A 72089-nucleotide genomic window follows, 5' to 3' on the forward strand; every position below is an offset into this window, starting at 1 on the left:
GTCTAGATGACCATTTTAGAAAACATACTTCCACTTTGAGTTTAACCATAATTTTTGGATATAGTTTCATGTTCATAATAAAAATCATTTTCTCAGAATAACAACTTTTAAATCAAAGTTTATCATAGTTTTTAATTAACTAACCCAAAACAGCCCTCGGTGTTACTACGACGGCGTAAATCCGGTTTTACGGTGTTTTTCGTGTTTCCAGGTTTTAAATCAATAAGTTAGCATATCATATAGATATAGAACATGTGTTTAGTTGATTTTAAAAGTCAAGTTAGAAGGATTAACTTTTATTTGTGAACAAGTTTAGAATTAACTAAACTATGTTCTAGTGATTACAAGTTTAAACCTTCGAATAAGATAGCTTTATATATATGAATCGAATGATGTTATGAACATCATTACTACCTCAAGTTCCTTGGATAAACCTAATGGAAATGAGAAAAATAGATCTAGATTCAAAGGATCCTTGGATGGCTTGAAAGTTCTTGAAGCAGAATCATGACACGAAAACAATTTCATGTAAGATTTCCACTCGAAATAAGATTGTTATAGTTATAGAAATTGAATTAAAGTTTGAATATGATTATTACCTTGTATTAGAAAGATAACCTACTGTAAGTAACAAAGGTTTCTTGATATTGGATGATTACTTGGAATGGATTTAGAAAACTTGGAAGTAAACTTGCAATCTTGGAAGTATTCTTGATTTTATGAAACTAGAACTTTTGGAATTTATGAAGAACACTTAGAACTTGAAGATAGAACTTGAGAGATATCAATTAGATGAAGAAAATTGAATAATGAAAGTGTTTGTAGGTGTTTTTGGTCGTTGGTGTATGGATTAGATATAAAGGATATGTAATTTTGTTTTCATGTAAATAAGTCATGAATGATTACTCATATTTTTGTAATTTTATGAGATATTTTATGCTAGTTGCCAAATGATGGTTCCTACATGTTTTAGGTGACTCACATGGGCTGCTAAGAGCTGATCATTGGAGTGTCTATACCAATAGTACATACATCTAAAAGCTATGTATTGTACGAGTACGAATACGGGTGCATACGAGTAGAATTTTTGATGAAACTGAACGAGGATGTAATTGTAAGCATTTTTGTTAAGTAGAATTATTTTGATAAGTGTCTTGAAGTCTTTCAAAAGTGTATGAATACATATTAAAACACTACATGTATATACATTTTAACTGAGCCGTTAAGTCATCGTTAGTCGTTACATGTAAATGTTGTTTTGAAACCTTTAGGTTAACGATCTTGTTGAATGTTGTTAACCCATTATTTATTATAACAAATGAGATGTTAAATTGTTATATTATCATGATATTATGATATATAATATATCTTAGTATGATATATATACAGTTAAATGTCGTTACAACGATAATCGTTACATATATGTCTCGTTTCGAAATCATTAAGTTAGTAGTCTTATTTTTACATATGTATTTCATTGTTAATACACTTAATAATATATTTACTTATCATTTAACATAATTAACCAAGTGTATCAATATATTAATATGATTCATATGTACCTAGTAAGACGTTGTTATAACGATAATCGTTATATATATCGTTTTCGAGTTTCTTAAATTAATAGTCTCATTTTTATGTATATAACTCATTGTTAAAATACCTAATGAGATACATACTTATAATAAAATCATGTTAACTATATATATAACCATATATATGTCATCGTATAGTTTTTACAAGTTTTAACGTTCGTGAATCACCAGTCAACTTGGGTGGTCAATTGTCTATATGAAACCTATTTCAATTAATCAAGTCTTAGCAAGTTTGATTTCTTAACATGTTGGAAACACTTAATCATGTAAATAACAATTTCATTTAATATATATATAAACATGGAAAAGTTCGGGTCACTACAGTACCTACCCGTAAAATAAATTTCGTCCCGAAATTTTAAGCAGTTGGAGGTGTTGACGTATCTTCTGGAAATAAATGCGGGTATTTCTTCTTCATCTGATCTTCATTCTCCCAGGTGAACTCGGGTCCTCTACGAGCATTCCATCGAACCTTAACAATCGGTATCTTGTTTTGTTTAAGTCTCTTAACCTCAGGATCCATTATTTCGACGGGTTCTTCAATGAATTGAAGTTTTTCATTGATTTGGATTTCGTCCAACGGAATAGTGAGATCTTCTTTAGCAAAACATTTCTTCAAATTTGAGACATGGAAAGTGTTATGTACAGCCGCGAGTTGTTAAGGTAGCTCCAGTTGGTAAGCTACTGGTCCGACACGATCTATAATCTTGAATGGTCCAATGTACCTTGGATTTAGTTTCCCTCGTTTACCAAATCGAACAACGCCTTTCCAAGGTGAAACCTTAAGCATGACCATTTCTCCAATTTCAAACTCTATATCTTTTCTTTTACTGTTCGCGTATCTCTTTTGTCGACTCTGGGCGGTTTTCAATCTTTGTTGAATTTGGATGATTTTCTCGGTAGTTTCTTGTATTATCTCCGGACCCGTAATCTGTCTATCCCCCACTTCACTCCAACAAATCGGAGACCTGCACTTTCTACCATAAAGTGCTTCAAACGGCGCCATCTCAATGCTTGAATGGTAGCTGTTGTTGTAGGAAAATTCTGCTAACGGTAGATGTCGATCCCAACTGTTTCCGAAATCAATAACACATGCTCGTAGCATGTCTTCAAGCGTTTGTATCGTCCTTTCGCTCTGCCCATCAGTTTGTGGATGATAGGCAGTACTCATGTCTAGACGAGTTCCTAATGCTTGCTGTAATGTCTGCCAGAATCTTGAAATAAATCTGCCATCCCTATCAGAGATAATAGAGATTGGTATTCCATGTCTGGAGACGACTTCCTTCAAATACAGTCGTGCTAACTTCTCCATCTTGTCATCTTCTCTTATTGGCAGGAAGTGTGCTGATTTGGTGAGACGATCAACTATTACCCAAATAGTATCAAACCCACTTGCAGTCCTTGGCAATTTAGTGATGAAATCCATGGTAATGTTTTCCCATTTCCATTCCGGGATTTCGGGTTGTTGAAGTAGACCTGATGGTTTCTGATGCTCAGCTTTGACCTTAGAACACATCAAACATTCTCCTACGTATTTAGCAACATCGGCTTTCATACCCAACCACCAAAAATGTTTCTTGAGATCCTTGTACATCTTCCCCGTTCCAGGATGTATTGAGTATCTGGTTTTATGAGCTTCTCTAAGTGCCATTTCTCTCATATCTCCAAATTTTGGTACCCAAATCCTTTCAGCCCTATACCGAGTTCCGTCTTCCCGAATATTAAGATGCTTCTCCGATCCTTTGGGTATTTCATCCTTTAAATTTCCCTCTTTTAAAACTCCTTGTTGCGCCTCCTTTATTTGAGTAGTAAGGTTATTATGAATCATTATATTCATAGATTTTACTCGAATGGGTTCTCTGTCCTTCCTGCTCAAGGCATCGGCTACCACATTTGCCTTCCCCGGGTGGTAACGAATCTCAAAGTCGTAATCATTCAACAATTCAATCCACCTACGCTGCCTCATATTCAGTTGTTTCTGATTAAATATGTGTTGAAGACTTTTGTGGTCGGTATATATAATACTTTTGACCCCATATAAGTAGTGCCTCCAAGTCTTTAATGCAAAAACAACCGCGCCTAATTCCAAATCATGCGTCGTATAATTTTGTTCGTGAATCTTCAATTGTCTAGACGCATAAGCAATCACCTTTGTTCGTTGCATTAATACACAACCGAGACCTTGCTTTGATGCGTCACAATAAATCACAAAATCATCATTCCCTTCAGGCAATGACAATATAGGTGCCGTAGTTAGCTTTTTCTTCAATAACTGGAACGCTTTCTCTTGTTCATCCTTCCATTCAAATTTCTTCCCTTTATGCGTTAATGTAGTCAAGGGTTTTGCTATTCTGGAAAAGTCTTGGATGAACCTTCTGTAGTAACCAGCTAGTATTAAAAACTGGCGTATGTGTTTCGGAGTTTTCGGGGTTTTCCACTTTTTAACAGTTTCTATCTTTGCCGGATCCACCTTAATACCTTCTTTGTTCACTATGTGACCGAGGAATTGAACTTCTTCCAACCAAAATGCACACTTTGAAAACTTAGCGTACAATTCTTCCTTCCTCAATACTTCTAACACCTTTCTCAAATGTTCACCGTGTTCTTGGTCATTCTTTAAGTAAATAAGTATGTCATCAATGAAAACAATGACAAACTTGTCAAGGTATGGTCCACACACTCGGTTCATAAGGTCTATGAACACAGCTGGTGCATTAGTTAAACCAAATGGCATGACCATAAACTCGTAATGACCGTAACGTGTTCTGAAAGCAGTCTTTGGAATATCATCTTCTTTCACCCGCATTTGATGATACCCGGAATGTAAGTCAATCTTTGAATAAACAGACGAGCCTTGTAGTTGATCAAATAAGTCGTTGATTCTCGGTAGTGGGTAGCGGTTCTTGATGGTAAGTTTGTTCAACTCTCGATAGTCGATACACAACCTGAATGTACCATCTTTCTTCTTGACAAACAAAACAGGAGCTCCCCACGGTGATGTGCTTGGTCGAATGAAACCACGCTCTAAAAGTTCTTGTAATTGGCTTTGCAGTTCTTTCATCTCGTTGGGTACGAGTCTGTAAGGAGCACGAGCTATTGGTGCAGCTCCTGGTACAAGATCTATTTGAAATTCAACGGATCGATGTGGGGGTAATCCCGGTAATTCTTTCAGAAATACATCGGGAAATTCTTTTGCGACGGGAACATCATTGATGCTCTTTTCTTCAGTTTGTACTTTCTCGACGTGTGCTAGAACAGCATAGCAACCTTTTCTTATTAGTTTTTGTGCCTTCAAATTACTAATAAGATGTAGCTTCGTGTTGCCCTTTTCTCCGTACACCATTAAGGGTTTTCCTTTTTCTCGTATAATGCGAATTGCATTTTTGTAACAAACGATCTCTGCTTTCACTTCTTTCAACCAGTCCATACCGATTATCACATCAAAACTCCCTAACTCTACTGGTATCAAATCAATCTTAAATGTTTCGCTAACAAGTTTAATTTCTCGATTCCGACATATATTATCTGCTGAAATTAATTTACCATTTGCTAATTCGACTAAAAATTTACTATCCAAAGGCATCAATGGACAACTTAATTTAGCACAAAAATCTCTACTCATATAGCTTCTATCCGCACCCGAATCAAATAAAACGTAAGCAGATTTATTGTCAATAAGAAATGTACCCGTAACAAGCTCCGGGTCATCCTGTGCCTCTGCTGTATTAATATTGAAAACTCTTCCGCGGCCTTGTCCATTCGTGTTCTCCTGGTTCGGGCAATTTCTAATAATGTGGCCCGGTTTTCCACATTTATAACAAACTACATTGGCATAACTTGCTTCGACACTACTTGCTCCGCCATTACTCGTTCCGACACCATTTGTTCCTTTCTTTCTATTAACCCCTGTTCCGTAGACCTCACACTTCGCCGCGCTATGACCATTTCTTTTACACTTGTTGCAAAATTTGGTGCAGAACCCCGAGTGATACTTTTCTCACCTTTGGCATAGCTGCTTCTGATTGTTGTTGTTGCTGCGGTTGTTATTGTTGTTGGGATGATTGTTGTAGTTGCTGTTGTTATTGTTGTTGTTGTTGTTGTTGTTGTTGTTGTTGTTGTTGTTGTTGTTGTTAGGTCGTTTGTTGTAGTTGCGATTGATGTTGCGATTGTTGGGATAATTGTTGCGATTATTATTGTAATTGCTGTTGTTGTTGTATTGGTGATTCTTATCACCATTTTCCTCCCACTTTCTTTTGACTTGCTTCAAATTGGCCTCTTCAGCCGTCTGTTCTTTAATTCTTTCCTCAATCTGGTTCACTAGTTTGTGAGCCATTCTACATGCCTGTTGTATGGAGGCGGGCTCGTGTGAACTTATATCTTCTTGGATTCTTTCCGGTAATCCTTTCACAAACGCGTCGATCTTCTCTTCCTCATCTTAGAACGCTCCCGGACACAATAGGCATAATTCTGTTAATCGTATTTCGTACGTGGTAATATCAAATCCTTGGGTTCGTAACCCTCTAAGTTCTGTCTTGAGCTTATTGACCTCGGTTCTGGGACGGTACTTCTCGTTCATCAAGTGCTTGAATGCTGACCACGGTAGTGCGTACGCATCATCTTGTCCCACTTGCACTAGATAGGTATTCCACCATGTTAACGCAGAACCTGTGAAGGTATGCGTAGCGTACTTCACTTTGTCCTCTTCAGTACACTTACTTATGGCAAACACCGATTCGACCTTCTCGGTCCACCGTTTCAATCCGATCGGTCCTTCGGTTCCATTAAATTCCAAAGGTTTGCAGGCAGTAAATTCTTTGTAGGTGCATCCCACACGATTTCCTGTACTGCTAGATCCAAGGTTATTGTTGGTATGTAGCGCAGCATGTACTGCGGCTATGTTTGAAGCTAGAAAAGTACGGAATTCCTCTTCATTCATATTCACGGTGTGTCTAGTAGTCGGTGCCATTTCCTTCAAAATAGTCAAATGGAACAAGTTAATCATACAGAATATTAAGAGTAGTTAATAGTATTTCGTAGCATAATATGAACTCATTTATAAAAGCTCTTTCTTCATATTAGCGTTTTATAAGTTTAAATTCGGGTAGTACCTACCCGTTAAGTTCATACTTAGTAGCTAATATACAATTCAACTACTACAATTCTATATGAAAAACTGATTATAATAATATTTCGCGTTCAAACTTTTATACAATATTTTACAAACTTACAATACCGCTTATTTTACATAAAGCATGAAATATAGCACACAATAACTTTGATACAAGATAGTTGTGAAGATAATTCTAGCTAGTACACAAGTCGTTCAGCAAAGGCAATAAAGACACGTAATTCATACGTCCAGAAACAAGTCATGCATTCTGGTTTTACTAGGACTACTTCCCATCCTTGGTCTTGTGGAACATAATCATTATGGCCGTTGATAAGACAGCGTGTTGTAACGTTGTCAAAGGGACGAGGGTTACGTAATGACCAACAGTCTCGTAATAACCTAAAAACCTCATTTCTTACCCCAATTACCGACTCCGTCACTTGTGGGAACATTTTGTTTAATAGTTGTAGCCCGATGTTCTTTTTCTCACTTTGGTGAGAAGCGAACATTACTAACCCGTAAGCATAGCATGCTTCTTTATGTTGCATGTTAGCCACTTTTTCTAAATCATGAAGTCATATATTCGGATACATTGAGTCAAAATAATTTCTTAACCCGTTGCGTAAAATAGCATTTGGGTTCCCCGCAATATATGCGTCAAAGTAAACACATCATAACTTATGGGTTTCCCAATGTGATATCCCCCATCTTTCAAACGAAAGTCTCTTATAAACCAAGACATTCTTGGAACGTTCTTCGAATGTCTTACAAACTGATTTCACCGTAAATAGTTGTGCCGAAGAATTCTGACCGACTCTAGACAAGATTTCATTAATCATGTCTCCGGGTAGGTCTCTTAAAATATTGGGTTGTCTATCCATTTTGTTTTTTTATACTGTAAAATAGACAAGAGTTAGATTCGTAAAAAAAAAATACTTATTAATACAAGCAATTTTTACATATATCATAAAGCATAAGCACACTATATTACATATATCACACCACACAAATACAACTATCTTATTCCGACTCGCTCGTTTCTTCTTCTTCTTCGGTTTTGGTTCGTTTTGCCAAGTTTCTAGGGATATATGATGTTCCCCTAATACGAGCTGTCGTTTTCCATAACAGTTTAGAAAAACCTGGTGGTTTAGAGGTTCCCGGGTCATTGTTACAACTTAAGGGCTTCGGGGGTTGACGATACATATAAAGTTCATCGGGGTTGGAATTAGATTTCTCTATTTTTATGCCCTTTCCCTTATTATTTTCTTTTGCCTTTTTAAATTCAGTTGGGGTAATTTCTATAACATCATCGGAATTCTCGTCGGAATCCGATTCGTCGGAGAATTGGTAATCCTCCCAATATTTTGCTTCCTTGGCGGAAACACCATTGACCATAATTAACCTTGGTCGGTTGGTTGAGGATTTTTCTTTTACTTAACCGTTTTATTATTTCCCCCACCGGTTCTATTTCCTCCTCCGGTTCCTCCTCTTCCGGTTCTGATTCTTCTTCCGGTTCTGATTCTTCTTCCGGTTCTTCTTCGAGAACTTGTGAATCAGTCCAATATATATTCGACTCTTCGTTATTATTAGGTGAGTCAATGGGATTTGTGTTAGAGGTAGACATCTATCACACAATATCAAACATGTTAAGAGATTAATATATCACATAATATATACATGTTAATAGTATATAGTTTCCAACAAAAATGTTAAGCAATCATTTTTAAAGAAAACACGGTCGAAGTCCAGACTCACTAATGCATCCTAACAAACTCGATAAGACAAACTAATGCAAATTTCTGGTTCTCTAAGACCAACGCTCGGATACCAACTGAAATGTCCCGTTCTTATTGATTAAAAACGTTCCATATTAATTGATTTCGTTGCGAGGTTTTGACCTCTATATGAGACGTTTTTCAAAGACTGCATTCATTTTAAAACAAACCATAACCTTTATTTCATCAATAAAGGTTTAAAAAGCTTTACGTAGATTATCAAATAATGATAATCTAAAATATCCTGTTTACACACGACCATTACATAATGGTTTACAATACAAATATGTTACAACAAAATAAGTTTCTTGAATGCAGTTTTTACACAATATCATACAAGCATGGACTCCAAATCTCGTCCTTATTTAAGTATGCGACAGCGGAAGCTCTTAATAATCACCTGAGAATAAACATGCTTAAAACGTCAACAAAAATGTTGGTGAGTTATAGGTTTAACCTATATATATCAAATCATAATAATAGACCACAAGATTTCATATTTCAATACACATCCCATACATAGAGATAAAAATCATTCATATGGTGAACACCTGGTAACCAACATTAACAAGATGCATATATAAGAATATCCCCATCATTCCGGGACACCCTTCGGATATGATATAAATTTCGAAGTACTAAAGCATCCGGTACTTTGGATGAGGTTTGTTAGGCCCAATAGATCTATCTTTAGGATTCGCGTCAATTAGGGTGTCTGTTCCCTAATTCTTAGATTACCAGACTTAATAAAAAGGGGCATATTCGATTTCGATAATTCAACCATAGAATGTAGTTTCACGTACTTGTGTCTATTTTGTAAATCATTTATAAAACCTGCATGTATTCTCATCCCAAAAATATTAGATTTTAAAAGTGGGACTATAACTCACTTTCACAGATTTTTACTTCGTCGGGAAGTAAGACTTGGCCACTGGTTGATTCACGAACCTATAACAATATATACATATATATCAAAGTATGTTCAAAATATATTTACAACACTTTTAATATATTTTGATGTTTTAAGTTTATTAAGTCAGTTGTCCTCGTTATTAACCTACAACTAGTTGTCCACAGTTAGATGTACAGAAATAAATCGATAAATATTATCTTGAATCAATCCACGACCCAGTGTATACGTATCTCAGTATTGATCACAACTCAAACTATATATATTTTGGAATCAACCTCAACCCTGTATAGCTAACTCCAACATTCACATATAGAGTGTCTATGGTTGTTCCGAAATATATATAGATGTGTCGACATGATAGGTCGAAACATTGTATACGTGTCTATGGTATCTCAAGATTACATAATATACAATACAAGTTGATTAAGTTATGGTTGGAATAGATTTGTTACCAATTTTCACGTAGCTAAAATGAGAAAAATTATCCAATCTTGTTTTACCCATAACTTCTTCATTTTAAATCCGTTTTGAGTGAATCAAATTGCTATGGTTTCATATTGAACTTTATTTTATGAATCTAAACAGAAAAAGTATAGGTTTATAGTTGGAAAAATAAGTTAAAAGTCGTTTTTGTAAAGGTAGTCATTTCAGTCGAAAGAACGACGTCTAGATGACCATTTTAGAAAACATACTTCCACTTTGAGTTTAACCATAATTTTTGGATATAGTTTCATGTTCATAATAAAAATCATTTTCTCAGAATAAAAACTTTTAAATCAAAGTTTATCATAGTTTTTAATTAACTAACCCAAAACAGCCCGCGGTGTTACTAGGACGGCGTAAATCCGGTTTTACGGTGTTTTTCGTGTTTCCAGGTTTTAAATCAATAAGTTAGCATATCATATAGATATATAACATGTGTTTAGTTGATTTTAAAAGTCAAGTTAGAAGGATTAACTTTTATTTATGAACAAGTTTAGAATTAACTAAACTATGTTCTAGTGATTACAAGTTTAAACCTTCGAATAAGATAGCTTTATATATATGAATCGAATGATGTTATGAACATCATTAATACCTCAAGTTCCTTGGATAAACCTACTGGAAATGAGAAAAATAGATCTAGCTTCAAAGGATCCTTGGATGGCTTGAAAGTTCTTGAAGCAGAATCATGACACGAAAACAATTTCAAGTAAGATTTTCACTCGAAATAAGATTGTTATAGTTATAGAAATTGAATTAAAGTTTGAATATGATTATTACCTTGTATTAGAAAGATAACCTACTATAAGTAACAAAGGTTTCTTGATATTGGATGATTACTTGGAATGGATTTAGAAAACTTGGAAGTAAACTTGCAATCTTGGAAGTATTCTTGATTTTATGAAACTAGAACTTTTGGAATTTATGAAGAACACTTAGAACTTGAAGATAGAACTTGAGAGAGATCAATTAGATGAAGAAAATTGAATAATGAAAGTGTTTGTAGGTGTTTTTGGTCGTTGGTGTATGGATTAGATATAAAGGATATGTAATTTTGTTTTCATGTAAATAAGTCATGAATGATTACTCATATTTTTGTAATTTTATGAGATATTTTATGCTAGTTGCCAAATGATGGTTCCTACATATGTTAGGTGACTCACATGGGCTGCTAAGAGCTGATCATTGGAGTGTATATACCAATAGTACATACATCTAAAATCTGTGTATTGTACGAGTACGAATACGGGTGCATACGAGTAGAATTTTTGATGAAACTGAACGAGGATGTAATTGTAAGCATTTTTGTTAAGTAGAAGTATTTTGATAAGTGTCTTGAAGTCTTTCAAAAGTGTATGAATACATATTAAAACACTACATGTATATACATTTTAACTGAGCCGTTAAGTCATCGTTAGTCGTTACATGTAAATGTTGTTTTGAAACCTTTAGGTTAACGATCTTGTTGAATGTTGTTAACCCATTATTTATTATAACAAATGAGATGTTAAATTGTTATATTATCATGATATTATGATATATAATATATCTTAGTATGATATATATACAGTTAAATGTCGTTACAACGATAATCGTTACATATATGTCTCGTTTCGAAATCATTAAGTTAGTAGTCTTATTTTTACATATGTATTTCATTGTTAATACACTTAATAATATATTTACTTATCATTTAACATAATTAACCAAGTGTATCAATATATTAATATGATTCATATGTACCTAGTAAGACGTTGTTATAACGATAATCGTTATATATATCGTTTTCGAGTTTCTTAAATTAATAGTCTCATTTTTATGTATATAACTCATTGTTAAAATACCTAATGAGATACATACTTATAATAAAATCATGTTAACTATATATATAACCATATATATGTCATCGTATAGTTTTTACAAGTTTTAACGTTCGTAAATCACCAGTCAACTTGGGTGGTCAATTGTCTATATGAAACCTATTTCAATTAATCAAGTCTTAACAAGTTTGATTTCTTAACATGTTGGAAACACTTAATCATGTAAATAACAATTTCATTTAATATATATATAAACATGGAAAAGTTCGGGTCACTACAATACGTATCTCAGTATTGATCACAACTCAAACTATATATATTTTGGAATCAACCTCAACCCTGTATAGCTAACTCCAACATTCACATATAGAGTGTCTATGGTTGTTCCGAAATATATATAGATGTATCGACATGATAGGTCGAAACATTGTATACGTGTCTATGGTATCTCAAGATTACATAATATACAATACAAGTTGATTAAGTTATGGTTGAAATAGATTTGTTACCAATTTTCACGTAGCTAAAATGAGAAAAATTATCCAATCTTGTTTTACCCATAACTTCTTCATTTTAAATCCGTTTTGAGTGAATCAAATTGCTATGGTTTCATATTGAACTCTATTTTATGAATCTAAACAGAAAAAGTATAGGTTTATAGTCGGAAAAATAAGTTACAAGTCGTTTTTGTAAAGGTAGTCATTTCAGTCGAAAGAACGACGTCTAGATGACCATTTTAGAAAACATACTTCCACTTTGAGTTTAACCATAATTTTTGGATATAGTTTCATGTTCATAATAAAAATCATTTTCTCAGAATAACAACTTTTAAATCAAAGTTTATCAAGTTTTTAATTAACTAACCCAAAACAGCCCTCGGTGTTACTACGACGGCGTAAATCCGGTTTTACGGTGTTTTTCGTGTCTCCAGGTTTTAAATCATTAAGTTAGCATATCATATAGATATAGAACATGTGTTTAGTTGATTTTAAAAGTCAAGTTAGAAGGATTAACTTTTGTTTGCGAACAAGTTTAGAATTAACTAAACTATGTTCTAGTGATTATAAGTTTAAACCTTCGAATAAGATAGCTTTATATGTGTGAATCGAATGATGTTATGAACATCATTACTACCTTAATTTCCTTGGATAAACCTACTGGAAAAGTGAAAAATGGATCTAGCTTCAACGGATCCTTGGATGGCTCGAAGTTCTTGAAGCAGAATCATGACACGAAAACAAGTTCAAGTAAGATCATCACTTGAAATAAGATTGTTATAGTTATAGAAATTGAACCAAAGTTTGAATATGATTATTACCTTGTATTAGAATGATAACCTACTGTAAGAAACAAAGATTTCTTGAGGTTGGATGATCACTTTACAAGTTTGGAATTGAGCTAGCAAACTTGAAAGTATTCTTGATTTTATGTAACTAGAACTTGTAGAATATATGAAGAACACTTAGAACTTGAAGATAGAACTTGAGAGAGATCAATTAGATGAAGAAAATTGAAGAATGAAAGTGTTTGTAGGTGTTTTTGGTCGTTGGTGTATGGATTAGATATAAAGGATATGTAATTTTGTTTTCATGTAAATAAGTCATGAATGATTACTCATATTTTTGTAATTTTATGAGATATTTCATGCTAGTTGCCAAATGATGGTTCCCACATGTGTTAGGTGACTCACATGGGCTGCTAAGAGCTGATCATTGGAGTGTATATACCAATAGTACATACATCTAAAAGCCGTGTATTGTACGAGTACGAATACGGGTGCATACGAGTAGAATTGTTGATGAAACTGAACGAGGATGTAATTGTAAGCATTTTTGTTAAGTAGAAGTATTTTGATAAGTGTATTGAAGTCTTTCAAAAGTGTATAAATACATATTAAAACACTACATGTATATACATTTTAACTGAGTCGTTAAGTCATCGTTAGTCGTTACATGTAAGTGTTGTTTTGAAACCTTTAGGTTAACGATCTTGTTAAATGTTGTTAACCCAATGTTTATAATATCAAATGAGATTTTAAATTATTATATTATCATGATATTATCATGTATAAATATCTCTTAATGTGATATATATACATTAAATGTCTTTACAACGATAATCGTTACATATATGTCTCGTTTAAAAATCATTAAGTTAGTAGTCTTGTTTTTACATATGTAGTTCATTGTTAATATACTTTATGATATGTTTTCTTATCATAGTATCATGTTAACTATATATATATCCATATATATGTCATCATATAGTTTTTACAAGTTTTAACGTTCGTGAATCACCGGTCAACTTGGGTGGTCAATTGTCTATATGAAACATATTTCAATTAATCAAGTCTTAACAAGTTTGATTGCTTAACATGTTGGAAACATTTAATCATGTAAATATCAATCTCAATTAATATATATAAACATGGAAAAGTTCGGGTCACTACATATATGATTCGGTATAATATAATGTTATTTAGTATATATTTTTACCACCGAGCCTTTGGCTGAGTGGTACCAAGCTCTTTGGGGGCGGGCCCGTTTTCCCTCTATGCGGTGCGAGTTCGAATCCAAGGAGGGCCAGTTTTCCCAGAGGAGGTTTCCCAGGGCTGTGTAGTGGCGCCATCTGTCCTGCAGTGGGCCCTTCACTGTTCAAAGCACTCGGGTATTAGGTATTATTCCTAACGATGGGTGTGAGGGAGATTCGATCCTGGATTTCTGGTCAACGAGTGCGTGAGTCTAACCAACTAACCAGCCGTTCAAAAAAAAATTAGTATATATTTTTAATTTTGCAAAATAGCATTTTTCTTACATAAGAGAAAACAAGACCGGTTTTGCACTATTACATTGTATTTGCAGAACACCCATGGGAGAGTTTTACATAAACAGTATAACCGTATTTATCATACTCGGTTTGTGACATTTTACCTAAGACCGACTTTGTGAAGTCGGTTTTGAATTATGTGGGTCCAGATCACGCGCATTAGGTAAAACCGAGTTTGTCAAATTCGGTTTGTGTACTTTTTCTGACGCCATTCTGAAATCGACTTTTTCAAAATTGGTTTGTTTACTTTTCGCTATATTCACGTTTTTTTAAAAAATTGTTGTTGTTGTTGTTATCTTACATTAAACCTTAGCCATATGTCCCTTAAATCTATCTAGACATATCTCTTAGTAATTATGTAACATATTATATTATATTATATATGCGTAGATAGATATGATGGAAGAATTTCACCCGATAAAAATGTCTCCGGAGTAAGGTTTCAATTTGACAAATCGGTATTATAAAATTAACATCCCATTTCATACACCTTATATGTGTGAGTACTCATGTAAATAGCATTTTAGCAACAATATATTAATGAAAGCTCTATTTGGTTGGTTAGAGTAAAAAGTAAACAAACCAATTTTGAGAAACTGAAGTCAGTTTCAGAAGGACATCAAAAAAAGTATCCAAATCGAGTTTGACAAACTCGGTTTTACCTAATGCATGTGATCTGGACTCACTAATACAAAACTGACCTTCACAAAGTCTGTTTTAGGTTAAATCTCACAAACCGAGTTTGGGAAACACGGTTATACTATTTTTGTAAAAGTCTTTCATGCAAATACGGGTTCTGTAAATATAATGTAAATAAATATTGTTTAAGCAAAAAATTCTTAAAAAGTACGTTTCCTATTGAAAATTGAACCCGCTCTAAATCCCTAACATCCTTTTTATTTTGGCTCGATTTGGTTTGTTAGTTCCAGCTTCTTTGTTCGTGTCTTTTGTATGGTTAGTTGCAACTTGCGATAGCATTTTGACAATAATTTTTTTTCGAGGGCGAATCATTATAGTTAGTTGATAAAATGGGCACTTTGGTCAATAGCCCTTAAATTAAATATTAAATATATTTAATATTTGATATATATACATTGTATATTCGGTTTGAAATCAAATGTTAATTTATTTTACAAACCAACTCTAACCGATTTTTGATAATATTTTCGGGTGAAATAAAAAAATCAAACCAAAATCATATCAAATTAGGCAACCTTTTCAGACCAAATCATTTTAGTTCGATCGGTTTCGTAGTTCAAACAGTTTAATGGACACCCCTAAATATGTATACGAAATACTAGAGAGTAATTAACCATTCACAAAAAGGAGGGGGCAGTTGTACCATTGCGACTTTTTCCCATTGTTATGATCGACATACCATAAGCTAGCTATTATCTACGATTTTGCACAACACATTAACTTGTCCCCACACTTTCAGCTTCCTCAAATCCTTGAATACCATCATCATACTCTCCATGCACATTAGAGCTCTAGGAGTCTAACCAAATTGCCACCGTTAAAGAGATTTAACACCGGGGACACCGGTGCACACGACTCCCCTCCGGTGTTAAATCACCGTTAAATTGATGTTAAATACATCACCGTTACCAGGCTAACGTGTGTTAAGAGATTTAATTAATGATTAACACTGAGATTTGAACGATTTCTCATGTTTTGACCTCAATGTTAAATTTCAGTGTTAAGCTTAATACCGAGATTTAACACTGAACGACTCCTGGTGCTCTTAACAATACATTCAGAGTTCTCATTTTAATTTATTATATTGGGTACACCATAATTAAATACGTAAACGCATAAGGTTTTTTATTCCAAATAAAAAAATGGTGAAAATAGGTTTGATAAATGCAATTTTGTCCTTATATTCAAAGTAAGTCTAATTAAATTTATATAACAAATACGGAGTATATGATTATAAAGATAAATTGATCGAGGAGTTAATGATAAAGAATAATTACTTATTGTAACTGTCAATTAGTTTTTGATATATGTAATATGTATATAAAAATGATAGAATAATGAACAACTTTTTTAGACCAAATATATAACGATCGATATAACTAAGAACACATAGTTCCATAATTCCAAATGGAAACAAGAAGTATTAATAAAGTAACAATAACAATGATAATTAATACAAGACTGTAATCAAATGTCCCAAGAAGCAAGGAGTACATCCACGTGTACCAACTAGAACACTCAAAAATCCTAATTCAGATCCGTCTATATAAAAAACACAAGTTTTGAGAATTTCAACTTTTTTTGTTCTTATATAAACATATATATATCGATCAATATCAATTCAAAATAAAAATAATCGTTTCTTTGAAATGTAACAATGGTAGGTCTTCACGTATATGTGTGACGACCCGGAAATTTCCGACCAAATTTAAACTTAATCTTTATATGTTTCCGGTATGATAAGCAAAGTCTGTGATGTTGAGTCTCAAAAAATTTGAACTATTTTCATATATTCAATTAACCTTCGACTGCTCTCGACGATTCACGAACAATTAATTGTAAATAGATATGTGAGTATGTATATATAAATAATAATTCGAAATATAATTTAAAGTATTATATTTTGTTGTTATTAAAAATTAATAAAATAAAAATAGGATATTATAATAATTATTATTTAAAATATATCTCTATATATAAATAAGGTATATTAAAAATAAATATTAAATTATTGTAATACTCGTTTGATGATCCGATTGATATTAAGTAAGTTAAATTCAAACTTATATGATTTTAAAATAAACGGTGATTCGAAAAAGAGTTATATAAGTTATAGGCTTATTAAAAGTATATTTAGGATCTAAATATTAAATTTTAACACTTTTTATATTTTACCCAGAAATGAGAGGGACAGTTGATGTAATTTTTATCTAACAAATTAGTGATCGAATTTTATACTATAATGACCAAAATAAATAAATATAGTTAATTTAAAAATATGGGATTTTTCTGGAGAACTTGTATCTACCACTGATAAACAACGGGGTAAGATATAATAACCTACTAGAACTGTCGGCAGATGTAAATCCAAATTAATGGCTGCTAAGGATTCATGCACGTTTATTTATCATATTATATTATTGTTTTGACAACTTGATACATGATAGTATTACATAATATATAATTATATTAACATCCACATCTCACTAATATATCATTTATCTGTTTCCTGCCGAAGTTGCAAACAACACAAACACTTTCCATCTTCTTCTTACTATTACTTCTTGTCTTCCTTCTTTTCGATTAAACCAAGGACCAAGGACCGCTTGTTCTAGTTAGTTTTCAAAACTAAACCCACCATCTTTGAACACCACTCGTGAACCACCACTCCCGGCTATCACCTTCACCAACACCATGAACAAACTACCACCCATATCACCATCGAACACTCGTATTGCTGTGACTGATTTGATTAAACGCCAAGAACTCCACCACTTTTGTAAGTATTCCTTTCTTCTTGTCAATTACAAACCGCCACCTTAACCATTAACTAACCATCATGAAACCTCACTAAACCATGACAAGTTTATACCATCCCAAATTGTACTACTACTATTACCAATTGCAATACCAAACAGAATTATCATATGATTATTTTGTTACCCTCATGATCAAAACCCAAAACAACCCTAACACAAGAACTGCTACTGCTCGATAAAAATTCTACTGTTGCTGCTATACTTTTCTGTCTAACACGAACACCATCCACCATCAACCACGACCTCAACCATCGATCTCCTAGCACCATTTTTCCTTGTTTATGTTGACTGAAACCATTAAACCACCATCATCATTTAAACAACTACTTTAACAACCATTACAATTCCACCAACTTACGCGTTTACGACCTTACATCCACCACCTGGGTGTTTACTTTCTTCAACCGCTCAACAACCCAACACCATTATATATATATATATATATATATATATATATATATATATATATATATATATATATATATATATATATATATATATATATATATATATATATATATATATATTTTTCGGTCACTATGCAGCACCACCAAGAACACCACCTCAACCACCCTCATCATCGACCACATACCGCTACTACAATTAAAATACATGTATTTTTCTGTTTCGTTTAAAGACCCATAACCAACTGTACGAGTGCTGCTTCGGTTATTTGATAGAAGAAGAAGAAGACGTGTTGGATATTTAAATGTATTGATTTATCAATTCTTGAGAAACTTGCAGTTAATGGCCGACAACTTTAACCCACAAAAAACCCTTCGTTTTTTTTTTCTTTTTTTTTTGGCTACTACCGATTCCATTAAAAACCCAGGATACCCCATGGATCGTTAAGTGGGCTGTTATGATCTTGATTATTGGGCCGAAGGTGAGCTGGGCCGTATTAAAGAAACAGATACAGATAGATATGGATCATATATATGGGTCTGCGATATTAAAACAGAAATATAGATATAGAAGGACGGTTTGGATGTTGGTTGGGTTAGCGAGAGGTCGGGGGTTCAAGCCCGGTTCATGACAGTTTTATTTTGAAAAGCTTTTGAGGTAGATTTCTATTTATTATTATTAATTTTATTAATATTGTTATTGTTAATTATTGTTATTAGTACTATATATTATAATAATTATTATTATTATTATCATTGTTATCGTTATTAGTAGTATTTTAACTATTATTACTATTATTATTATTATACAAGTATTAAGTATCATTTATTATTAATATTATGATTAGGGTTATATTTCGATTAGGGTTACAATTATTATTATTATTATTATTATTATTATTATTATTATTGTTATTATTATTATTATTATTATTATTATTATTATTATTATTATTATTATTATTAAGTATTATGTATTATTATCAAAATTAATATTTTCATTAACATTATTAGTAAACTTTTCATTTTATTAAGAACTACTGTTATTATCATAAGATTTATCATTAAAACTATCATTAATATTATTAATAATAAAATCATTAATATTATCATCATTATTATTAACACTAGTATTATCATTATTATTATTTTAATCACTACTAATATTGTTTTGGTATTATTATAATTACTATTTTAACAAACATATGAAAAGTATATATATATATATATATATATATATATATATATATATATATATATATATATATATATGTATATATATATATATATATGTATAATATTTAATACATATAACATAATAAAACTAACATTTTATTTTATAAAATGAAAATATAAAAAATATATACATATATATATTCAATATAAAAATAATATAACTAATAAACTTATAAATATATATATAAATTTGATCGATTACGGTTACGTACATTAATAAATATACAAATGATATAGGTTCGTGAATCCGAGGTCAACCCTGCATTGTTCAAAATAGTCATATGTATTTTTACTACAAAATACATTTGGTGAGTTCATTTGCTCCCTTTTACTCTTTACATTTTTGGGACTGAGAATACATGCGCTACTTTTACAACTGCTTTATTAAATGCTTTTGAAATATATTTTGAACTGCGAATACATGAAATACTTTTATAAATGTTTGACGAGATAGACACAAGCAAAATATTCCTCGAATGAATTATGTGGACGTGATAATTGCCACCATTGAATTATGTGGACGTGATAATTGCCACAATCGATATGAATATTTTTTTCCCTGATTATTATTGTTTGGTAACCTAAGAATTAGGGAACATCACTAATTTTGAGAATTAGTGCACGCCTAATTGACGTGAATCTTAAAGGTAGCTACCGGGTTTAACACCCCCACCCAGAATGTTCACTAGACGGAAGGGCTAGTGGGCGTGGTATTTAGTACTTCGAAGTTTATATGATTATTATACAGACGATATGTTCTGTTTTGGGGATATTATTATGCGCATTATATGTTAAGGTCGGTTACCAAGCCAAGCTATGAAAGCAATGAAAAGTGAATGTTATGTATCGAGAGAATGATTTTATACACAGGTTATGTGTATGTTATTTTTGTGCACGAGATATGTGTACGGTTACTAAGATTTATGAAAGATGATTTCGTACACGAGAAAGGTGTACTGTATTTAAAAGATATCGCATGTACATTACAGGTGGGTATAAGATTCGGGCCCATTTGTACCATGCAGCATTTAAATCTTGTGGTCTATCAAAATGATGAATTTTATTGTTTTATGATAAACCTATGAACTCACCAACCTTTTGGTTGACACTTGAAAGCATGTTTATTCTCAGGTATGAAAGAAATCTTCCGCTGTGCATTAGCTCATATTAGAGACATTACTTGGAGTCATTCATGAAATATTTCAAAAGACGTTGCATTCGAGTCGTCGAGTTCATCAAGATTATTATTAAGTCAATTATAGATGGATATATTATGAAAGGGTATGCATGCCGCCAAGTTTCGATGTAAATGAAAAATTGTCTTTTAAAAACTAATGCAATGTTTGTAAAATGTATCATATAGAGGTCAAGTACCTCGCAATGAAATTAACTATTGTGAATCATTTATAATGTATATGAACGGGTCCTTTCAGTTGGTATCAGAGCGGTGGTCTTAGCGAACCAGGTCATGCATTAGTGTGTCTAACTGGTAGTTGTTTAGATGCATTAGTGGGTCTGGACTTCGATAGTGTCTGCATGTCAAAAGTTTTGCTTATCATTTCGTGTCAAAAATTACTTGCTTATCATCCTTAAAGTCTAGACATGTCTTACTGCCTCTATTGCATAGACTGTGTATAGATAAATTCATATCTTAGCGTATCTGTTATTGTTACCTTTGCCTGACAGCTTCCGTAGATTCCTCCGTAACTTATGAAATTTTAGTATTATATATGCATATGTAAATTATGTATTGCAGGGTACTAATCTACATCCTATAATCTATTTCTTATCAAAAATACTTCATTTAATCGTACGAGATGAATCCCTCAACCAGTTCGAGTCCCTCAGATTTCGATAGCTATTCCGATAGTTATTCCGACAGCTATTCCAATATGGATTTCCACTCGAGCTCCGAAAGCAGTGTAACCAGAATGAATCAACCAATTAGCCATCATTTATTCTATATGAATTGGAAATGGGTTCGTAGTCGACTTAATCAATGGAGACGCAAAGAAGACGATCTTTTCCACCAACCAAATTGCCCTCTTGACGAATAACCTGAAGCACTTACCGGTGAATCAATCCGAAACACCATTTTCACCCTCATTTCCAGAGTATCTCGATATGATTATATTCTATCCATAATTCTAAACCTTATTCATCCGCTCGTTCTGACCAACAAATCATTTCGGAATAATAGAAGAAGTCGACAAACTTCGCGCTCGAGTAATCAATTTGGAGAATATGGTGCAAAATTTACCAGCTTCAGCAACATCACCGGCACCAACAGTACCATCAATAACAGCACCAGTACCATCAACAATCCATGCCTCAACATCTCATTCTGTACCTCGAGTATAATCATCGTTCTACATGACGTTCTACATCATTTATCTTCGTTCGACATGGCGATTATGTAATCTCTAATGTTTTAGAGATTATATATTCTTGTTCTAGCGGTAAACCAAATGAGATTAATATCATATTAACTCATTAAATCTATATTACATCTGAAGAAAATATATATATGAAAGTATATTTTCATAAAGATTGTAATTAAAAATTCTTTTGTACAAACTGTTAATGGTGAAAATATTTTAACGGGTAGGTAATACCCGAGGAATATTTAGTTTTCACATTAGTAAGTTACACTGTACATTCTTCGAATCTGATTCAATAGTCATTTACAATCCTACTTACATTCATCGATATACGTATTCGTTCACCACAGGATAACCATTTTCATTCAATTTCATATTTGGATTTTGACCTATCAGAATCCGACAATTGGCATAATGAAGAAAACATTGGACAAAATAAAATTTGTTAGAAACAAACAAATTAACTATGAGAAATTTTGTTAAGAATCCACGCTAACAAAATCCTAGCTAACTGTTCCTAGCTAACTGTTAATTCCTTATTGTACATTTAATTATCGCAATTTATTTTATCGCAATTTAATTCTCGCAATTTTATTTATTGTCATTTACATTCTGTTATTTATTTTACGTACTTTATTTATCGTCATTTAAATACTGTTATTTACGCATTTTAAATATCGGGACACGTATACAAGGTTTTGACATATCATATCGACGCATCTATATATATTATTTGGAATAACCATAGACACTCTATATGCAGTAATGATCGAGTTAGCTATACAGGGTTGAGGTTGATTCTACAATAATATATATACTTTGAGCTGTGATCGAGTCTGAGACATGTACACGGGTCACGATACGTATTAATTAATTCGAATATTATATATTAAACTGTATATAAATTATTGGACTGTTAACTGTGGACTATCGACTGTGGACTAATAACATTGGATAATTAAATTGAATTAAAATATTGATTATAACATATGAAACTAAACATTTCTTCAAGTTTACCACTTGATCTCATCTTAAACCTCATTTGTATCTTGACGATTACAATCTGCGTTCACACCTTTCATGATTCTTGAAAACATCTCAACCGAGAGGATGAACCTACCGTACTTCATCTACGGAAGAAAAGATTGATGCATATAGTTATACACCTGAAAACACTCGGAACCTAAGTAAACGTTTAACACGTATCCAATGTTGTAAAAGTCGGCCGACTTGTCCAACGCGTCGGCCGATGCGTCGTTTTTTTGGGTTCTCCGTCCCATTTTTTCTGAAAACGACTCAAAAGACGGTCAAAGCTAAAAGTTCGGTCAAAGTATGTCAAAGACGGCCAAAGTTGGTCAAAAACGGTCAAAATCAGTCAAATTTTCGTCAAGATGTGATATGTTTTAAAATTAGGGTTTGTTTTCATTTTTTGGGCCGCTCTTTTCTCTGTGTCCTTACTGATTATGTACTCGGTAACATTAATTGAGTTTTAAGTTTGATTGTATTTAAATTCAAGTTCTTATTTAAGAAATTTATGGTACAGAATCAACTATTTTATACATATATAAATATATATTTAAGAAATTATTAATAAAGTCAACGTTGGTCAACGACCGATGCGTCCCCGACGCGTCCTTTTTAGGTCTCGAACGATGCGTCCCCGACTCGCGACTTTTACAACCTTGCACGTATCTGTGCTAATTCCTTTAGTGTTATTATTACCCAAAATAACTTGGTGATTCCTTTCAAAGTAGAAAATTTTGTCACAACTCCAGCAAATCAACTTCGACTTTTCGATCGAAAAACAACCTTATTAACACCTTGATATATATGCGTGCTCTTTTATTATTACCTGAGAACCATTCATATTCCACCATATTACCATCAGCGTTTAATCATCTAAAAACACAATTCTCTTAAAACCACCTCGGATTGATAACCGATGATTCAGATATGGTAGCATTAAATGCAGAGAAAGCAGCAAAAGTGTAGATGGTCTAAACGGCCAAAAATTTGACAATAAAAATGGAAGGATGGGAACGCTTGATAGAAAATTTAGTACTGAAAAACGGATTGTGCTAACCCGGAAGGAGACCAAGGACAAATACAAGGATCAAACCCTATATTCAAAGAATGCAGATAATTCTGTATCCGATGAAATCTTTAGATAATATCTTGCTACGTACCCATGTTAAATCTTATGGAAAATCTTTCTTCCTCAGCCTTTGATCCTAGAAATTCTGAAAATATCATCATAATTATCTTCGATTATTCTGAGGATATTTTCATAACTCTTCTTGTCCGAAATTATTTATCTCTTCGTGCTATCCGTGTTACATCATAAAGGAAACTATTTTAGTTTTTAAAGTTCTTTGAAATTCGAGTTTAAATTATGAATGATTTCTGAAGAAGTGTTGGGAATTGAAGCATGAGTTAGTATAATATAATGACGTCAGGCCAACGTGATTATATTACAGTAAGTCATGCTGAGTTTCTAATGAAACATGATGATTCACAGACTATAACATCATCATGTATCATGTTACACGACTCTTACATTCTACTTAATCTTCAAACATATCAAGAACATAAATTATTGATAGTTCAATCTTTCTGGTAATTTAACCAATCAAGATCGTGCTGTTACAATATTTCTTAGAATATTAACTATATTCATTCCGAAATTCATATCTACGAATTCTGGACTATTATTCGCTTGACTTAAAGTCGGGTAGAGAAAACAAAAGTATGGAACTCCAAAATATAAAGGAAATGGAGAGGGTGAATTTATAGTGAAATATCAAACAGAGCAATCATGACAGATTAACGTATTTAATCAAAGAGGATTCTAATTTCCTTAATTACCAAAGAATCAAATCTTTATAGATTCGAAGATTATCTTTAAATCCCAGGAATTCCGGAAATCAACCATGACTACGTCAAAAGTTAAGACGAATCTCTATTTCTTTATTTCAAACTTTTGCGATAGCTTCGCTTATACTCTTCGAGTAATCGAATTATCTTACTCAATAGTAATAAAACTCTATTCAGCTCATATTCGTCAGAAAAACATTCTTACTGTTAGCCATGACGATCTCGATCAAATTTCGGGGACAAAATTTCTTTAACGGGTAGATACTGTGACGACCCGGAAATTTCCGACCAAATTTAAACTTAATCTTTATATGTTTCCGGTATGATAAGCAAAGTCTGTGATGTTTAGTCTAAAAAATTTTGAACTATTTTCATATATTCAATTAACCTTCAACTGCTCTCGACGATTCACGAACAATTATTTGTAAATAGATATGTGAGTATGTATATATAAATAATAATTCGAAATATAATTTGAAGTATTATATGTTGTTGTTATTAAAAATTAATAAAATAAAAAAGGATATTATAATAATTATTATTTAAAATATATCTCTATATATAAATAAGGTATATTAAAAATAAATATTAAATGATTGTAATACTCGTTTAATGATCCGATTGATATTAAGTAAGTTAAATTCAAACTTATATGATTTTAAAATAAACGGTGATTCAAAAAAGAGTTATATAAGTTATAGGCTTATTAAAAGTATATTTAGGATATAAATATTTAATTTTAATACTTTTTATATTTTACCCAGAAATGAGAGGGACAGTTGATGTAATTTTTATCTAACAAATTAGTGATCGAATTTTATACCATAATGACCAAAATAAATAAATATAGTTAATTTAAAAATATGGAATTTTTCTGAAGAACTTTTATCAACCACTGATTAACAACGGGGTACGATATAATAACCTACTAGAACTGTCGGCAGATGTAAATCCAAATTAATGGCTGCTAAGGATTCATGCACGTTTAATTATCATATTATATTATTGTTTTGAAAACTTGATACATGATAGTATTACATAATATATAATTATATTAACATCCACATCTCACTAATATATCATGTATCTGTTTCCTGCCGAGTTGCAAACAACACAAACATTTTTCATCTTCTTCTTACTATTACTTCTTGTCTTCCTTCTTTTCGATTAAACCAAGGACCAAGGACCGCTTGTTCTAGTTAGTTTTTAAAACTAAACCCACCATCTTTGAACACCACTCGTGAACCACCACTCCCGGCTATCACCTTCACCAACACCATGAACAAACTACCACCCATATCACCATCGAACACTCGTATTGATGTGACTGATTTGATTAAACGCCAAGAACTCCACCACTTTTGTAAGTATTCCTTTCTTCTTGTCAATTACAAACCGCCACCTCAACCATTAACTAACCATCATGAAACCTCACTAAACCATGACAAGTTTATACCATCCCAAATTGTACTACTACTGTTACCAATTGCAATACCAAACGGAATTATCATATGATTATTTTGTTACCCTCGTGATCAACACCCAAAACAACCCTAACACAAGAACTGCTACTGCTCGATAAAAATTCTGCTGTTGCTGCTATACTTTTCTATCTAACACGAACACCATCCACCATCAACCACGACCTCAACCATCGATCTTCTAGCACCCTTTTTCCTTGTTTATGTCGACTGAAACCATTAAACCACCATCATCATTTAAACAACTACTTTAACAACCATTACAATTCCACCAACGTACGCATTTACCACCTTACATCCACCACCTGGGTGTTTACTTTCTTCAACCGCTCAACAACCCAACACCATTATATATATATATATATATATATATATATATATATATATATATATATATATATATATATATATATATATATATATATATATATTTGTTTCGGTCACTATGCAGCACCACCAAGAACACCACCTCAACCACCCTCATCATCGACCACATACCGCTACTACAATTAAAATACATGTATTTTTCTGTTTCGTTTAAAGACCCATAACCAACTGTACGAGTGCTGCTTCGGTTATTTGATAGAAGAAGAATAAGACGTGTTGGATATTTAAATGTATTGCTTTATAAATTCTTGAGAAACTTGCAGTTAATGGCCGACAACTTTAACCCACAAAAAACCCTTCGTTTTTTTTTCTTTTTTTTGGCTACTACCGATTCCATTAAAAACCCAGGATACCCCATGGATCGTTAAGTGGGCTGTTATGATCTTGATTATTGGGCCGAAGGTGAGCTGGGTCGTATTAAAGAAACAGATACAGATAGATATGGATCATATATATATATGGGTCTGCGATATTAAAACAGAAATATAGATATAGAAGGACGGTTTGGATGTTGGTTGGGTTAGCGAGAGGTCGGGGGTTCAAGCCCGGTTCATGACAGTTTTATTTTTGAAAAGCTTTTGAGGTAGATTTCTATTTATTATTATTAATTTTATTAATATTGTTATTATTAATTATTGTTATTAGTACTAAATATTATAATAATTATTATTATCAGTGTTATCGTTATTAGTAGTATTATAACTATTATTACTATTATTATTATTATACAAGTATTAAGTATCATTTATTATTAATATTATGATTAGGGTTATATTTCGATTAGGGTTACAATTATTATTATTATTATTATTATTATTATTATTATTATTATTATTATTATTATTATTATTATTATTATTATTATTATTATTATCAAAATTAATATTTTCATTAACATTATTAGTAAACTTTTCATTTTATTAAGAACTACTGTTATTATCATAAGATTTATCATTAAAACTATCATTAATATTATTATTAATAAAATCATTAATATTATCATCATTATTATTAACACTAGTATTATCATTATTATTATTTTAATCACTACTAATATTGTTTTGGTATTATTATAATTACTGTTTTAACAAACATATGAAAAGTATATATATATGTATAATATTTAATACATATAACATAATAAAACTAACATTTTATTTTATAAAATGAAAATATAAAACATATATACATATATATATATTCAATATAAAAATAATATAACTAATAAAGTTATAAATATATACATAAATTTATTAATAAATATACAAATGATATAGGTTCGTGAATACGAGGCCAACCCTGCATTGTTCAAAATAGTCATATGTATTTTTACTACAAAATACATTTGGTGAGTTCATTTGCTCCCTTTTACTCTTTACATTTTTGAGACTGAGAATACATGCGCTACTTTTACAACTGCTTTATTAAATGCTTTTGAAATACATTTTGAACTGCGAATACATGAAATGCTTTTATAAATGTTTGACGAGATAGACACAAGCAAAACATTCCTCAAATGAATTATGTTGACGTGATAATTGACACCATTGAATTATGTGGACGTGATAATTGCCACAATTGATATGAATATTTTTCTCCTGATTATTATTGCTTGGTAACCTAAGAATTAGAGAACATCACTAATTTTGAGAATTAGTGCACGCCTAATTGACGCGAATCATAAAGGTAGCTACTGGGTTTAACACCCCCACCCAGAATGTTCACTAGACGGAAGGGCTAGTGGGCATGGTGTTTAGTACTTCGAAGTTTATATGATTATTATACAGACGAGATGTTCTGTTTTGGGGATATTATTATGTGCATTATATGTTAAGGTCGGTTACCAAGCCAAGCTATGAAAGCAATGAAAAGTGAATGTTATGTATCGAGAGAATGATTTTATACACAGGTTATGTGTATGTTATTTTTGTGCACGAGATATGTGTACGGTTACTAAGATTTATGAAAGATGATTTCGTACACGAGAAAGGTGTACTGTATTTAAAAGATATCGCATGTACATTACAGGTGGGTATAAGATTCAGGCCCATTTGTACCATGCAGCATTTAAATCTTGTGGTCTATCAAAATGATGAATTTTATTGTTTTATGATAAACCTATGAACTCACCAACCTTTTGGTTGACACTTGAAAGCATGTTTATTCTCAGGTATGAAAGAAATCTTCCGCTGTGCATTAGCTCATATTAGAGACATTACTTGGAGTCATTCATGAAATATTTCAAAAGACGTTGCATTCGAGTCGTCGAGTTCATCAAGATTATTATTAAGTCAATTATAGATGGATATATTATGAAAGGGTATGCATGCCGTCAACTTTCGATGTAAATGAAAGTTTGTCTTTTAAAAACGAATGCAATGTTTGTAAAATGTATCATATAGAGGTCAAGTACCTCGCAATGAAATCAACTATTGTGAATCGTTTATAATGTATATGAACGGGTCCTTTCAATATGTATACAGATGCTTACAAATAATCAGATTAACATCTAATAATCGAGAAATAAAGGAGAATATATTATAGATTTTTGACACGTATAATACAACGCGAAAAGGAGTTCGAATCTAAGTTCTTTATCGAATTCGAAAAGATAGGTAAGATAACGGGAGAAGCAAGAATATTATAAAAGAAACAATCAAATTAAAACTAATAATGCTGCGACACTAAATGTATGTTGGAGCATACATGATTTGAAAAGGTGTAAGAAAAGTTATATAAATCCACAATTATCTATTAACACGTAGTGTGTGAAATGAGCAAAAAAAATATTATAAAGGTTAATAGTAAAAAATAGAAAAATTATATCACGAATTATAAAAAATTTATTTACCTCGTATCATAATGAGAGATGATATTTCCAACCTGACTTTTACTTATTTCACTATCATTTCATGTTTTTTTCTTAAAATATCTCTTATTAAATTATATTAAAATGTTTTAAAAAGTTTGTGCAATTGTATCATTAAAAACAGTTTAGACATTTTAGGTGGAAGAAGTAAAAGTGATGGCGGAAATATCAATCAACAATCATATATATATATATATATATATATATATATATATATATATATATATATATATATATATATATATATATATATATATATATATATATATATATATATATAGTGAAAGGATCCTGGAAGAACTCTGCATAGCAGAGAACCCGGCGAACCATCACTTGTGATTTTACCAGACATCACAAACAATGAAATTGAAAGTTAAAATCGATTGAAACAAGATTCTAAGGTAGCGATTGTCAACTTCCTTGAAAGATTATACTCCAAATCATCAACAATTTCCTCAATTTCATGATAAACAGTGAACGGATGATGAACGATGAACATGAATTCGTAACATCAATCAAAGGCGTTTTAGATGACGATTCCAACATGAAAGTTGCTTAAATTTTTGCATCTAATGCTCACCAATCGTCAATTTAAGCTGAAACATCATATAGATTATGAATTTGAGCTATGAAAAATTGTTGACTTTTTTTCTCAAATCTTTGACTCACGAATTCGAGCTCCAATCTAGGAGTTAGAATCTGAAACTTTGCACCTAGATTCACGAAATGAAACATAATAAATCTGCGTTTTTAATTTTTGCTATAGGTTTGATTTTGAGAGATTCAATTTTTTACGAAGAACAGAGTGTGCCTGCACCCAAAACAAGCTCAATCTGCATGTAGATAGACTCAACCTGCACGCAGATTGACTCAATCTGCACGCAGATTGACTCCATCTGCACCCAGCTTGACTCGAGCTGCACACAGATTGACTCAATCTGCACGCAGATTGACTCGAGTTGCACGCAGATTGAAGGTCGAGCTGCACATAGATGAAGGTCGAGCTGTTGGTTCTCTCGGTTCTCTACCACCTCTGGTTCTCTCTGGATCCTCACCTTATATATATATATATATATATATATATATATATATATATATATATATATATATATATATATATATATATATATATATATATATATATATATATATATATGTATGTATGTATGTATGTATGTATAATCAAGAGGGAAGCACTTTTTTGCGGGGAAGTGGTGGGAACTAATTTTTTTTTGTTTTTTCGAATTTTTTTCAGGTATCAAGATCACATGAAAATATGAACATTTAAAAAAGACACTTTGTGATGAATGTTATTAATTTGGTGGAAAAACGCTCGAAGAAGAAATTGAAAACATGCATTTTGCTGAGTTTTTTTTTTAGGGTTTAAAAATTAAGGTTTAGTAATTAGGGTTTAGAAATCAGGGTTCAAAAATTAGGGTTTAGCTATTAGGGTTTAGAAATTAGGGTTTAGGGTTTAGAAATTAGAGTTTAGGGTTTAAAAATTTGGGTTTCGATTGAATTTTTAACACGAACGTTCCAAAAATGAACGAAAAAATATTTTCTTAAAAAAACTTCATATAAGATGAAAGAAAACAACGTTCCAAAAATATTATTAGGGATAACATTACTCATGATGAATGTTATCAATTATTTCTTCGATCGTTTTTCCGCCTAAATAATAACATTCATCACAAAGTGTCTTTTTTAAATGTTCATACCTAAGCCCTAAACCCTAAACTCTAAATCGGACTGAATATTGAAAAAAACTTCATATAAGATGAAAGAAAACAACGTTCCAAAAATATTATTAGGAATAACATTACTCATGATGAATGTTATCAATTATTTCTTCGATCATTTTTCCGCCTAAATAATAACACAAAATGTCTTTTTTTAAATGTTGATATTTTCACATAAACTTGATGTTTGAAAAAAAAATCAAAAAAAAACGAAAAAATGTACTTTCCTCCCAAAAAAAGTGCTTCCCTCTTAATTTATATATATATATATATATATATATATATATATATATATATATATATATATATATGTGTGTGTGTGTGTGTGTGTGTGTGTGTGTGTGTGTGTGTGTGTGTGTATATATATATATATATATATGTGTGTGTGTGTGTGTGTGTGTGTGTGTGTGTGTGTGTGTACAATCTAGTGTATAACTCGTGGGGTGTTTAAATATTTTACGTAGAATATGCTTTAAAAAATTGTATATAACACTACTAAATTTAACTATATGACGCCAAATATTTTTTGAATTTATAGTTTTTCCTCTAAATTATATTAGACACCACCAAATATAACTATTCGGACCACATATATTTATTTGAATTTGTAGTTTTTTTTTTTTAATGTAAACAACTAGTAAAATAACATTCAAATACAATTAGTATTTGAAGAAAGATCCGGAAACCCATTGAGTTCTGATTCTGAAATCGCAACTATATATATATATATATATATATATATATATATATATATATATATATATATATATATATATATATAGGGAGAGGATCCAGCAAGAACTTTTTTGGTGTGAGAACTCTAGGAACTCCAAAAACACTCAAAATACACTGAAATTCGAGCAAAAAAGGTGCACGGGCGAGCAAAAAAAAGAAATTTGAGCAAAAATCAAAAACACGGACGAACAAAAAATTCATAGTCGAGCAAAAAAAATTCAGTCAAGCAAAAAAAAAAAAAAAAATTTTTGTTCGAATTTCAAAATGTAGAACACATTTTTGTTCGAATATCAGCATTTTTGTTCGACTACCCGTGTGTTCTACATTTTTTTGTTCGACTACCAAAATGTATAACACAAATTTGTTCGCCCGCCTTTTTTTTTTTTGGAATATCACTTTTTTTGTTCGAATATCACTTTTTTTGTTCGCCCTTGTCCCATTTTTTGCTCGAATTCCTTTTTTTTTTTGTTCGCTCGTGTCCCATTTTTGCTCGAATTTCCCTTTTTTTGCTCGAATTTCAGTGAATATTTGAGTTCTCCGGGTCCTCACACAAAAAAAGTTCTTATTTGATCTCTCTCTCGCTCTCTCTCTCTCTCTCTCTCTCTCTCTCTCTCTATATATATATATATATATATATATATATATATATATTGTTTTTCTAGATAATGTCTTTTGAAGCAAGATCTTGTATGAAGATAGGACATCAAAATCAAAAGTTAGAAAGCATGAAAAGACCACAAATCTTCCGATAACTTTCTTGTTTCATGCAACGTTTGAATTGAATATTCTTCCACTTTTGAGATGATTGGGCCTGAAATTTCATATCAAACAGGGCAAAATAAAATTTGATTTCAAAATGAATTTTATTCCATTTAATTTTAGTATCATATGCTAAGAATATTATTTTTCTTTGAATTTAAGCTTTCCAGCTATTATCAGCAAGTGTTATACTTCTGTACAGTAAATAATAATGTGCGTATATAAGTCTTATCAATTTTGCTAACTTATAGTACTAAATTTTATTATGGCATTTATCGGAATGTACAAATATTTATACATCATAATAAAAATCCTAAGGACTGTCGTTTGCAAACTTCAAGTTTTATAATTGCGTCAAATAGCCCTATCTTTTTATCTTTTAATAACTGTAAGTATATAAGTAATACACAAGTATCTATGTGTTAGTCTATGTATTAAATTAAAATTAAAAAGAAATGAAACAGACTAAATACATTGATTCTCATTCTCCATTTAACACTTCTCTTAAAAGTTTGATCCTTTTAATATGGCTACAAAACCAAAGATACTTATAATTTCACTCAAGTTCCATTCCACTTAAAATTACAGCTATTAAGAAACTAAAAAAGTAAGATTTACAAGGAAATTATTCGGAACGTTGGTGATAAAAAGTTTATATAATGCTTAACAATAAGCAATACAAAATACTCATTAATCACCGTTTTTAGCTACACGCCCTCACATATTGTAAGAAAATTCTGACCTATGATTACAAATTTGACCATGGAAATAGCACCCAACAGCCCAATTTGTACGCTTAGAATAGGTTCAATAATATAACTGATATGCTATGCAAGTTTCTCAAATTCATTATGATTATTATGCATTTATGCCTAAACGATTACCTGAACTGGGCTTGTAATATAAAGTCCAACAAACAGAAATATATTTAGTCCAAGCTATGAACTTTACGTTAAAGTTTTAAACCATCACCTTTCAAATCCAATTTCCTTTCTCATCACTCTAATAATGCAATAATAATTAGACGATCAACACACTGTCACTGTTCTACCGTATTTCGGCCTATGTTCACTCTTGAGGTCATCTAGTAGGCAAAACCTTAATAAAATCCTAACAGGTAAGCATCAACGATGGCTACGTTTACATATATGATTATGATTATATAATACTCCTCATGATCTAAAACCCTCTAAAAGTATATAATGTAAGGGCAGTAAAAACTCAAATGAAAATCATGGTTAATTGTTAACCTTACAGACCACTATTTGGTGCGTAACCCATACCACAAATACTACAATAATTTATCAAGATTAATTAAATATTAAGTGAACAGGCCTACTGACTATGTTACAAAAGATTGATGGCATATGGCATATAAGCATCATTTATGAAGATCCTGATTTATTCTTCCACATCCAATCTTGAGCTCCCTGCATACCCTGTAATTGAGAAATATTTAATTTTACATTTTATCGAATATAAGAAATGTCAAAGATCAACTTTTCTGAAGAATAAAAAAAAAACCTGCTGAAAAGACGCAGGGTCGTTCATGGGTCCACTTCCACCAGCCACCGGCAATTGTCCATAGCCATAGCCCTGTAATATAGATACAGCCGACAACAATAAGATCAAGCAAGCAAAGTTGATATACAAAAGTTGCAGACAATAATAATAAAATAGAAAACTGAAGGTATAATTATGTGACATCAGCAAGTTTTACCGACCAACTTCAAACATAGCAAATATCGGATATCAATACCTGCATATTTTGATGACCATAAATCCCCATAGCTTGATACTGGAGAAACAACAAACAAATGTTGCGGTATATTAAAAAAAACAGCAATAAAAAATAAAAATAAAAAACTCAAACAAAGAGTATGTTGGTCCAGAGATAAATTTACAAAGGACCCATGTGTGCTACTCAAATTTAGGAATCACATTATTTCACTTTTCGAATGTAAAATGTTTATTGTACCCTCACTAATTTCAAGAATAACTTCTGCAGATAAGTGTATTAAGGGTAAATGAGTAAATATAGAAGGTTTGGTAATTGATTATTTCAAGTGTGCATTCTTTTTGGGACAAACTTTTTGTGACACATTAAAAAATAATGTAAACATTCAGGGGCGAACGTAGATTAAAGAATGTGGGCTCCACTAGTTTAATTTCTTTTTTTTTTTAATCAAAATACTACACAAATTGTATAGGGCACTACTAAATTCTAAGATAGAACCACATATTAAAATTACTAGTTTTATGTTAAGAAAAATGGCATAGTACCACTCAATTTGTATACATTTCTTATGGGACGAGAGAATATAAATTTACCGGTGATGGCTGAGTGGCATGTTGCAACTGTTGAGGGTGCCGCCCCTGTCCTTGCATCTGTGGTTGAAGATGACTTTGAAACTGAAGTTGGGGAATCTGAGTCTGCTGATTCGGTAGACTTTGACTGTTTGGTTGACCATGGGGCTGTTGTATTGAAGCAGCCGCCTGTGGTGGTTGCTTTTGTTGCGGTTGTTCTTGAGTCGTCTTCTGTTGTAATTCAAACGTAGCCAACTCCTCTGGTTTCTCCCACTGTATTCATTAACAAATAGTTAAAAATCAACTACAAAAAATAAAGAGAAAACAAGAATATGTAGAAAGTAATGGAATTCAAAATTTACTTTGCTTTCACCAGTGGTGCTGTTGTAATAGTACTTATATCCATCAGGAGAGGTATGCTCCGTCCAATTACATTTCGAAGGACCGCCAGCTGGCGGTATAACTGGAGTAACCGAAGCGGCAGGAAGTGAATCTGTGACGGGCTTTACAGTTGGACCACCAGAAAGTGTTGATGTTTGTGGAACACTACCTGCCCATGAAGACTGCTGAAATGAAAGAAAAAATGGAAACAATATCAGCATAACGTTTCACTGACAAGCAAGGTTGAAAAATCAGATTGGCCTGTTCTCAAAAAGGAGCAACAGTGGACAAGAGAACAATGTAACTTAATTGATTTAGTTTTAATACCTGGACTCTAGCACCTTGAAGATTCTGCTGAGGTGTCAAATTGGGATTGGAAGGTTGCATAAGCTGCATTTGCTGGTGGAGCTGGGAGAACGTCTGCTGTGTTGATTGATAGCTTGCCTGTAGATTTTCTTTTTGCTGAGACAACATCTGAGCCGTTGGAGATGCAGATTGATGCACATGCGGAAGCATTTGTTGCTGACCAGGGACCTGATATTGATTCATCATAGCAGGGTGAGGTAGATTATTAGAAAGAGATGGTGTTGATGAGACACCGGATTGGGCCTGGGCTTCGGGTTGGGCTTGTGTCGGCTGGAGTGGTAACATCCCATTGTAAAGCATGGGCTGCAACGGGAACCCTTGACTGAAGGAAGGTTGACTAGCAGAGTTGGGTAGTTGTAGCTGACCAGGGCCAGGAGGTCTAACAATACCAGACGGTGCGGGTTGAGTGTACGTATGTGGCTGCATAGATGAAGGGAAGCGCTGTGGTGAATGGTTTGGCTTCTTTAAAGGTGGTGAGTTCAGGCCACCGGGTGGGTTAAAGCTCTGAAAAGAATATGGCATCATTAACTACTTAAATAACATGAATATTAGATTGTTTAAACATGTCTACTTAAGTATGATGTCTGAATAAAAGATCAACTTACTGGAGTGGAAGATGGTTTCCCATCCCCAGATCTAGGAGCCACTTGACTGCCAAAACCATGCATGCCAACATCAGATGATGGTGCCATACCATGCTGAGTTGGAGGATGCCATGCATTTGTAGAAATGGGAGGATGCATTGCGTCACCAAGATTTGGTGGTCTGAAAAACAGTTGTTAACATGGAGAACATTAAAAAGCTCACAAGATCATTGTATTTGTATACGCGCATATATATCGTATTGTAGGGGTAGATTCAATGGGGATCATTAAAAAAAAAAAAAAAAAAAAAAAAAACTTAAGAACAGGAAAAACACTAGAGGCGTATTAATACACAACTGATTCTTTTCAATCTAGGCCGTTTATTTTTTGATAGAAAGGCTAGGATATGGTTTGAGGTACTCAAGGTTTTTAGTGTTGTCAAATTAACCACTTACAGCCACGCGCGAGAAAGAAAGAGAGAATACCTAATGCTGGGGGACTGTAGCCGAGGATTATGCCCGGGACCACCAAATGCAGGAGCTCCCCTGACACCAAGAAAATAAAGATAAGAAATGATAAAAGTAATTGATGTGCATTATCTATCTATCTATTATCTATCTATTATATCTATTATTATATAGTTATAGTTATATAAATAATAAAAGGATTGTAATGAACCTAGTTTCTCCTGGCCTGGGTCTCTTAGGGTCAGCAAATCGAACAATTAATGGCTGTTCACAACCCTATAACAAAAATAAATAAACAAACATCAACAATGATTGCATTAGAATACATGACGGTAACATAGATAAAGAAGTTGCTTACTCTCATTGTGTATATTCCATTAAGAGCATTTATAGCAGCCATTGCATCGTCTCTATTTGCAAATTTAACAAATCCACATCCTTCAAATTAAAGGCATTATATTAAAAAGTTACAAAAGCAAATCAGTTGCAGCTTATGAGAAAATAAACTAAATATTGAAGACATTAGATACAAACCACGGCTTTGCTTCATTTCATCCCGCATAAGATAGACATCTTCAATTCGACCATAAGGCATGAAAATCTGAAAAACAAGATATTTTCATCATTCATCATCATCATAAAGATATAGATATAAAGGAACATGAAATAACAAAAGCTCAAAAGGAAATATGTAATGATAATTTATGACCTACTTCTTCAACATCTTTTTCAATTGCATGTTTATGTATCGATCCAACAAACAACTTGAATTCCACTGCACCTAACACGAAAGAAACCAACATCAGGATTTATATACTCTGTATATATTTAATCAAAAGACAATAAACAGAGTAATCTTTTTTGGTCATAGGACAAACAAAGATGTCAAACCACATCAAGCAGATGAGAGAAAAGCAACAAACTCAACATTCCACTTCTTATAAATATGGATAGAGTAAGTTACCTAAACGTTCACGCTCCCCATCGGCATAACGGACCTGGATGGGACCCATTCCCTGTAAGAAGTAAGCTTGTTCGCATCATGCACATCAACAAATGTCACCAAGTTCTAATGTAGTATGTATTTGAGTAAATAAAAACAGAAACCACTAACCCCTGGTAAAGTGTACTGATTATGTAAGGCACGTATTGCCCTATCAGCTTCTGCTGCTGTGGCATATTTAATAAAACAACATCCTGCAGAAGCGAACACCGTATTTCCTGATATATTGAGAACACAATTGATGACCACAAGCTAATATGTTTTAAAATCATTAATAAAGCGACAGATATTCAAAATATGTCACCGTTAAAATCAAGATTTATCAGCGACTTTCTAAAAAAGATTCACACAAATGATCATTCAATGAAAAAGAACTACTTAAAATAAGTAAACATAAATATAATTAACTGTTAGGTACAATAAACAATAGATTAATCGAATATAAATTCAATAATCAAATTATCTACGTGAGGACATCCATCAATGTAATATGTAGATACTTACAAATAACATTCACCACCAAACAAATATAGACAGTCTAACTGAAAACCACAACTACATTCTCACAATAGTATTGCTACTCTATGAAAACAAAAGTAAGCAAACGAATGTCGGCTCATTTGGTTCGGATATCCATTCACTCACGACCACAACATATCATTAAAGAACATATCATTAAAGAAAACCGAACATATATCAATAAATTAGAGAACTTGTGAAAACACACGTGCGCGCGCAAATACATAATATAGATTTGCACCTAAACTGGCTCAACTTCACTCACTAAAAACATCCACCAACACAAACAAAATCATTGACACCGATAGAATTACCTAAGTCTTGCTGATAATTAAGACACAAATGATTTACAAAATCAGTCTCCCAACCAAAGCTCATTCGACAATCAATATAAAGTATTAAGATTTGTAGCGTTCAACCACATCACACACATCACTAATAATGTATGCCTTACTGATAATTAGCACTCAAATGATTCTGCGTTCGGCTACAATGCACGTGTTCACTAATCAATCACAATTACTGACTAGCAACACCAGAATAAAGTAGTAAATGATGCAAGTACAATGCTGCTTTCTGTACCGACCTGATGCAAGTTGCTAAAGAGCAAACAAGCATTCACTTACCACATTCAAATGAGATATCAAAGATCAAAATATATGCTGACAACATCTACATCTAGAGGTGCTCGTGAGACGTAACATCCCACAACAGTCGGATAATATCACAATGCCACAACGTGGATTCATAAACACAAATTTATGGAAAGCAATTGGCTAAAATGACTAAAGCATATATAATAAATTCAACCACAAATAATCAGAGCATAAAGACATAATAATGGCGTCCTCAAACCAGCTAAGAACCAAGATTGAACACATTAGATCATCAAGTATACAGATCAGATGTATGCAGCAATTATATTCTCCAACAACTAAAATAAGAACATAGACAAATCAATCAAAGGGATGTGTTCCAATGAAACTGCAACACTAAATGGTCACTTTCACAGATATATTAGAACAGAATAGTGACAGAGACATCATAAAATTACGCTGTGAACAACAGATCTAACATCTAATATAGCAAATACAGAGGAAAGACAACAAAAGCTTTTAAGAAAGGACTAATCTGCTGCTAAAGAAAACAACGTTACACACCATAATAAAGATCACAACCACCTTTTCAATGTTATAGATGCACCCAATACCATACGTAACAGTAATCAACTCATGCATTCGAAGAATAAGAAAGCAACAACAACCACAGCAAGCACATTATAAAGAATCTAAACATAACTCAATAAATGTAACCTCATTATTGAGCCCAAAGAGACTACTATTATTAAACTCATTCATACTGTACCGACATGGACTGTATGTTCTTGGATATATCAAAAGAAGGATAATACACTATAGCATCTATATTATTCCAACCACAAACTAGATAAAGTGGCAACTCATACCATCAAAGTTCCATTATAGTAACTAATTCATACTAACAAGCTTTTATATATCAGATTTTTAGGGTCTAAGCGCAAAAGAAACAATGAAATCTTCAAAGTTACAATGTTGCCACAACCCACACACTAAGAATAGCCTAGTTAACAGTATTGTAATTTGATATACAGTTTTAATACCTTTTACAAGTCTCAACACTAATATCCTATAATTTTTAAGTAACAAAATTCAACAAGAAAAACTTGCAGTGTTATAATATCATAGATGCTGCCCCCATATCAACATCTATCCACATCTTCCATGAACGAATAGCTATTATTACCGACATTTAATGACCTAGCTTATCTTCTTCTTCTTATACAGATAGGATCATGCAATCCATTAGAAGAGGCCGGAAAATTGCAAGAGCAACTAACTGGGAAGAAACACAAATTTTACATTTGCTTCCCTCGGCCTCTCAAAGGACCTGAAAAGAGATATTGGCACACATCAAATTTTCAAAATAATCTGTGTACTTGCACGTACCTTGTTGCTGCCCTGATCTCTTGTCTTGGATCAACGCAACCTCAAGGACATTACCATGTTCTTCAAACGGAGGCCGAATCTGTGAACATACACAAAAGTATCACTGTATCAGTATGATTGAAAACTTAACACGTTTCGACATATAAAACTTACATCGTCTTTCGTGGCTGTCTTCGGAACAGAACCAACAAAAAGCTTCGCGAAACTGCCTCCATCAGATTGCTTTTTATCAAAATTTCCTCCATCAACGGGTCTTATATCGTAACTAGGGTTATTATTATCTATATCAAAGTTCCTTTTCTCAAAACCGGCACCACCAAACCGCTCTGTATACATATATATACATATACAATAACATATAAGAAACTAATAATTTTTCAAGAAAGAATAATGCAAAGCACAAATACAAAACATTACAGAGTACTTATTAATTTAGAATTCAATGTTACCTGGAGGAGACACTCCTCTTTGAGCTCCGGAAAAGGGGAATTGACGTTTTTGCCCTGCCATAGGCACCTCATAATCAGGATTAAACCTTTTTTGACCTGAAAGTGGTACCTCAAACTCTGAAGGAGTATTATTATAATTCCTGGCACCACGATAACCTACCGGCCGGAAACCACCGTCGCCGTCCATCGACCGGAAACCTCCTCCACCACCCCCGTCGCCGCTATTAAGAGAATAACGAGGTGCACTGCCGTCGAAAGGACGTCGATTTCCAGAGAAACCTTCACGGTGACGATTAATCGGAATATCATCGGAAGATCGTGACGGTGGTGGACCACCGGCTCCGCCACCGCCTCCTCTAGGGTGTCTGTATTGATGAGAATCGTTAGGATTGTTGCCGTATCGATCTCCTCTATGTCTGTCCATAATTGAATTGGAAATACTTTGATAGAAACCCTAACCCTAAAAATTTGGGATTTTTTACAATGTATTAAATACGAGAGTAATTTTAATTCAAGTGATTAGTGATTTGCAAATTTTTTGGAGAATATAACCCTACAAAGTATACAAAGACTTGAGCTGCGGCGACCATGACTATATTGGGTTTAATATTCGTATATATATCCTTTTAGTTTTGCTTTGTTTTTAATCTAACCCCCTATACTCAAATACTCATGATCTTTCACACCCTCATTTATGTAAGAAAATTATATAATAATCCGATACTTTTTTTCCTCCAAAAACGAACAAACTTTAATAACCAACTAGTCCAGATCCGGACCGTGCGATGCGGCGGGGGCTTTCGGCCTGTGTATTCATATTTAACGTAGCGTTGCATATTTACAGAGGGGAAAATGGCTCATGTCTTAAGCGTCGTTTTAGATGTCGTTGTTCTAAGCGTTTTTTAAAAAGTGTCTGTTTCAAACGTAGTTAGTTTCGTTTTGTTCATAAAAAAATTTCGAGTGTAATGGTGTTGTCGGAAAAATTTAACTTGCGGCGAACAGAAAGATACGGGTTGTCGTTGTGTTAAGCGTTTTTTAAAAAGTGTCCGTTTTGCGTATAGTTAGTCTCGTTGGATTCGTGAGACTTTTTCGAGTTGAACGGTGGTCTCGGAAAAATTTAACTCGCACCGAGCGAGAAGATAGGGCCCGTTATAAATTCGGGGGAATTAGTTTCTTTTATTTTAATAAAATTATATGTTTACACTTTCTACCCCTGAAAAAGTGTAAATTGAGCCAAATTTTTGGGACCGATTGTAGTGTGAACGCAAACAAAAAACTACAATCCAAATGAATTGAAACTACACAGATAGACATGAGTTTTAGTATATAAGGGGTAATGTTCATTAGGAAAAATGAGACATCCTAAAAACTTACAAACCGAAAAGCTGAGCAAAACTCTACTAGACCAAAACAAGCTTGCTAAACTAACAAAATACAAAAAGATTACGAGACTTAAAGAACTCGACCACACTACGAAAAAAATGATAACATATTTAATCGATCATTGGAAAATAAAGAATCATCTAAATTCTAATAACGTTCAAGCATCTTTGATGAAATCACCAAACACTTTCACATCCTCTTCATGAGAAATCTTTTTATTTTATTTCCTTTCTCGACCTTTTAACAATCGTTGGTGCGGTAGGCGGCATGCTAGAATTATTAACGACCCCCTTTTGAACACCTTCCATATTGTCCATTATATCGATGAAAGCCGTCAAAGGATCGGAACTAGCCACTTTTTACCAATAGCTTTTTCGAACTTGGACGCGACCGAATGAAAACCACAAGCTTCCTTGACCAAACCCTTCTTCGATCCAGCAACTACACTATGGCTCCGCCCAGTGGAGGATGAGCCCAGATGCTCAACTTTTGCCCCACAAAAAATGCCAGAACCCTCAACATCAGAAGCGACTGTGTCATTGGCAACATCTCTCGACACAAAATCAGGAGTCGACTCAACTAAATCATCATCAAGCTCGTCAACATAATCTAACCACGGAAGCATACTCACGATATATGAAACCATGTCCCAGTTAACAATTTCCGGAATCGAAACAACAACATCCGAAGTGAAAATGCGAATGCTACAGACAAACAATTCATTAGACACCGGTTGATTCGAACCCGAGAGAAATCACTCCCCTCATCTACAGTAACAAAAGATTTACGAGCAAAACAACAAAACGGAGTGTATTAGTTCTGACAGAAGTTCCACGATTGGATGCAGTTCTTAACACACGGATTACCAAAATAAGAAAATTCTGAATCAGCATCGTTGAAGGTAGCACCATTAGAACCTGCCATAACAATCTTAACCTTTTCTGAAATGGAATCCAGATTAACATGATAACTCAAATCAGCATGAGCATTAGAAACATTCGCATCCTCAACAATAATACGAGAAGCACCCCTCTAAGGTAAATTAATTCCATCGCAAACGGCGTGATTAGAATAAATCAAATCCACCGATGGATATTCATTAATGCGATACTTTCTTATGGTAAACGATTTTGCGGTACTTTCAAGCCTCAAAATATGTCATTAAACAATTGAAAAAGCCCTTAACTTTTTTATAACAAGACGATTATTTCTAAATGATGTTAAGTCTAATAAAGTGGGAAGTAATGTACAAATTGAAAAATATGGGAGGTTTGGAGTTGTCCCTTGTAGATTTAAATAACATTTTTTGCTAGTTAGTGGTCAAAACTGAACTCAAACTAGGCACCCCTTTGTAAGTCCATTTTGATCAATTCATATGGACTTTCATTTCCACAAAAAATGATCACAAGCGCTGTGAATCCCTCTTGTTAATCCCCGAATTGGAAAGACCTTAAATTGCTTCAAAACATGGACGGAATGTATGAAATGATTGAACCATGTTTTGGCGGAGTAGCACACATGCCCATCTTGAATTGTTTTTAGTAGTATAAAGGCTTTTTATTATGAATTTTGTAGAATAAGTAAACATTACTTATTGATTCAGGTGGGTAGTTCTAATGGAGTTCTATTTGCACAAAAATATAAACTCGGAAATCAATTCAAATAAATAGTTTAACGCTTACTGGACGTAACATATGTAGTAGTGAAATTACAAATAGTCAAATATTGGAAGCTTTGGTACATGTATGAAGTATGCATGTAAGGTTGCATTTAAATCACGCTTATCTTTCATTGTTATTAATAACAGTCATTCAAATTTTGTTTAGTTTGACCTTTTGAGATTGAGCTTGGTTATCTATCTTTGACTTGTGTTTCAGCTATTTGTACAATGATTTTTGTTGTTTGAAGTTTAAGACTCCTTAGTTGGTACTACCATGAGTTGGACAAAAGTATGAATTGATGATGTTATATGTTTTTCCAGGAATCTGATTGCATTTGTATTGTTAAAATGACCACCAGAGCAACTTTGACTTCAATTATGAGTTTTATAGAAGAACCATCCTGTTAAGAATCGAAAAGAAATTCAATGTTGTTATAATTCCATAGTTGAAGTGGATTTGGTTTCATAGAACCTACACATGCAGTGACCCGAACTTTTCCATGTTTATATATATTAATTGAGATTGATATTTACATGACTAAATGTTTCCAACGTGTTAAGCAATCAAACTTGTTAAGACTTGATTAAATGAAATAAGTTTCATATAGACAATTGATCACCTAAGTTGACCGGCGATTCACGAACGTTACAAAATTGTAAAAACTACATGTTGTGGTATATATAGACATATATATATGGTTGACATAAGATTATGATGAGTAAGTATCTCACTAAGTATATTAACAATGTGTGATATACATAAGAAATGAGATTACTAAGTTAAGAAACTCGAAATGATATATATAACGATTATCGTTATGATAACGTCTACTAAATACATATGTATCATATTAAGATATTGATACACTATATTTAACATGATAAAATGATATTTAAATATATCATTAAGTGTGTTAACAATGAACTACATATGTAAAAACAAGACTACTAACTCAAGAATTACGAAACGAGACTTATATGTAACGATTATCGTTGTAACGATATTTTAATGTATATATCATATTAAGAGATATTCATACATCATAATATCATGATAACATAATAGTTTAACATCTCATTTGATATAATAAACATTGGGTTAACAACATTAATTGAGATCGTTAACTTAAAGGTTTCAAAACAACACTTACATGTAACGACTAACGAAGACTTAACGACTCCATTAGAATGTATATACATGTTGTGTTTTGATATGTATTCTTAAACTTTTGAAAGACTTCAAGACACATATCAAAGTACTTCTACTTAACAAAAATGCTTACAATTACATCCTCGTTCAGTTTCATCAACAATTCTACTCGTATGCACCCGTATTCGTACTCGTACAATACACAGCTTTTAGATGTATGTACTATTGGTATATTGTGACGACCCGGGAATTTCCGACCAAATTTAAACTTTATCTTTATATTAATCCGACACGATAAGCAAAGTTTGTTAAGTTAAATCTTGAAAATTTTAAAACTGTATTCATACATTCATTTAACCTCGACCAAATTCCAATGATTCACGAACCATTAAACGAACATAATTGATTATATATGAATACATGTATATATTATAACTTGATAACATTAGCGAGGTATTAAGTATAAATACTTTACAATATAGTATTTGGTTCTATATGTTTGTTGAAGAAATTTCATAGTAATAAATTGATGTAGTTTTCAACTGTACTAAAACACTTTTCCATATAACATGACTTGTCTATCTAAACTGCCTTTGAATAAATAAACGTAAGTTGAAATATTGGTTGTAACGTGTATTTAAAAGTATTCATTAAATATATATGTTTTCAAATTAAGTATACGGTAGTAACACCCGCCTAGTGACGCATTTGATATTTAAAAAAAAACGAATAGTACTTGTATCCATTTAAATTCTTAAAAAGAAAAATGTTACGCGCTAAACTATTTTCCTAAATAAAATAAAAATAAACTTTGAAAAATAAATAGTTTTGAAAAACTAAATGTTATATTAGATGAAAGATTTTGGATACAAATTTATATTCCTAAAAATGTATCTATATATTTTAACCTCGTCATAAAACGTCTCAATTTAAAATAAAATATTTTGGTAAACAACGAGTCACTGATTTATAGAAGCAAATGACCACGACACTCAAATTTTATAAGATATATTTTCATAAAGTATTTTTTTATAAATAAATCAAATTATTATTAAAGGTACACGTCGCGTAACGTAAAAGGCTAGTTTTCTAAACGTACGAGAGTGCGCTCGAAAAATCGAAAGTGGTACATGAGTCATGAGACCACGTCCGTGTCATTTTTATAAAAATTATATTTTTACTACGCACGTAAATATAATATAATATTTAATTAATTCTAAATATTAAATATATTATATATTAATTAATATATAAACTAATCTATATTACGTACCATATGTGCAATATGTGTAAAGAACTAGTGTCGGCAAAATTCTTGTGAGTGCATATGAGCTGTAATGGTCGCATGGGGTATGATTGGGGGAGAGGTCTTATAAAACGCACGGGTTCCATTTTCATTCATATTCTATCTCTCTCTCTCTCGTAGTATATGTATGTTTATATTATTTTTATTATTATTATTATTATTGTTATTATTAATATTAAGATTATTAATTTTATTATTTTTAGTATTAAGTATTAATAAGCGATATTATTAGTAGTATTACATAAAATACTGCGACGAGGTCATGAACGAGTAATTTCAAAACTGGGTTCGAGTAGGATAGGGCTAAGGAAATTATGGGTTATAGCTATGGAGGTGATGGGTATGGTTCATGGGTATGCTCATGAGGTCAATTTAGTGTTTTTCATCTCCGTTGCGTCTACGTACCTTTCCTGCAATATTGAACCTCAATATTGATACGTGAGTACTCGTAAATTAATTTTTACATATCAATAGTGTATCCTTGACTAGTGCTTGAGAATATAGGATTATGCATTCTTATATTTTTGATATTGCCCTTAGATAGGTTATGTCAAATCTCGAATTAATTACACCTTTCGATTGAGATAAGGTATAAGATATGCATGTCCTTGGAAAGCTAGCGAAAAATTAAGAACTTTTCCTTTAGATGTCGAATGGTTTCGATGAACGGATTAGGAGTTATAGTCAATTGAATTTTTTGTAAAAATAATTATTATTATCATTGTTCTAGTTTTATCAAATTATTATTATTATTATTATTATTTGTATTATTATTATTATCAATAAAAAGTATTATCATTAAAAATTGTTATTTTTATTACTATCGTTAAAGTTATTATTATTAAAACAGTTATCATAATATTTATTATTATTAGTATTATTATAATTAAACTAATATTAGTAACACTTAATTATTATAATTTACTATTATTATCACTAAAATGAACGCGACATAAAAGACGATTTAAAAGCTGCTAACAAATCAATTAGGAAATAATAAGTATGAGTATCATGATGAAATTTAAAATATTATAAGAAAATGATTTAGATAAAATTATCGTTGTTCATTATTTTTATCACTATTATTATTAAAAATATTATTTTTTACAAAAGTTATTATTTTTAATAGGAATATCATTGTTAATATAAATTTCACTAATATCGTGAATTAGAATTATCATTTCTCATAATATCATTTTGGTAAATACAAAAATTAATATTTTTAATAATAGGATAATAATAATTATTATTACAAAATACTACAACTTTTACCTACTAATATTATCAATGTTATTTTATCAAATAAATATGTAATACAAATAATATAATTACTTTAATAAAACCTATCATAATATCTTTACTAAATGAACTTTATAAGATATGTCAAAGTATATTTTTATATAAAAATTTATTATATTATTACTCTAATAAATCTTTTAAAAATATTTTAAAAATATTTAAAAATATAAAACGACGATATTTAAAATATATAATAATCATTTATAAATTTTGGAAATTATTTTTGAGTCAAATTGACTTTTGTAAACCTTTGCATATTAGTCTCGAGCATTAGGATTGTGGTACACTATGACCTGACTTAAATTATTATACAAATATTGACCAACATATAAAAATACATAATTAATATAGGTTCGTGAATCTGAGGCCAACCTTACAATTGTCCAATGATGTTATATGTATTTTTACTACGAAATACAGTATGGTGAGTTTCATTTGCCTTTTTACCCTTTATATTTTTGGGCTGAGAATACATGCGCAATTTTTATAAATGTTTTACGAAATAGACACAAGTAATCGAAACTACATTATATGGTTGAATTATCGAAATCGAATATGCCCTTTTTTATTAAGTCTGGTAATCTAAGAATTAGGGAACAGACACCCTAATTGACGCGAATCCTAAAGATAGATCTATCGGGCCCAACAAGCCCCATCCAAAGTACCGGATGCTTTAGTACTTCGAAATTTATATCATGTCCGAAGGAGGATCCCGGAATGATGGGGATATTCTAATATGCATATTGTTAAGGTCGGTTACCAGGTGTTCTATCCATATGAATGATATTTTTGTCTCTATCCATGGGACATATATTTATGAGAAATAGAAATATGAAATCTTGTGGTCTATTAAAATTATGAAATGATTATTTATGTTAAACTAATGAACTCACCAACCTTTTGGTTGACACTTTAAAGCATGTTTATTCTCAGGTATGAAAGAAATCTTCCGCTGTGCATTTACTCATATTAGAGATATTACTTGGAGTCATTTATGACATATTTCAAAAGACGTTGTATTCGAGTCGTTGAGGTCATCAAGATTATTATTAAGTCAATTATAGTTGGATGTATTATGAAATGGTATGCAGGTCGTCAACTTTCAATGAAATGAAAGTTTGTCTTTCAAAACGAATGCAATGTTTGTAAAATGTATCATATAGAGGTCAAGTACCTCGTGATGTAACCAACTATTGTGAATCATTTATAATCAATGTGGACTTCGTCCGGATGGATTAGGACGGGTCTCTACAGTTGGTATCAGAGCGGTGGTCTTAGCGAACCAGGTCTGCATTAGTGTGTATAACCGATAAGTCATTAGGTTGCATTAGTGAGTCTGGACTTCGACCGTGTCTGCATGTCAAAAATTTTGCCTATCGTTTTTGTCGGAAATCATCAGTTTATCATCCTTAAGATATTACCTGCTTATCATTCTTAGTCTAGACACATCTTACTGCAATGATTGCATGAATAGTGTATAGACAAAATTTATATCTTAGCATATCTACTAATCCATATCTTAGCGTATCTGTCACTGTAGACTTTATCTGACACGTTTCCTAAATTTTCTCCGTAATTCACGGGATCTTTGGAAGTATGTATAGATATTCTATATATAATTAGAATATCATTCGATATTCGAAAATCATTTCATATCAAAACCCTTTAACTGATCGTGAGAGATGGATCCTACACCTAGCTTGGATTCCCTTAGTTCCGGAAGTGATTTCGAGATGTATATTGAAGCAGACTCCGAAGTCAATGAACCAGAAGTGCCTCAACCATTTAGTTATTTTTCTTTCTGGAGGAGATGGGGGTGGGTCCGAGACTTACTCACTCGATGGAGAAATGAAGAAGGCGAGCCCTACCGCGAACCAAACTTACCTCCTAACATCGGAGAAAACGATGTACTCACCGGTGAACCTATGCGCAACACTGTATTCACCCTTCTTGCTAAAGTTTTTCACCTCGAAGGTCGCATTACTGTAATATCATAAAATATTCAACCTCTACTTCCGAATACCAATAGAAGGGGAATATTAGAAGAAGTTAGGGAACTTCGAATTGATAATCAAGATCTATCGAATCAGATGAGTGGATGGATAGAAATGATAGAGGGTAGGATAGAAAACCTGACAAGAATGGTGCGTGATCTACAAGCTATACTTACTACACCAACATCATCAGCATCAACAACACTTGTATCACCGACAGCAACAGTACCACCATCAGCAGCACCAGCAGCATAACCAGTACCAACCACAACAACATCATCACACGTCTCAACCTCACAGTCTATACCCCTAGCATAATCATCGTTCTACGAATCGTTCTACATAAACTATCTTCGTCCTTCATGGCGATTATATAATCTCTAATGTTTTAGAGATTATGTACCTTAGTTCTAGCCGTAAATCTGATGAGTTTAATATCACATTGACTCATTAAATTCATGATTACGTCTGAAGAAAATATATATGTATATATGTTTTCATAAAGATGGTAATTAAAAGTTTTATAGTACAAACTGTTAATGGTGAAAATATTTTAACGGGTAGGTAATACCCGAGGAATATTTAGATTTCACATTAATAAGTTACATTGTACGTTCTTCGTATCTGATTCAACAGTCTTTTACTATCCTACTTACATCCATCGATATACAAATCCGTTCACCACAGAATAACCGTATTCATCCAATTTCATATTGAGATTTCGATTTATCACAATCCAACAAGTGGCATAATGAAGAAAACATTTGACAAAATAAAATTTGTTAGAAACAAACAAATTAACTATGAAAATTTTTGTTAAGAATCCACGTTAACTGTTCCTAGCTAATTGTTCCTAGCTAACTGATTACATTTTATTTATCGCAATTTAATTATCGCAATTTACATTCTCGCAATTTTATTTAAATTTCTGTTATTTATTTTACGCATTTTAAATATCGGGACATGTATACAATGTTTTGACATATCATATCGACCCATCTATATATATTATTTGGAATAACCATAGACACTCTATATGCAGTAATGATCGAGTTCTCTATACAGGGTTGAGGTTGATTCTATAATAATATATATAAGTTTGAGTTGTGATCGAGTCTGAGACAGGTACACGGGTCACGATACGAATTAATTAATTCGTATATTATATATAAAACTGTATATGAATTATTGGACTGTCAACTGTGGGCTATCGACGGTGGACTAATATGATTGACCAATTAAAATGAATTAAAATATTGATTATAACATATGAAACTAAACAATTCTTCAAGTTTGCCACTTGATTTTATCTCAAATCTCATTGTATCTTGACAATTATAATCCACGTTCAAACCTTTCATGATTCTTGAAAACACCTCAATCAAGAGAATGAATCAACCGCACTTCATCTACGGGAGAAAAGATTGATGCATATAGTTATGCACCTGAAAATACTCGGAATCTGAGTAAACGCTTAAAATGTATCTGTGCTAGCTCTTTTGGCGTTGTTATTACCGAAAATAACTTTGCTATTCATTTTTCAAAATAGCAAATTTTGTCACAGCTCCAGCAAGTCAACTTCGACTTTTCGTTCGAAACAACCTTATTATCACCTTAATCTATATGCATGCTCTTTTATTATTACCAGAGAATCTTTTATATTCTACCATATTACCAGCAGACATACCCGTAATCTCGTTGCTCCTTGGTTTAAATCACTCCGACAAATCACTACTTTTATCTATTGAAGTCTCATCATATTCTCATCCGCATCTGGTAACGAGAATTGCCATACCAATTACCGGGAATCAGCAAATATGTATTGTGAGCCACGCAACGTTTCCACATCAACAGTTATATGTAAACATATAACATTTATCTCTTAGAATTATGATCTTTCATCTGAAATCCTGAAAAGCACTAGGTCTACAAATCAAATACTCTGAATGTTGAAAAAGCTGAATGAAGCAACAGAAACCGTAGACAACCGTAAACGACCTTAATCGTCGGAAGTTGATGATAAAGAATTGTAGGTTGGCAAAGCTCAGAAAAAAAGTTTGAAACTGAAAAACTGATTGAGCAAACTATGAAGGGAGCCGTGGACAAATCACAAAGAATAAGTTTGACTTCAAATAATCTAAATGATTCAGTACCTACTGAAGTCATTAACGAATACCTTGCTTTTGACTCCAATCTCTTGCGGACAAATTTTCTTCATCATCCTTCGATATTAGAAATTTCAAGATATCATCGTATCTTTCATTATAAATATCCTCCATATTTCTGAAAATATTTTCATAACTATTCTTATCTGAAATCATTAATCTATTCGTACTATCAGTGTTACATCATATAGAAACTGTTAGTTTCTATATTCTATAAACTTTCGAGTTTAAAATATGAATGTTATTGAAGTAATGTTGGGAACTGATGCATGAGTTAGTATATTATAATGACACTTGATCAACGTGATTATATTACAGTAAGTCGTGCTGAGTTTCTAAATGGAATGTGATGATTCACAGATCATAACGTTATCGCCATGTTACACGACTCTTACGTTCTGTCTAATCTATAAACATATCAAGAACATATTTTTTCTTGATAGTCCTATCTTTCCTTGAATTCTGGTAATTTGACAAGTCAAATTGTGTTATTACTATTTCTTTCGTAAAACATTAACAATGTTCATTCTGAAACTTATATCTGCGAATTCTGGACCATTACAAGAGATGCCTAATCGCAAGAAGAAGAAACAAAAGGACAAAGCTCCGAAATAGAAATTTGAGTATAAATCGCAGCAAATATGGGGAGAGTATTAACTGGGGATAACAATGATTATAGAAAACAAAAGCAAGGACTTAAAAATATAAAGGAGAAAATAAATCTGATAACCACACATAAATTGTAGTGACCCGAACTTTTCCATGTTTATATATATATTAAATGAAATTGTTATTTACATGATTAAGTATTTCTAACATGTTAAGCAATCAAACTTGTTAAGACTTGATTAATTGAAATAGGTTTCATATAGACAATTGACCACCCAAGTTGACCGGTGATTCACGAACGTTAAAACTTGTAAAAACTATACGATGACATATATATGGTTATATATATATAGTTAACATGATTTTATTATAAGTATGTATCTCATTAGGTATTTTAACAATGAGTTATATACATAAAAATGAGACTATTAATTTAAGAAACTCGAAAACGATATATATAACGATTATCGTTATAACAACGTCTTACTAGGTACATATGAATCATATTAAGATATTGATACACTTGGTTAATTATGTTAAATGATAAGTAAATATATTATTAAGTGTATTAACAATGAAATACATATGTAAAAATAAGACTACTAACTTAATGATTTCGAAACGAGACATATATGTAACGATTATCGTTGTAACGACATTTAACTGTATATATATCATACTAAGATATATTATATATCATAATATCATGATAATATAACAATTTAACATCTCATTTGTTATAATAAATAATGGGTTAACAACATTCAACAAGATCGTTAACCTAAAGGTTTCAAAACAACGTTTACATGTAACGACTAACGATGACTTAACGACTCAGTTAAAATGTATATACATGTAGTGTTTTAATATGTATTCATACACTTTTGAAAGACTTCAAGACACTTATCAAAACACTTCTACTTAACAAAAATGCTTACAATTACATCCTCGTTCAGTTTCATCAATAATTCTACTCGTATGCACCCGTATTTGTACTCGTACAATACACAACTTTTAGATGTATGTACTATTGGTATATACACTCCAATGATTAGCTCTTAGCAGCCCATGTGAGCCACCTAACATATGTGGGAACCATCATTTGGCAACTAGCATAAAATATCTCATAAAATTACAAAAATATGAGTAATCATTCATGACTTATTTACATGAAAACAAAATTACATATCCTTTATATCTAATCCATACACCAACGACCTACAAACACCTATAAATACTTTCATTCTTCAATTTTCTTCATCTAATTGATCTCTCTCAAGTTCTATCTTCAAGTTCTAAGTGTTCTTCATAAATTCCAAAAGTTCTAGTTTCATAAAATCAAGAATACTTCCAAGATTGCAAGTTTACTTCCAAGTTTTCTAAATCCATTCCAAGTAATCATACAAGATCAAGAAACCTTTGTTACTTACAGTAGGTTATCTTTCTAATACAAGGTAATAATCATATTCAAACTTTAATTCAATTTCTATAACTATAACAATCTTATTTCGAGTGGAAATCTTACTTGAAATTGTTTTCGTGTCATGATTCTGCTTCAAGAACTTTCAAGCCATCCAAGGATCCTTTGAAGCTAGATCTATTTTTCTCATTTCCAGTAGGTTTATCCAAGGAACTTGAGGTAGTAATGATGTTCATAACATCATTCTATTCATATATATAAAGCTATCTTATTCGAAGGTTTAAACTTGTAATCACTAGAACATAGTTTAGTTAATTCTAAACTTGTTCGCAAATAAAAGTTAATCCTTCTAACTTGACTTTTAAAATCAACTAAACACATGTTCTATATCTATATGATATGCTAACTTAATGATTTAAAACCTGGAAACACGAAAAACACCGTAAAACCGGATTTACGCCGTCATAGTAACACCGCGGGCTGTTTTGGGTTAGTTAATTAAAAAAACTATGATAAACTTTGATTTAAAAGTTGTTATTCTGGGAAAATGATTTTTATTATGAACATGAAACTTAATCCAAAAATTATGGTTAAACTCAAAGTGGAAGTATGTTTTCTAAAATGGTCATCTAGACGTCGTTCTTTCGACTGAAATGACTACCTTTATAAAAATGACTTGTAACTTATTTTTCTGACTATAAACCTATAATTTTTCTGTTTAAATTCATAAAATAGAGTTTAATATGAAACCATAGCAATTTGATTCACTCAAAACGGATTTAAAATGAAGAAGTTATGGGTAAAACAAGATTGGATAATTTTTCTCATTTTAGCTACGTGAAAATTGGTAACAAATCTATTCCAACCATAACTTAATCAACTTGTATTGTATATTATGTAATCTTGAGATACCATAGACACGTATACAATGTTTCGATTTATCATGTCGACACATCTATATATATTTCGGAACAACCATAGACACTCTATATGTGAATGTTGGAGTTAGCTATACAGGGTTGAGGTTGATTCCAAAATATATATAGTTTGAGTTGTGATCAATACTGAGATACATATACACTGGATCGTGGATTGATTCAAGATAATATTTATCGATTTATTTCTGTACATCTAACTGTGGACAACTAGTTGTAGGTTACTAACGAGGACAGCTGACTTAATAAACTTAAAACATCAAAATATATTAAAAGTGTTGTAAATATATTTTGAACATACTTTGATATATATGTATATATTGTTATAGGTTCTTGAATCAACCAGTGGCCAAGTCTTACTTCCCGACGAAAAAAAAAATCTGTGAAAGTGAGTTATAGTCCAACTTTTAAAATCTAATATTTTTGGGATGAGAATACATGCAGGTTTTATAAATGATTTACAAAATAGACACAAGTACGTGAAAATACATTCTATGGTTGAATTATCGAAATCGAATATGCCCCTTTTTATTAAGTCTGGTAATCTAAGAATTAGGGAACAGATACCCTAATTGATGCGAATCCTAAAGATAGATCTATTGGGCCTAACAAACCCCATCCAAAGTACCGGATGCTTTAGTACTTCGAAATTTATATCATATCCGAAGGGTGTCCCGGAATGATGGGGATATTCTTATATATGCATCTTGTTAATGTCGGTTACCAGGTGTTCACCATATGAATGATTTTTATCTCTATGTATGGGATGTATATTGAAATATGAAATCTTGTGGTCTATTGTTACGATTTGATATATATAGGTTAAACCTATAACTCACCAACATTTTTGTTGACGTTTAAAGCATGTTTATTCTCAGGTGAATACTAAGAGCTTCCGTTGTTGCATACTAAAATAAGGACAAGATTTGGAGTCCATGTTTGTATGATATTGTGTAAAAACTGCATTCAAGAAACTGATTTCGATGTAACATATTTGTATTGTAAACCATTATGTAATGGTCGTGTGTAAACAGAATATTTTAGATTATCATTATTTGATAATCTACGTAAAGCTTTTTAAACCTTTATTTATGAAATAAAGGTTATGGTTTGTTTTAAAAATGAATGCAGTCTTTGAAAAACGTCTCATATAGAGGTCAAAACCTCGCAACGAAATCAATTAATATGGAACGTTTTTAATCAATAAGAACGGGACATTTCATAAATTACAAACCGTGTATATCAATGTTTATCGCAACATAAAGACACGGAAGAATTAAACACACTATAATTCCGAGGGCGAAGTAGAAGAACACAGATTCCTCAGGTGGAAGTTGGAAAAGGAGAATGATTGTTGAGATAGTAAGGATAAGGACAAGAATCAGAACTGGATTAAGCATTTTCACAGCCTTTTGAGTTTGGGAATTTAGTATAGGAGTGGTAAAGACAATGGAACGGAAGAAGTTCATTTATAGTGAGAATACCAGACAAAGTAATCGAGACAAATGATTGCATTTAATTATAGAGATCTTAATTTCCATAAACCCCGAAGAATCAGATCTTATAGATTTCCAAGATTTTCTTTAAATCCCTTGAATTCCAGAATTCAACCATGATAACGTCAAAAGTTAAGGCAAAACTTTAGTTCTCAATTCATTCCTTTTGGGGTAGCTTCACTCGTACTCTTCAAGTATCGAATTGTTTTATCTATATTACTCAATAGCGATAAAACTCTATATACCAACTCATAATCGTCATAAAAACATTTCATTTGATTAGCCATAACGACCACGATCAAATTTTGGGACGAAATTTCTTTAACGGGTAGGTACTGTGACGACCCGGGAATTTCCGACCAAATTTAAACTTTATCTTTATATTAATCTGACACGATAAGCAAAGTTTGTTAAGTTAAATCTTGAAAATTTTAAAACTGTATTCATACATTCATTTAACCTCGACCAAATTCCAATGATTCACGAACTATTAAACGAACATAATTGATTATATATGAATACATGTATATATTATAACTTGATAACATTAGCGAGGTATTAAGTATAAATACTTTACAATATAGTATTTGGTTCTATATGTTTGTTGAAGAAATTTCATAGTAATAAATTGATATAGTTTTCAACTGTACTAAAACACTTTTCCATATAACATGACTTGTCTATCTAAACTGCCTTTAAATAAATAAACGTAAGTTGAAATATTGGTTGTAACGTGTATTTAAAAGTATTCATTAAATATATATGTTTTCAAATTAAGTATACGGTAGTAACACCCGCCTAGTGACGCATTTGATATTAAAAAAAAAATGAATAGTACTTGTATCCATTTAAATTCTTAAAAAGAAAAATGTTACGCGCTAAACTATTTTCCTAAATAAAATAAAAATAAACTTTGAAAAATAAATAGTTTTGAAAAACTAAATGTTATATTAGATGAAAGATTTTGGATACAAATTTATATTCCTAAAAATGTATCTATATATTTTAACCTCGTCATAAGACGTCTCAATTTAAAATAAAATATTTTGGTAAACAACGAGTCACTGATTTATAGAAGCAAATGACCACGACACTCAAATTTTATAAGATATATTTTCATAAAGTATTTTTTTTATAAATAAATCAAATTATTATTAAAGGTACACGTCGCGTAACGTAAAAGGCTAGTTTTCTAAACGTACGAGAGTGCGCTCGAAAAATCGAAAGTGGTACATGAGTCATGAGACCACGTCCGTGTCATTTTTATAAAAATTATATTTTTACTACGCACGTAAATATAATATAATATTTAATTAATTCTAAAGATTAAATATATTATATATTAATTAATATATAAACTAATCTATATTACGTACCATATGTGCAATATGTGTAAAGAACTAGTGTCGGCAAAATTCTTGTGAGTGCATATGAGCTGTAATGGTCGCATGGGGTATGATTGGGGGAGAGGTCTTATAAAACGCACGGGTTCCATTTTCATTCATATTCTATCTCTCTCTCTCTCGTAGTATATGTATGTTTATATTATTTTTATTATTATTATTATTATTATTATTATTGTTATTATTAATATTAAGATTATTAATTTTATTATTTTTAGTATTAAATATTAATAAGCGATATTATTAGTAGTATTACATAAAATACTACGACGAGGTCATGAACGAGTAATTTCAAAACTGGGTTCGAGTAGGATAGGGCTAAGGAAATTATGGGTTATAGCTATGGAGGTGATGGGTATGGTTCATGGGTATGCTCATGAGGTCAATTTAGTGTTTATCATCTCCGTTGCGTCTACGTACCTTTCCTGCAATATTGAACCTCAATATTGATACGTGAGTACTCGTAAATTAATTTTTACATATCAATAGTGTATCCTTGACTAGTGCTTGAGAATATAGGATTATCCATTCTTATATTTTTGATATTGCCCTTAGATAGGTTATGTCGAATCTCGAATTAATTACACCTGCGATTGAGATAAGGTATAAGATATGCATGTCCTTGGAAAGCTAGCGAAAAATTAAGAACTTTTCCTTTAGATGTCGAATGGTTTCGATGAACGGATTAGGAGTTATAGTCAATTGAATTTTTTGTAAAAATGATTATTATTATCGTCGTTCTAGTTTTATCAAATTATTATTATTATTATTATTTGTATTATTATTATTATCAATAAAAAGTATTATCATTAAAAATTGTTATTTTTATTACTATCGTTAAAGTTATTATTATTAAAACAGTTATCATAATATTTATTATTATTAGTATTATTATAATTAAACTAATATTAGTAACACTTAATTATTATAATTTACTATTATTATCACTAAAATGAACGCGACATAAAAGACGATTTAAAAGCTGCTAACAAATCAATTAGGAAATAATAAGTATGAGTATCATGATGAAATTTAAAATATTATAAGAAAATGATTTAGATAAAATTATCGTTTTTCATTATTTTTATCACTATTATTATTAAAAATATTATTTTTTACAAAAGTTATTATTTTTAATAGGAATATCATTGTTAATATAAATTTCACTAATATCGTGAATTAGAATTATCATTTCTCATAATATCATTTTGGTAAATACAAAAATTAATATTTTTAATAATAGGATAATAATAATTATTATTACAAAATACTACAACTTTTACCTACTAATATTATCAATGTTATTTTATCAAATAAATATGTAATACAAATAATATAATTACTTCAATAAAACCTATCATAATATCTTTACTAAACGAACTTTATAAGATATGTCAAAGTATATTTTTATATAAAAATTTATTATATTATTACTCTAATAAATCTTTTAAAAATATTTAAAAATATAAAACGACGATATTTAAAATATATAATAATCATTTATAAATTTTGGAAATTATTTTTGAGTCAAATTGACTTTTGTAAACCTTTGCATATTAGTCTCGAGCATTAGGATTGTGGTACACTATGACCTGACTTAAATTATTATACAAATATTGACCAACATATAAAAATACATAATTAATATAGGTTCGTGAATCCGAGGCCAACCTTACAATTGTCCAATGATGTTATATGTATTTTTACTACGAAATACAGTATGGTGAGTTTCATTTGCCTTTTTACCCTTTATATTTTTGGGCTGAGAATACATGCGCAATTTTTATAAATGTTTTACAAAATAGACACAAGTAATCGAAACTACATTATATGGTTGAATTATCGAAATCGAATATGCCCTTTTTTATTAAGTCTGGTAATCTAAGAATTAGGGAACAGAGACCCTAATTGACGCGAATCCTAAAGATAGATCTATCGGGCCCAACAAGCCCCATCCAAAGTACCGGATGCTTTAGTACTTTGAAATTTATATCATGTCCGAAGGAGGATCCCGGAATGATGGGGATATTCTAATATGCATATTGTTAAGGTCGGTTACCAGGTGTTCTATCCATATGAATGATATTTTTGTCTCTATCCATGGGACGTATGTTTATGAGAAATGGAAATATGAAATCTTGTGGTCTATTAAAATTATGAAATGATTATTTATGTTAAACTAATGAACTCACCAACCTTTTGGTTGACACTTTAAAGCATGTTTATTCTCAGGTATGAAAGAAATCTTCCGCTGTGCATTTGCTCATATTAGAGATATTACTTGGAGTCATTTATGACATATTTCAAAAGACGTTGCATTCGAGTCATTGAGGTCATCAAGATTATTATTAAGTCAATTATAGTTGGATGTATTATGAAATGGTATGCAGGTCGTCAACTTTCAATGAAATGAAAGTTTGTCTTTCAAAACGAATGCAATGTTTGTAAAATGTATCATATAGAGGTCAAGTACCTCGTGATGTAACCAACTATTGTGAATCGTTTATAATCGATGTGGACTTCGTCCGGATGGATTAGGACGGGTCTCTACATATATACACTCCAATGATCAGCTCTTAGCAGCCCATGTGAGTCACCTAACACATGTGGGAATCATCATTTGGCAACTAGCATGAAATATCTCATAAAATTACAAAAATATTAGTAATCATTCATGACTTATTTACATGAAAACAAAATTACATATCCTTTATATCTAATCCATATACCAACGACCAAAAACACCTACAAACCCTTTCATTCTTCAATTTTCTTTATCTAATTGATCTCTCTCAAGTTCCATCTTCAAGTTCTAAGTGTTCTTCATAAATTCCATAAGTATAGTTTCATAAAAATCAAGAATACTTCCAAGTTTGCAAGTCTACTTCCAAGCTTTCTAATCCATTCCAAGCAATCATCTAAGATCAAGGAACCTTTGTTATTTATAGTAGGTTATCTTTCTAATTCAAGGTAATATTCATATTCAAACTTTGATTCAATTTCTACAACTATAACAATCTTATTTCGAGTGAAAATCTTACTTGAACTGTTTTCGTGTCATGATTCTGCTTCAAGAACTTTCAAGCCATCCAAGGATCCTTTGAAGCTAGATCCATTTTTCTCATTTCCAGTAGTTTTATCCAGAAAACTTGAGGTAGTAATGATGTTCATAACATCATTCGATTCATACATATAAAGCTATCTTATTCGAAGGTTTAAACTTGTAATCACTAGAACATAGTTTAGTTAATTCTAAACTTGTTCGCAAACAAAAGTTAATCCTTCTAACTTGACTTTTAAAATCCACTAAACACATGTTCTATATCTATATGATATGCTAACTTAATGATTTAAAACCTGGAAACACGATGAACACCATAAAATCGGATATACGCCGTCGTAGTGAAACCGGAGGCTGTTTTGGTTTGGATAATTAAAAACTATGATAAACTTTGATTTAAAAGTTGTTCTTCTGGGAAAATGATTTTTCATATGAACATGAAACTATATCCAAAAATCTTGGTTAAACTCAAAGTGAAAGTATGTTTTTCAAAATGGTCATCAAGATGTCGTTCTTTCGACGGAAATGACTACCTCTTTAGTAATTGACATGTAACTTATATTTCCGACTATAAACCTATATTTTTTCTATTTAGATTCTTAAATTAGAGTTCAATATGAAACCATAGCAATTTGATTCACTCAAAACGGATTTAAAATAAAGAAGTTATGGGTAAAACGAGATTGGATATTTTTGATCTTTTTAGCTACGGGAAATGTTTAACAAATCTATACAAATCATATCCTAGCTAACTTATATTGTATTATACATGTATTCTAATATATTATATAATCTTGAGATACCATAGACACGTATGCAAATGTATTGACATATCATATCGACCCATGTATATATATTATTTGGAACAACCATAAACACTCTATATGCAGCAATGTTGGAGTTAGCTATACAGGGTTGAGGTTGATTCTAAAAATATATATACTTTGAGTCTAGCATGAGACGTGTATACACTGGGTCGTGGATTGATTCAAGATAATATATATCGATTTATTTTTGTACATCTAACTGTGGACAACTAGTTGTAGGTTACTAACGAGGACAGCTGACTTAATACACTCAAATTTTTAAAACATAATAAAAATGGTTGTAATTATATTTTGATCATACTTTGATATATACGTACATATTTGTATAGGTTCGTGAATGGATCCGTGGCCAAGTCTTATTTCCTAGGAAGGAAATATCTATGAAAGTGAGTTATAGTCCCACTTTTAAAATCTAATATTTTTGGGATGAGAATACATGCTGGTTTTATAAATGATTTACAAAATAGACACAAGTACGTGAAACTACATTCTATGGTTGAATTATCGAAATCGAATATGCCCCTTTTTATTAAGTCTGGTAATCTAAGAATTAGGGAACAGACACCCTAATTGACGCGAATCCTAAAGATAGATCTATTGGGCCTAACAAACCCCATCCAAAGTACCGGATGCTTTAGTACTTTGAAATTTATATCATATCCGAAGGGTGTCCCGGAATGATGGGGATATTATTATATATGCATCTTGTTAATGTCGGTTACCAGGTGTTCACCATATGAATGATTTTTATCTCTATGTATGGGATGTGTATTGAAATATGAAATCTTGTAGTCTATTGTTACGATTTGATATATATAGGTTAAACCTATAACTCATCAACATTCTTGTTGACGTTTAAAGCATGTTTATTCTCAGGTGAATACTAAGAGCTTCCGCTGTTGCATACTAAAATAAGGACAAGATTTGGAGTCCATGTTTGTATGATATTGTGTAAAAACTGCATTCAAGATACATATGTCGATGTAATATATTTCTATTGTAAACCATTATGTAATGGTCATGTGTAAACAGTTTATTTTAGATTATCATTATTTGATAATCTACGCAATGCTTTTAAAACCTTTATTGATAAAATAAAGGTTATGGTTGTTTTAAAAATGAATGCAGTCTTTGAAAAACGTCTCATATAGATTCAAAACCTCGCAACGAAAACAATTAATATGGAACATTTATAATCAATATGAACGGGACATTTCAACACACCTGTTAATCATATGCTTGCAATTATTGTTGCTCTTGGTAGTGATCACTCTACAAAAATTCAAACGATAACCAAGTCTAAAACGAAGGATGTACCTTCGACTCTCAAACCACTTATTTTCTTTTTATCTTTGTTACTCTTAAGGCTTCTCTGTATAAAGTTCTTGGCCAATTGCCCATATGACTAATTGATGGTACATTAATGTGTATGGATCTTATTGTTGTCATGTGCACAAACTTGAAACGCACCTCCAATATACTAAATCTCATCATGATATTTGGTTTATTTTGTAGTTTTAATAAATCAAGTTGATATAGTTTTTGAATGTATTGTGTGGTTATTGTTTTGTGAAATATTTTTTTTTTCAAAATATTTTTTTGAATATGCATTCTTATGAATTTAAAGCAGTAAATAGTTTACCACGAGAAAGTGATATCAATCGCTTATTTCATATTTTATCTGGTTTTAAGAATGTTGTTTTAGGAATGCTTAATCTACGAGCGACTTTAACACGTTATCTTCAAAAATTTCTATCACCATTTCAGTTTTTACATGATATAAATTTAGAGGCAATGAATGGCGAAGAGAGGCGGCTCGGTGGGGAAGGAATGGAAAATCGTCAAGATGACTTCTTTGTTGTCGAAAAGAAGGGCTCATAAGCATAAACATATAAACATAAGAGATATGATTCAAATTACAAAAGAACCTTTAGGAAAGTACCCCTAAGCCACCTATGACATAGGACCTTTTTCCTATGGGCTCGTGCGTGGCAGCTGGTATAGATGAATAAAGGCGGACCGCTTGAACGAGACCTATTCTCTTAATATAAAAGGTGGCAAAGTGGAATAGAAAAACACGGACAAGCCACATGCAGGAAAACTTGCACGTGTGGTTCTGGCCGGGAACCCCGATATAATGTACTAATATGTGTATGTCCCCGTAATACGAGTGAGATTGTCATGGCGCAAAAGCGGATATGGTCCGTTATTCCCTTATTCCCTGTATTAATTATGTTCTTTATTTCTTGTATAGCAGAAACTAATCGAGCTTGTTTGATCTCCCAGAAGCAAAAGCTGAATCAGTTGCAGGCTATACCGATAGAGTTAGTTTGAATACAAATTGCAATAAATTAGTAAAACCAAATTGGATTTTTTAATATCAAGTTAATAAACATCAAGTCAAAAATTCGTAAATTTTGAGGATCTTATATGAGTTATTGCATATGAAATTTGATTAGTTTATATATTCTTGAAAAAATTAATATTTCATGTTTTTATTATTACTACAATAAAAGATAAAAGATAAAAGAAATGATAACAAAATCAAGCGTCTAAAATTTGGAAATACAAACCACGAGTTGCTACTAGATTATAAAATTAAACAAATATTCTATTTTTAATCTCTTCCATTTTTTGGTACGAAAATGACAGAACCCATTTACTTCCATTTGTCCATCTAACTGAAAAATGTGACGGTATTTATTTCTATTCACAATCACTATAAAAAAGCGAAGTGGAACTAGTGACTTAAACATTATGGAAGCAACTCGTGCACAATATCGAGAGGGGTCACAGTTTTACCCACGAAGAAGCATTGAAAGTACTTCTGAACTTTCCAGAATTTAGTTGTTTGGAAGGCGTAACGGGCAAGAAGACGTGCGCAATCGAAATCATCGATCACTTTGCAAGATGACGAACCCTTAAAGGTTGATCCAAACCCAAATCACACTGATTGATTCGCGGAGACTTCCTAATCTACACAATTTTACATTTAGCTATGCTAAGTGCCGTGAGAAGAGGAGCCTTGAGCTTCACAATGTGCTATCCTTTTTAGGAACAATGGATTCATGCTAGTGTTGCTAGACAACCCACGCCATAGCCAAAAGCTATGGCACCCTTGTTCTATCAATTAGGGAGGGGTAGTTTCTACTTCCTTTCTCAAAATAAGCATAAAAGCTTGCTATGTGGGAAGTAGCCAAGTGAATAAAAGATTTAAGCTTTGACACTTCCGGGAGAGTCGAGTTCTTCCCATGCGTTGTTTTGGAAGTCAAGTCTTCCAAACTTGGGAGTAAAGTCTTCCAAGTTAAGTTGAGAAACAAAAAGACCTAAGCTTGAAAGTAAAGTCTTTCAAGTATCGTGCAATTCCCACCGAAACACTCACACCCAAGGTAGTTACTTTCCCATCGCTATTAACATCGACTAGTATGTTTACGGGGGAAGTAGCTACCCGTGCGGTCATCCCATCACCGGGATGGCTTGTATGCACATCGCCTTTATGAGCCTAAGATAGTTATTGTCTCATCGCCTTCAACACCGGAAGGTAGTTCACTTTTGTGATATACCGGGCCAATAACTATCCGTGCGATTGTCCCAAAGCCGGGATGGCTTTGGATACACAAAGCTTTTAAACCATAAAATTTTCGAAAAACTTGTCTTGTTTCACAACTTGACTTGTTTTCCCTTTCTAAAAACAAAATGGTTTTCTTAAAAGCCTTGTCTTCCTTAAGGCTAAAATGTTTTCTTGGGTGACTCATGTAACTTGGCGCTCCATTTCACAGAAGTGAAGCTTGTGGATGATTCTTGAACGATTATGGCGTAGAAAGTTGGATGGAGGAGGTGAAGCTTGATGATTTATGGGTTGAAGAATGCTCCTAGAAAGGTTTGCATTAAAAAGCTCGAATCTTGTTTTGATTACTCTTAATTGCGAAACCTTGTGGATATTTGAGCCTTTCTAGGGAGCAAATTTTTGTTTGATTGATTGTTTTGAAGATTTGTGAAGATGTGAAGAGTTTAGTGGTTTAGGCTTGAATGTTTGATGTTTTTAGGGATGTTTTTGAAGATTTAAGTGTTGTTTGCTTGTGTTTAAGAAGACAACAAATGACTTGGCACATTATTTCTTGAATCCCGCCCTATTTTGCAACTTTGGGCGACTTTTGAAGCCAAGTCCTTGTTTGTTTGTGAAGTTGAAGAAATTAGGTTTTGAATATGTTAGATTGAAGATTTTGCTTGTGAAATTGTTCAAGTTGAAGTCCTTGGAAGATTGACAAGATCGTTGAAGTAATTCTTTGTTATTTGTCAAGTATTTTTGAGTTTGTTCAAAGTTTGAAATTTTGAAATGACCATATTTGCAATTGCAAATTCTCATTAGTCAAAGTAGGTTAACATTGGTGAAGAGGTGGTTAAATGTAAGCTTGCTTGAGGACAAGCAAGGTTCAAGTGTGGGGGATTTGATATTGCTCGAATTATGCATATTTTTCCTCGCAATATCTTTCTCGTTTTGTTGGATTTTAAAGAGTTTAATGATTGAAAGTGATGATTTGTTGATGAGTTTGTGGTTCAAGGAAAAAGTAGTCCAAAAGTCCAAATTTATGCAAAGGAATCGAGACTTGAGCCTAAAAAAATGAATCAAGTGAAGTTTGAAGTAAAAATGAAGAAAAGTGCTGAAATCAGTGTTAAGGTGCGGCTCACCAGAGGCAAGGTGCGGCTCACCTTAACACTAAAAATGAAAAAATCCAAATCAGAAGCATTTCATGCTTTAAGGTGCGTGGCTCACCATAATGAAGGTGCGGCGCACCAATAATTCAATAAATTTCATGCTTTAAGGTGCGGCTCACCTTAAAGTAGGTACGATGCACCTCGCTGATTCAACCCCAGAAATTTTAGCCAACTATAAATACGAATTTAAGGGTTTTTGTTGAAGAGAACTGCGATTAGGGTCCAAAATGGAACCCTAAAAGGGTCCATTTCATGATTCCATGAAGATCTAAGCCTAATTGGTGCTCCTAGTTGAAGACTCATGAAGATAGAAGCTCCATTTCCATCATCTTCTCCATTTTCCTTTAGTTTCCATGTCATTTTGGTATTAGATCTTTTCTAATCTAGTTGTAATGTTTGATACACTAGTTTTATTTGATTTTGTTCTTGCTTATCTTGTAATGTTAGCTTAGATTTGTTATTGTTCACTTGATTATGAAACTTGATGCTTGAATTTTGCCCTAATCTCTGAATTGGGTATTTGAATGAGTTGATAATTATTGTGCTTGATTGATGATCCATTGCTATGCATTTATTTTAGACTTTACTTTGATTACATAGATTGTGTAGCTCTTCTAAGTGATTTGAGTAGTGAAACAATTTGTGCTTCAACACCTTGTGTGATCTAGACAACCAAATTGAGGATTTCAAGTGATTGTGTTCTTGGTTGGGTTGGTTTTCAATTGGTCTTTAGTCAACATAGTGGTGTTTGATTATCTTAAATGATTTTCATAATTAAAGGATTTTAATTGATTTTAATCCAAAATCGAGTCTCAATGATCTCACTCAAAACATAGTTTGATCTTTTGAAATGAGTCTACGTGAGTTAACGAATTTCATTAGGTTGAGGTTTTATGGAAGTTGACGAATGAAAATGAAACTATATGTTTGAATATTGTTGTGTAATGAATGAATTGGGTAAACCATGGGATAATGTGGAATAATCAAGTGGATACGTTTTTATCTTATTTGTTAATCTCCCTTAGGTTAATATTAGCTTAATTAACACTTTATCAAAACCCCTCAATCAACTTAGGATAATTAATAGTGTTTTGAGATTCATGTAAATTGCTCATCGTGGAACGAACCTTGACTGAATACTTGCTAGTTGCTATAATGATCGGGTTATTGTTGCCCGGACGTTTGTGTTAATTGGTTAAGTGTTTTATCATTGTTTTCATATTATTATAAGTTGAACACGAAACGTCACACACAATCAGTCGTCCACCTGATTGAGGAGCTAGCCGGAAAAGTCATAAAAGTTCGGGTTAGTCCGCCGCCGCCTCACGTTGCTCATCCGATGACGTTCGTTCTCAAATCATGATGGCCCAACAAGAAATTGTTAAAACTCAACAAGAAAAACGTCAATCGTCAATTATGAAACGAATTAGTCGCGCGTTCAAAGTGGAAGGACCCGTTCATACCGATTATAAACGATTCACAATAGTTGATTTTATTGCGAGGTACTTGACCTCTATATGATACATTTTACAAACATTGCATTCGTTTTTAAAAGACAAACTTTCATCACATCGAAAGTTGACAGCATGCATACTATTTCAGAATATATCCAATCTATAATTGACTTAATAATAATCTTGATGAACTCAACGACTCGAATGCAACGTCTTTTGAAATATGTCATGAATGACTCCAAGTAATATCTCTAAAATGAGCAAATGCACAGCGGAAGATTTCTTTAATACCTGAGAATAAACATGCTTTCAAGTGTCAACCAAAAGGTTGGTGAGTTCATAGGTTTATCATAATCGATCATTTCAATCATTTTAATAGACCACAAGATTTTCATATTTCCAATTTTCATAAATATACATCCCATACATAGAGATAAAAATCATTCATATGGATTGAGCACCTGGTAATCGACATTCACAAGATGCATATAGAATATCCCAATCATTCCGGGACTCCCTTCGGACATGATAAATTTCGAAGTACTAAAGCATCCGGTACTTTGGATGGGGCTTGTTGGGCCCAATAGATCTATCTTTAGGATTCGCGTCAATTAGGGTGTCTGTTCCCTAATTCTTAGATTACCAGACTAAAAGGGACATATTCGATTTCAATCATTCAACCATATAATGTAGTTTCGATTACTTGTGTCTATTTCGTAAAACATTTATAAAAGCAGCGCATGTATTCTCAGTCTTAAAAATATATATTGCAAAAACATTTAAAAAGAGATGAATGAAACTCACAATACTGTATTTTGTAGTAAAAATACATATGACGATATTGAACAACGTAGGGTTGGCCTTTGATTCACGAACCTATATCATATATATATATATATATATATATATATATATATATATATATATATATATATATATATATATATATATATATATATATATTAACACATATAATGGTAATCGAACAAATTCGTATATTATTAGTGATATACTTTTTATATTAATAATTTAAATATTTCATTACTTAATTAACTATATTTATTTTATATATTTAAATAAATACGAAATATTTATCATAAAAATATTAATATAGTTATGTTATATGTGTTAATTATATTTTTATATAACTACTGTTTATTTGATAAAATATAAATAAAAAGTTGTATTATAGTAATGATAATAATAATATTAGTAATTCATTAAATTGTAACTTAATTGTAATTTTAATTATTTTCATAATAATATTTGTATCTATAATTTTATATTTGTAATCATAAATATAATAATAATGTTAATAATAATAATAATGATAATAATATTAATAATAATAAAATAACAATATTAATAATGATACCAAAAATAATCATAATTATAATATTTATCATGATTATATATTATCTTATACTTATTTTCATTTTCATCATTTTTACCATTATCTTTTACCATGTCAACTTAATTAATCATCTTTTATCATTTAATCATAACCATGATATTAATAATAATATTAATAACAATAACTAATAATAATAATAATAATAATACTAATAGTAATAAAGATAATAATAAAAATAATTATAATACTACCTTATAGCTTTTCCCAAAAACAATGCCACAGACAGGGCTCGAACCTGAGACCTCTCGCTCACACACAAACACCCTTAACCATTACGCTACCCATTTATTTTTTATTTATATAACTCGATAATTTCTTTTAACACGTCTCTCTAACATAACCCATTCTTGTTTCCTCGGCCCAACAGATCATAACCGCTTGCGGCCCAACAGATCATAACTGTTTTCGGCCCAAACAGATTATAATCAGATCATAACTGCCCATATATCAATTAATGGCCCAATAGCATTTATCGTGGGTTTGGGTCTGGCATCAAACGGCAGCAGGAGTATATAAAAAAATATACGATCATCTTCAACATCTTGGGTTTCATGTTTACTGCATCATCATCAATAACATCATCGTTGTCATCACTCATCTTCACGATCATCATCGTAGTAGCAGATCGTCATCATCCATCATCATCTTCATCATCCTAAATCATCATAGTTACCATCATCATTATCTTCGTTATATCGTAACAAACAATAATATAGCAGTAGCAGAAATCGACAGAGATTATCAATATCATAATCGTATCATTTTATTCATCTTTAACATCATCGTTGTAATATCATCACTGCCATTGTTATATTATCTCGTTGTTGCAGGTTTTAGTAATGAAACTAGGAGCAGCAGTAAGAAGGATGTTTGGTTTGGTTATCGAATAGAAATGTAGTAGCAGAAAAATGTTTGAGTGGGTTGATGGTAACAGTATTACCGGTTGGTTTTGGTTTTTGTAGTCGACAAGAAAACAGAAGGACATAAATAAAAGAAACAGTTAGCATGTTGAAGGGTTGTGTGGTGTTCGAGTCTTGGTTGTAACCAGCGACAGAAAAATAGTAAGAAACAGATGGTGCATGTGTTCATTGTTTGAACAAGATGATGAACAGTAGCAACAAGTGGGTTACGTTTTTGTTGGTGATTTAGCATGACAACCTGCATCAAGAAACAAGAGGGGTTGATGGTGGCGGGATGAAGGTGATCATAGAGTGGTTTATCATGGTGGTCGACACAGAAATATGAGACGGTTAAATAGTAGCAACGGTTTATGAAAGCGATGATGAATAGTAGTGGGTATTCAATAATGGTAGGTTTTGGTGATGGTTTATGGGTTCGTTTGAATTAAAAGCAGAAACAAGTGAGAGAGTGACATAGAGAGAGAAAAGAATGGTGATGGATTGAGGTGGAAGGTGGTGTTTGTTACGGATGAAGATAGTGGCGATGTTTGTGATGGTGGTGAGGTGATGGTTGATGTTTACAACCGTAAGAAAGACCTATGAGAGACAAGGTGGTGTGTGGTGTGTGGTTGTTCATAGTGGTGATGGGTGTTGGTTGTACCACCACTGCTGCCGGAAGATTGGTGGCCCATGGTGGCGTTCTTGAGGTACAACTCCATAATACATACATACTATGATTTTGTATATAACCATCATCTAACCTCGTCCTCGAATTTCAGGCAATATGGCCTTACAATGGTCACTATCTCCCAACGGAAGAAAATGTTAGGAGCTTCATTTGCTTCTTGGAGGAAAACAACGTTGATCTCACAATTGTTAAGTTTTATTTACAGACAACACAATAATGGGTTGTAGGTTTAGTACAAGTATTCTTTTCAGAACTCTGATCCTTAATATATATATAGTAATATTATTAATTAATTAAATATAACACTAGAATAATAATCATAATAGTAAAAATAAACTTGATTGTACAGTGGATAACAGTTCAGCAGCCATTCATTTGGCATTTCATACGACAGTTTTCACGGACTGCTAAATCGTACCCCGTTGTTAAATTAGTGGCGGATAAAAAGGTCTCAGAAAAATCCCAAACTTTTAAATTAAATATATTTATTTATTTTGGTCATTATGGTATAAAATTCAGTCATTAACTATTACTTAAAAATTACATTAATTATTCACTCCCAACCCCAAGTAAAATATAAAAAGTTTTAAAATTCAACAATTAGTTCCTAAATACATTTTTAATAAGCCTATAATTTATAAAACTCATTTTCGGCTAACCGTTTATTTTAAAATAATATAAGTTTGAATTTAACTTGTGTAATATCCATCGAATGATGAACGAGTGCTACTATCGTTTACTAAATGAATTCGAAACCAAATATATATATATTTAAAATACTTTATGTATATAGATTTATTTTAACAATAAATTTTTATTATTAATTACATCATTTTTCATACTTATTTCTAACAATTAAATTGTATATTATTTTACATATTTATTTATATTAATAATTTCATACAACGATTAATAACATTTATGTACATATATTTATTTATATACACATATCTATTTACAAATAGTTGTTCGTGAATCGTCGAGAACAGTTGAAAGTCAATTGAATATATGAAGCAGTTCAAATTTTTTTGAGACTCAACCTATCAGACTTTGCTTATCGTGTCGAAATCATAATAAGATTAAGTTTAAATTTGGTCAAAAATTTCCTTTTCGTCACACAAAGTGCTCAACACAATCATCAATCCAAACTTGCCTAAAAAAGAGCAAACTTATTGAGATTAACGCGACATTCTTAAATCCGTATTGGCACTACACGAAAACGAAGATGAAGACAAAGAACCAGT

At 31.8% G+C, this 72089-nt stretch overlaps 1 protein-coding gene across 3 annotated transcripts; it reads right to left on the reverse strand.

The window, feature by feature from the left end:
- Positions 1–34042: 34042 nt before the first annotated feature.
- On the reverse strand, positions 34043–41513 carry LOC139856184 (flowering time control protein FCA). 3 transcript variants are annotated; one of them, XM_071845436.1, is made up of 17 exons: positions 40967–41513; positions 40671–40843; positions 40518–40596; positions 38125–38231; positions 37975–38026; positions 37724–37785; positions 37545–37611; positions 37369–37448; positions 37222–37286; positions 37029–37088; positions 36565–36724; positions 35921–36463; positions 35575–35778; positions 35237–35485; positions 34665–34703; positions 34430–34501; positions 34043–34344 (listed from the first exon to the last, which is right to left on the reverse strand). In XM_071845436.1, exons 1-17 carry the CDS (start codon positions 41388–41390, stop codon positions 34291–34293), a joined length of 2490 nt encoding a protein of 829 aa, XP_071701537.1. In that variant the 5' UTR covers positions 41391–41513; the 3' UTR covers positions 34043–34290. The 3 variants fall into 3 exon arrangements, with proteins under 3 accessions (XP_071701537.1, XP_071701536.1, XP_071701535.1); XM_071845435.1 differs by having other exon boundaries at positions 35575–35775; positions 37724–37791; XM_071845434.1 differs by having other exon boundaries at positions 37724–37791.
- Positions 41514–72089: the final 30576 nt, after the last annotated feature.

This window comes from Rutidosis leptorrhynchoides, chromosome 6, assembly GCF_046630445.1.
Source record: "Rutidosis leptorrhynchoides isolate AG116_Rl617_1_P2 chromosome 6, CSIRO_AGI_Rlap_v1, whole genome shotgun sequence".
NCBI classification, from domain to species: domain Eukaryota; kingdom Viridiplantae; phylum Streptophyta; class Magnoliopsida; order Asterales; family Asteraceae; genus Rutidosis; species Rutidosis leptorrhynchoides.

Bases quoted from the DNA above. Each gene is read 5' to 3' on its own strand.
- LOC139856184 (XM_071845434.1), bottom strand. From the start codon at position 41,390: ATGGACAGACATAGAGGAGATCGATACGGCAACAATCCTAACGATTCT. The intron at 38,027-38,124 runs GTTAGTGGTTTC...TACTTCTTACAG, and splicing joins ATCAGTACACTTTACCAGGG to GGAATGGGTCCCATCCAGGT. The intron at 37,792-37,974 runs GTAACTTACTCT...CTTTCGTGTTAG, and splicing joins TGGGGAGCGTGAACGTTTAG to GTGCAGTGGAATTCAAGTTG.